This window comes from Cyrtonyx montezumae, unplaced genomic scaffold (assembly GCF_038088225.1).
Source record: "Cyrtonyx montezumae isolate F1298 unplaced genomic scaffold, pur_monq_1.0 scaffold_17, whole genome shotgun sequence".
NCBI lineage: Eukaryota > Metazoa > Chordata > Aves > Galliformes > Odontophoridae > Cyrtonyx > Cyrtonyx montezumae.
Genome location: NW_027071903.1, coordinates 9,380,682 through 9,435,691, shown reverse-complemented (window position 1 = coordinate 9,435,691; position 55,010 = coordinate 9,380,682). Strand labels below are relative to the sequence as shown.

The window sequence follows — 55,010 nt, the reverse complement described above, 5'->3', positions numbered from 1 at the left end:
AAAGGGTCTTTTTGTTTGTTTTTAAAAACACATTAATGCATATCAGCTTAATTCAAAGGGCAAAAATGTATACATTTGTTTAAAGTAAAATTATACACTAAAAATATTAAGCATATTTAGGGTTCTTCAATTGTTTTTTATTGCAGTAGATATTGAATGACTGATAGTTTACACATACTATCAGATTCACGCATTGACTTTTGACTATCAAAGTAGATATACAGCAACCCAATTCAGGATTTTTTTCACCAGTGCAGGCAAAAGTTCAGTACTAGAAGCACAGCAACGAAGGACAAAGAGCAAGCAGAAGGATGACTTAGTGGCCAGGGCTGCCCCTTGCATAGCCATACACCTGGTCCTGCTGCTCAGCACTACTTCTGGTGATGCAGAACCTTCCTCCACTTACTTTTTTGTTTTGGGAAACAACAGGTCAATCCTGAGTTGTGTGTGTTCTAAGAATACATATCTGAAATTGAATCATTTTCCTTGAAATAGCTGAGAGGGCAGACTTTGATACATGTGTATTCTTGCTAGCTAGGAAAAAGAGCAAGCATAGGTAGTAGTACCAGAAATAGAAAATATTCACCAAGTTCCTCTTCCCTACAAAGACTTTCTGTATGATCTTCACCAAGAACATGAAGATGGCTTCTTTGTTTCATCCCTGTCATCCACAAAACAGGAAAAATAACCTCCTAATCCTTTACAATATTCTAAGATTTTACCAACAGGTATCAGTAAGATCTGCCAATTTTTACTTTCAAATATATACATACAGTATAGGTGTGTAATCCTGAATTAGAGTTTTGCTTCATTATCACATAGAAAAATAAGGCTGTCAGTCTTTGAAATCAAGAGTGGAACTATCATTTAGCTGAAGCTTTCTCGCACTTACTGAAGTAATGTACAAAAGCTGTCTTCTCTATTATTACCACTAGTGCAATTTTAATCTGAGCAGTGTCAGTACGTTTGTCAGCAGTGCAGAGGTCATAGCACCCAAATTATTACATTTATTTTTACTGAAAATTGGAATATAGTAACGTGTGGGAATACAAAAAGTATATTTATAGCTGCAGCTGTAGAACAGGATAAACAGCATGAGAAAGGAAGGCTGAGAACCAAGGACACTTCCAGAAGAAGAGGAAAACAAGCTCAAGTAAGCTGCACGATGGGAGACCCTAATTGGAGGAAGAGTGCATGGTTTGTGAAGACTCACAGCCCTGATTGGATAATCACCTGTATGCACGGTTAAGGACTGTTTTGGGAAGTTATATTGTTGATGTGTAAAGGTGAGTGGGAAGTTACAAGAGAGAACTTGTGAAAGTATATAAGGGATGTTAAAACCTGCAATAAATGACTTGGATCGTTCACATCTGAGTCTGTGCCTGAGACACTGCAAAAACACTATATAGGTACATATACACAATAGATCTTGCTATTACTATGCATGGTGATATTGGGCTGGAGGGGAGAATGATGTGAAGCTGACTGTATAAGATATCTTAAACTACTTCAATAACTATTTTAAGATCACTTCACTACTGCTCCAAGAAGTTTCATATGGGGGGGTAGAATTGGTGGGAACCTCATGGGACAGGTCAGTTTACTTTTCAGGAAAGCAGCAGATACTAGGTTTACAATTCTATTTTAGAGAATAAAAATCAACTTGCTGTAATTTTATCTCTTTAGGACAACACAGCCTAATGGGATAGTTTACTCCAAATTTAGAAATCAAAGATCATAGAATGGTTTAGGGTAGAAAGGACTTCAAATCATCTAATTCCAGTCCCCTGTCATAGGCAAGATTGACAACCACCAGAAATCTCTAAGATTTCTTAGTTGCAAAATCATCTAGAATCTTCATTATCATCCTCTGCTTGGAACAGTTGGGCAGAGAGAGGTTCTCATCAATCTAATTTATAAGCAAAAGCCAGCCTAGTTACTCAGCACTCAGTTCAGCTGAGTATTTTGTAAAGGACTAGCTAAAAAACGTAAGACGTTGCTGGTCAGCTAGCAGAGGAGGGGGAATAAAGGTTAAAAAAAAAAGGTATGATGTGCCCTGTAACTTAGCAAGACTTAATGCAGATATTTACAAATACACTTTTTCACATTTATGTAATCACTTCTATTTTATACCTTGTCTCTTAGGACTAGCATAGCACATCTCCTTGCCAAGGGATTATAAAATCATTTTCTAATGGATGATTCCTTCCTCTGTTGATCTCTTCTTGTCATATCACCCTTCTTCTATCGCTGCTTTTGCCAGTAGGAAGAGGAAACTATTACTTGATTTAGCTCATTCTGATGCTGTGCTGTAGTAAGGCTCTTTGCCCTCTCTATCAGCTCAGAACTGGCTATGAACTATCCTTCTCCTGCGTGGTATGGTAGTGCTAGTCTATACCCCTTTGTCATACATCATTAACTGAGATGCTTCCTGTCGGGAGCACTCAGCTGTTATTGTCCAGAGGTTTCTACACTTGACAGGAAAAGGCAGTGCTGAGGATAGAATGGTTGTGAGCTGGAGCAATGCTGGAGGGCATTTGGGCTCATTACTCACCACCATCTGGAAGCAGCATATTTATTGTTATGAGACCTTACCTCCACCAGGGCACCTTATTTCTGAGATTATCAATATACTCAATGTAGGCCAGCTGCTCAGTTAATTGTCAGTGTGCCAAATCCATGCACTGTAATTCTATTGACTGAGCAGAATCAGCTTGTTTGATTAATTGTGATTGTTTCTGGTTCTAACTAGTGGAACTGAATGAATTAAAAGCCTTGAGCTTTCAGCTATTTTTCTCTGAATAATAGAACAAACTTATAAAGCTTAATAACATGACAAATGCTTAGCAATGCACACATATCCTGTGTTCCCACAGGCAGGCTAAATATGATCTTCCTCACTTTTCTCTGAATACAGTTAAGGAGGCAGTCTGCAAACTTCTACTACACTCATTCTATGCTTTTCCTGTGTGGAATCTAACACCTGACAAAAACATGTCATCTAGAATTTCAAAGTGAAAAGCAGATCTGCCCATAAGTCTTAGCTACATTTTCAAACAGGTTATTAAAGATTAAAGTAAAGTCACCTCTCTTGAAAGGATGTGTTTTAAAAGGTCTGTCAACAGTACTAAACTTGTTTGGAATCGTAGCTACTGAGGTGGTGTTAACCAGCTAACTTGCAAGTAAGAATTTTCATAACAAAACACTTATCCTAATACTCAGATCAAAACGTCACCTTGTTCAGTGAAGAGAGCATAACTCACTCAGAATATCGCTGTAAGATCTTACCAATCATAGGGGTTGGAAAGGACCTCAAGAGATATCAAGTCCAACCTCCCTGCCAAAGCAGTTCCCTACACCAGGTCGCACAGGTAGGCATCCAGGTGGGTCTTGAATATCTCCAGAGAAGAAGATTCCACAACTCCCCTGGGCAGCCTGTGCCAGTGCTCCGTCACCCTCACCATAAAGAAGTGACCAATCTTAGTGACCAGAAACAAGAAATACAGTTTCCACAGAGTATTCAAAATATTACTGAACTGTTAACATTCTTGTTTTGTTTTTTACATGCACACAATAATACAGATTTTAAATAGCATCCTCTTTTGTTTCTATTTCCACCCCCCTGCCACAATCCAGTGGTTTGACAGCAGAGTTCTTTGTTGTCACTGAATGACAGTCTACATTCCTTCAATAGAGAATGCTATGGAAAGAGCTCTTCTCAGTCTATTCTGTATTTTAAATAATGGAGTTTTCCCCCTCATCTTGTAAACAGAAATAGGGTTATTCCCAAATCTGGTTTCTTAGATATCATGCTTGATAATCTTTACGCAAACCTTCTGTCATCTTCCATTTAGTTCCTCAATCCCACTTATTTTCTGAACTATACTGAAGGCTCCAACATATTTTTTCAGAATTTACAGAGCTGTAAACAAGAATGTCTGTCTTCTTTAACTCTAACTAATACTATCAGTCAGAAAACAGCTGTTGAGTTTCAGAATGTTTCCTGATCAACTATTCCACATTAAGAAAATGACTTAAAGGAGGATTATGTAATACAGGCCACTTTGTCAAGTTATTTCTTGTGCCCTAGGATATACTCTCCACCTCTCAAAGGAACGAGCTTTTCTTCCTGTTTCCTTGGTGATGGATCAGGAAGTGAATAAATCCTTTCATGCATAGTGCTGTGGTCTCTTGTAAATGACAATGAGGGGTGTGACCAGTTCCAGCTGTTTTTATGAATTACTCTTTAGAGGTGGTTGGCATTAAATGGTACAGGAAAATAGCTTTGGCAAGGGATCTCTATGACACAGCACTTATCTAAACTTTATTGCAAGATGCATAACAAATCACTCAGCCTTTGATGTCAACTTGTCTGCCATTTGTGAAACTCTTTTTTTCTCTCTCCTTCCTTTCAGCTGTTATCTGTAGGTTTCAAATTGTGTTATTTTCATTTCTTGGTGAGCATGACGTTTCTTCTTCTTGTTTCTTTCTTTCTTTTTTCTTTTTTAACAGCTCCAGATTGGAAACACTGCACTGTCTGACCAGACTGAATGGAGCGGAATATGCTCAAACCTCTCACCTACAGCAGTTACTACAACTACTAAAATGATTCCCAATTTAATTGGTTGTCAACCTAGTATTTTATGTTCCTAAGAAGCCATTTTCAAGTTACTGTGGAAATAATTCAACATCCTGATATTTCTTTAATAACTGAAAGACATTTCAGATGAGCAAATAATGTATTTTGTTCTTCTTATTTTGCTTTGTAGAAGTATTCTGTTCTTATTTTGGTTTGTAGAAGAACTGGTTAACTAAAGGAACATTGAGGAGAGAGCAAAATTATTTAACAAGCAAAAGCTCCCTCTCGTGGCAGGAGGCCCTGTAACAGCTGCTGGAAGGAAAACCCAGATCTCACAGCACACGTGGTCTGATTCTTCATCATCAGCCTATTGCTATTCCCTCTCCAGAGAATCACAACAATACAGACACAAGAAAATTAATTCCTGTCATAGAAGGAGACAAGAATTATGAGGAACAAAACAGTAAGGAACTTCACAACCTTAATATAACTGAACTCGGTTCTGGAAAGAGCAGCAACATCCCAAACTGTCACAACACACACATTAGTTAAAAAACAGATTGGAAAAGTGCCATAATTTGATATCAGGCCTTTCTCCTTTTATTTAAGACTTGCCGATGAAAGTGATATAGCAATGGGGAAGTGACTTGAGCTACACACTTCAGCTTCTTCAGAAATAACCAATGCCCAATTTAAAAGAACTAATGTTTTCCACTCTGTCTTGTTTTAGGGGGGGTTGATAGAAATAATCAGTTTTGAAGTTCAGAAGTTTGTCTGGAGTTAGACAAGATAAACAACAGTAATTATTGTTATGCTAAGATGATTGCTTCTCTGATAATCAACAGAAACGAAGACTTGTAAATCTGAAAAACTGAAAGATTGTCATTCTTTCCCAAAACCAACTTAATTTTGTATGCAATTCTTTCTCCTTTAGAAAAATACAACAAAGTAATTAAGTAATACAGGAAGAATTTCTATTGTCTTACCTTCCTCCTTCAACAAATCTTTAATATGAAGTCATAAATTAGTAATTATTCATGTGAAAGGGGATACAGACCAATTCACAGTTATTTTTCCCACATTTTTCTCAGAGTACAAAGATAACAGATATATAAGTAACTACTTGGATTTTTAATGCTAGAGAAGACCCATCAGGCAATTTTACTATTTCCCTCTGCTAAGTCACATATTGTTCCCAAAGGATAAGTATTTTTGGTGGTAGTTGAGAGAAAGGCAGATACCTCATAGTTTCACATATTGTCCATGTCATTAACTTTGTGACAGATAAAGCTATTCAGATTTTTGTTTGTTATTCAAATACGTTTCAAAATGGCAAAGCTTAGACAGGCATTTGGTGAAGTTCCAGACTTTTGCTTCAGTTGAAACAAATAGTAAAACAGATTAACTTCAATTGGAGCAAGACTAAAGCTTTATGAAGTAATTGTTAGAATATAAACAATGTCACAGAAATTTGTGGATTGTCAAAAAACCTGTGTATGTAAATAGGGTTGCCCTTTAGTGCACAATTTCAAAGTAACACACTTAAATGGGGAAAAAAAATCTGATTTGTAATGATTTGTAATGTTGTTTCATTCCAGTAAACTTCTGACGTGATGATTCTCTGACTTTATCTAAATGCAAAAAAACTATCTTGTACAAAAATTACTCCAAACTAACACAACTCAAGACATTAACATTTTTCCATGTAAAATAAAAAGGAAATAAAGATATTTTAATAAGAAGAGGCGAGGCATTACTCTATTTGTTTTGCAGTTTTTTGCACTCCAAAATAACTGAAGTGAAATATTTCATGTAAACTGTTTTATCTGTGATAGAATGGGAGCATGTGCAATGGAAAACATTTAGAAAAAGCTGATATCCAATATCTTCTAATAGGTTCCTTATGCATTTCCTAAATACTGATTGTAACATAACGTATTTAGCAATACTTTGATTCTTGGCAGCAATAAGGTTAATTAAAGCATAAGTTAAGGTATAAGCACAGAGGAAGTAGTCACAAGCCATCATGTTGGAACTCAGTAACAGCTTTTAGGAATGTGTTTATCTTGTCCAAGGACAAGATTCTGGGAAAAGCTGGACTGGCTTCTTTTTAAGACAGAAACTGATACATTATGGGTAGACAAATTAGTAGGTCTTGTGAGTTTGTTTGTTTGTTTTTCCCTGTAGAATAAAAAAAAAGCTATAAATAGCTGTATTCTATAGAATGTTTTCATTGTTTTCTATGAATGTCCTAGCCTCAAAATATTGAGCTTGCTATCTGAATCTTTGCTGCCTCGTTTATTTTAAAGAGAATATACACTCTTGTAGCTGTGCATGTTCAGAGGCAGTTTATTACCTCAAGAAGCCATTTATAACAGTTTTTTTGCTAAAGCCTTAAGTCTATGTAATTTATTCATCCCTCAGTTTACATTCCCCCTTGCTTCCCCTACCCATGCAAGTACTTCCTTTTTTCATATATCTACCTGCCCACCTACTCTTTTCTTCAAAAACCCTATAATAGCACAACTCTGACCTGGTAATAAGAACTCCTAAGGACACTCTTCAACTGCTTTTGCTTAGAAGCCAGGCAATATTTGCCTATATTTTAACTGCATGTAGGAGGAATTAAACCCTATTTAACTTCTAAGGGTTTATAAAAGGATGATTCTCAGATGTGTTATCTTTTCTGAATAAACATTAAACATTTGTCTCTGGTTATCTACTCTAATGCTCCTCTCTTGTTCTTGCTTCAGTCTTTGTATGCTCTGTTCATAGCTTACCACTTTACTCCACCATTGGTATATAAGTATATAATAATATACATATATATACATTACATTATATATACAATAATATATATGTATATAATTACCATTGGTTTTATATATATATATATATATATATATATATATATATTAGGAAATGCAGCTTTTATCTTAGGACTATCTTTAATTCTCACACCACAGAGAAGTAATGGTTAGTAAAACTGAAAGATTATATACTTACAGCTCAGATGTTCATTGTGTACTGAATATCAGAGGGTTTGCATACTGGTAAAAAAAAAAAAACAATATTATATCAAAACAGTGAGTGCAAGTGTAACTCATGTATCAGAAAACCTAATTAAAACTAACAATAGTTGTCAAGGCCAGTTCTCATTATGTCGAGGGCATTACCCACATCTCAGCTGTTGCGTACAATATACATCCTAATAAACAGAAGTACTTTTTCCAAAGGCAAATCTTATTAAAAACATCTTTGTTTTAAATCACTGAAAATCACTGAGATCTTCTACTAGAAAAAGAAGAAAGATGGGACTTGTTTTGGGAATTTAAACAATAATAATGAGACTGTAAAAAGGTTGGTAGGTTTTTTCATCAGAGCTTACTAAGAATTTTCCTCCAAAAGTATTTGAGCAAATATTTTTATTATTTATTTTTATAAAGGTACTTGTACCTTTTAGGGATTAGACTATATAAGGCAAATGACACCTAGCAACCACATCAGTAACACCAGGTAAGGCTCAGCTTATCTAAGTAACCCAAATCTGGGTGTGGATGTAGCAAAATTGGACCAATCGGAAGAATTAATTAGGGGTGGATTGTTTATTTTGGAGGAGTTGGGAATGAAGAAACAGAGGTGCAAAGCCAGCAAAAATGCTAATGCCTGCTAATAAAAAAAAGCCATATGACAAACAAAAATAATTTCTAGAAGTATATGAATTACTTAGTGCAATGCAAAATCACCAGGACAGGTATGCATGCCAGACAGTTTGTAAACAGCTGACAAGTCTAAATATGGCCTTGCCAAAACCAAAGATGAATTCAAGTAGCACAAGACACAGGTAAGCCAAACAGCCTTAGAAGAGTCAGATGCATGTGTTAAACCATAGAATTACTGAAGGCTGTAAAGACAGCCTCTAAAAATAATGAAGAAATATATAAATCCGTGTGAGGTTTTTTTCTTTCTTTCTGCATGTCTCTAAGCCAGACAGTCCATGTGGTGGTTGTCCCAGTAGCTGCTTTCTGCCCTAACCACTGCTTTTCCCTCCAATACTGATCTTCATTTCCCTTTGAAGTCCTTGACTGCCACACCTAAAATACTGGAACAGGCATTACCATGCTGTACTAAAACAGATTATGCCAGACTTTGTAACCAGTGATCGACTTCAGGGCTTTGTATACAGCAGCCTAATGTGGAGTAGAGAAACCACCAGCAGATGGCTCTTCCCAACAAAGCCATTACAATCACAAGCTGAGGCAGAGACACGAAGCTGCTCTCCAAATGATGAGGAAAGAAGCGTTCAAGTGCTTAGACCTGCTCCCCTCTAAAGGCCTATTCAAATTTCTGCACCTTGAATACATGCATCAGTTCAAAGTACCTCTCCCACAGGCCAAGTCTCTGATCTGCTTCTGGCAGACTTTCCTCAGGGCCCAGCACTGCTCACCTCATCCCAGACACGCTCCAGGCGTGGCTGCTTGGCTGCAGGGGGCACTGTCAGTGCTCGGGACTCATCCTGCTCCACTTCCCTCTGCCAAGCACCTGCCCCAGGTTCCAGAGCCTTCCAGCAGTCACTGCATGATGATGGGCCCCTGACCAGAGCGCAGTATGAGGAAAGCCTGGAGGACTTTCTCTCGTGGCCAGGCTTGAGGGCTGAGGCCCTAATTAGACACTCAGGATTTTTATTTGTCATCTGAAAGCAGTGCCTTGCCGCGGCCTCAGCACCACTCCAGGCCTGGCATAGCAACTAGTGCTTTTTTAAGATCCCAGAAGCACGGTATAACACGAAAAACACAGAGCAGATGGGTACCCGTGTTATTTATAGCCACCGAAGCCTCAGTAATACACCCCTGAAGAAAAATCGGTTCGTGTTTGCGTTCAGACAGCACGAGGTGCCCTCAGAGACGCACTTCGAGACACTACAACACCGCGTTTCGGAGCGGCACGAGGAAAGCGGAGCTCCGCTCGACCCCCACAGCCTCATCCCCACAGCCCCGCGCGGGAACTGGGTCACGCGCCCGAAGTGGGCCGAGGGGGCGGGGCCGCGACGCCGAAGGGCGAAGAGGGGCGGGGCTCGCGGCGCGGCGCGGTGACGTAGGGGCGTCTGCGTGTAACGTCCCGGCCGCGTTCGTCCTGCTCCCGGTCTCGCCCTCGCCGCCCCTCGGCCCTCTCCGGCCCGCGCTTGCTGCCCGCTGCCGCCATGGCGAACGTGGCCGACACGAAGCTGTACGACATCCTGGGCGTGCCGCCCGGGGCCTCCGACAACGAGCTCAAGAAGGTGCGGCGGAGGAGCGGCAGCCGGCGCCCGGGGACGGCGGGCGGCGACGCTGCGGGGCGGGGGCGGGCCGGGAGCCGGTAGGGCCTCGCGGGGCGGCGGGAGGCGAGGGAGCCGGGCCGAGTGCAGGCCCCGGGATGGGGTGGGAGGTGAGGGGAGGGGGCCGGGCCGGGTCTCGCCGCGAGGCCTGAGCCTGCGTGTGGGGAGGGAGAGGCGCCCGGTGCCGCCTCAACCCGGCGGGAGTGCGCAGGCCGCGCCGAGGGGTAGTGCGCGCCTCGCCTGCGGCTGGCAGAGGAGCCGGGTAGGCCTTGGGTGGGCAGGCCTGGTGAGAGCGGGAGCAGGGAGCAGCCGGGCCCCGCCGTGCACCCCGCGGTCCGGCGCTCTGAGATCCCCGCGATGGCCTTGGCGGCCGCCGCCTTGTGCGGCTCGCGGCGGGCGGGGATCAGCGTGAAGCAGCGCGGGGCTGCGGCCGCCCCATTGTCTGCCCCACGTGTGGGCCCTGCGGGGTTTCGGTTTGCTCGAGTTCGGTCCCTGCCAGGCGGGGGGCACCAAAGTGAGGTAATAAAGAGGCGAGGAGAAAACCTGGAGCCGGGTTGTCGGTATAAAAACGTTCCGTAGGTGTTTCGGTAGCTAGGGTATGGAGCGCTTTTTTTTTTTTTCCCAAAAGAAATAAAACAGCGTTTATATGGGAGGGGGGAAAATTAACAAGCAAGTTTACTAGCAGTGACCTGCTTCCGCTGATGGGTGGTGCTGCCATGAACAACCGCGTTACCCAGCATGCACACGGTAGCTTAATTTGTCGAGAGGTAGGTAGTGGCAGTGTTGAAATAGTGTTAGTAGAAGGAGGCTGGTGAACACCGGCAGGCGCTGTTTTTTTCCTTTCTGAAGTCTCTTAAGTGTGACTTCTCTCCCATACGAATGAAGAATTTCCAGTAGTCCTTTACTGTATGACCTCTCCTGCTCTTTTATTTGTTGCTGTATGTTACACTTGTCATAGAATGTAAAGGTTCCACCTGCCTGCAATACTGAGTTTGTCCATCCTGACTGAGAGGTCACATGGATGCTTCATTAATCTGATAGTTTAACCTATACGAAAGCAGAGTAAAAATAAATGGATAACAGCTTCACCAAGAAGCGGGAAGAAAACAGCCTTTAACATGATCAGTTAAACTAACATATCAGAGCTATGGTAGGTGTCCATGTAGCCATGATTCTGGATCTATTTCTCGTTAATTAAAAGGAGGTAACTTGCTTTGAGGCCATGGGTGATTATAAGGATTGTTCTAAACTGCTGTGCTGCTATAAGCAAAGATGTGAGCTCTTTATCAATCACTACACAAAATCCTTCTGAGCTGGTAAGGTATGTAGGTTTTCAGTTTGTTTATATTTTCCTTGTTTTTAAGGCCTAAAATATAAGGAAAATGTTTTTATTACACAATATTCAGGTTTGTGAAAGATTAAACTTTGTTACTGATGGGTAATTTGTACTGTGACACTGATGACTTCTGCTCTTTTACTCTTAGTGTGCTGTAGAACATTTTGCTTTTGATATCAATGTTCTGCTTTGTTTTATTAACTTAATTTTTAAGTTCAGAATACTTAAAGATGATCAGTAAAGACTGGTAACTGCAGATGCAGAAAAGGAATTTTACTAAACAGAAAGCTGTCTTAGAGCTGTATTTCCAAAGAGAGAATTTAGATGCTCAGCTCTACAGAAACAGAGCTCTTTTCAAACCCAATCGAAGAGTTGGATTATTTCAGTTGATTAAAGTTTCATCGCTCTAGCATTTTTTTATATGTTTAATGATTAAAAATAATGTCATTTGAGTCATTTCTGTTAACGGTCGTGGGACAGATATTGGGAAATGTTGAAGTGGGGTGAGGAAGAAGTTGTGGGCAGATACTCAAATTGTAGAAAAAGTCTTGGTTCTTGCTTTTATCCTCTAAGATAGAAACAAAAGTGACGGAGTGCTGCTATGGGAAAGGTCATGGTTCTGAGAACTGAAGCACTGGTCAAAAAAAAAGATAGTGAAAAGTCTTTTCAGGGGATGTGGCCATTCTGTCTACTGTTTTGGAACAGTGAAATAAAAGTTCTGCATGTGTAATTTCTGCTTAGTTCAATGTGAGATTAAATGTTTCATTATTTGTAGGTAAGGACAAAGTTTAAAATGATTTTTTTGGATTAGTGATAGATAAGGTTGGGTGAGAATTTGAGGTAGCCATTTTGTTGTTAATGTCTTGCTGTGATTGAGATGATGTCGTAAAATTGGAGTTATATACCCCACTGATGCATGACTGATTACAGAACACTTGTTTTCTCATTTTATTGGGATTTTCTTTTTTCCTTGAAGACTGCTTGAGTTTCTCAGGAAAGTAGAGATGACTCAAAGTCAAAACTAATTTTGTATCTCTTTCAACTAGGCTTATAGAAAGCTGGCCAAGGAATACCATCCTGATAAAAATCCGAATGCAGGTGACAAAGTAAGACTTGTTCTGTTTTGTTTGGTTGGTTTTCTGTTTTGTTTGGTTGAACTCCTGAATATGCTATTTCAATAGCATCTAAGGGTCTGAATAGAAGTGATGGCTTGGTGTTGCAGGTGGTTTAGAAGCAGTAAGAACTATGAGAGGAAACAGTTCCTTCTCTTCTTCTTCCCAATCTCAGAGCATACTTCTTGACAGAATTCAGCAGTTAAGTCAAATTGGTTGAGAAGGTCATGCTAAAAGAAGAATTGCTTCTCTTCTGCCAAGATGATGTCAGCTGACATTGACATTTAGCTACATAGACATTTGAAAAAGATGGATGGTCTGTTTTCCAGACCCATACTTTTTGGAAAGATAAGTATGCTAATGTGTGGAAAAAAGAATTTGTAAAGGGTCTTGAAACTGCAGTATACAAAACACATCATGTATATGAGAAGTTTTGATCAGATATATTGTACTAATAGCAATTTAAAAAATGCTAATTAAGTTGACTCAGTTAATTATTCCTACCAGAAGCTCTCATGATTGCTTAGAAATGAACAGGGATGACTATGAAAAGATAAACTTTGTTTTGTGAACAAATATGTTAATATGCATTTTAAAATAGGCAGACAATTGAGCAATTTTTTAAGTGCCTAGCGTGTCTGACAGTCTTCGTCAGGTAGGCAGCTTTTTTTTGCCTGTTGGCTACTGCAATATTGTGTATTTTTTTCCTGTTAGTAAGACCGTCTTGTACAAGGCCCAAAAAGCAAGTCAGTGGATATCTGCAATAAAATGTCATGTTTTATGGTAAAGTGAAATGTAACTCAGCTATGCCTAGATCTGCTTTCCTCTCTTTCAGTAGAATGAGGGTGGAAAAGGTTATGTTGTGTACCGTCCTCATCAGGTGTTCATGCTGGGCAGGGATGGGCAAGGCAAAATTATCCCTTAGTTGCAAATTATCGTGCACTGATGTGATTCTGTCCTTCTTCTAGTTCAAAGAAATAAGCTTTGCCTATGAAGTATTGTCGAATCCAGAGAAACGTGAGCTGTATGATAGATATGGAGAACAGGGCCTTCGAGAAGGTAGTGGTGGAAGCAGTGGAATGGACGATATTTTCTCCCACATCTTTGGTGGTGGATTGTTCAATTTCATGGGTGGTCAGAGTAGAAGTCGTAATGGTAGAAGAAGAGGAGAAGATATGATGCATCCTCTCAAGTAAGTATCTTAATGCTGAAATTGATTTTAATTTTCAAGTTTTCCTTATCAGTATTCTTCTTTGCTAGTTTGTATTCTTGGTGTGCTCCCCAGGTGAGATTATACAGTTTGCACCTCCTTTTCAGACCTGTGTCATGTGTAGTCCAGAAGGCAGCCATCTTATTTTTGATAAATGGTTATCATGTAGGCTATCTGATTACTAGCTCGTAAATACTTAGTGTTATTTCCTTGGTTTTGCTTCTCAGTTATGTTTGGAAGTTCTAATCTGAAATTGATAGATAAACAAGTATTGCATAATATCTGGACTCAGGAAAGCAGAGGTACTAATGCTCCTGAAAGATTTTAGCTAACTTGCATTCATAGCATACCATCTGGAAGTATAAAGTATGGAATTAATGGAAAAGTCCTTAAAAAAACAAACAAAACTCAGTAATGTGCTTGACTAGCACATCTGACTGTTCTTCACTTGCAGTTAGGACTGGCTTTTTGCCTGCTAGGCAGCTCTGTTCAAGCTTCCTTAAGGCTGCATCTTTTCTATGGTTGGCAAACTGTATAGTTTGGTTACTTCTATTTGCTTGCTTAGTTTAGCAGCTAGTACTGTATACTATGTTACTAATTTGCTGTAGTTTTGTTTTGTAAATGCCAATGCTAGGCAACCTTTTCTGGTTTAATATACGTCAGGTTGAAGCTTCTGTCCACTAATGTGAACCTGGAGAAAACACTGTGTTCATAAACTTGTGTCAGATATACAAAGGTTATTAGAATTTGCTCATATGTTCAAGGGCATCTAGAAATGAACAAATGTAAATAATTATATCCCTCTGGGGACATACGTGTTCAGAGAAGGGCAACAAAACTGGTGAGGGGCCTGGAGCACAAGTCTTATGAGGAGCGGCTGAGGGAGCTGGGATTGTTCAGTCTGGAGAAGAGGAGGCTCAGAGGAGACCTTATTGCACTCTACCACTTCCTGAAGGGGGGTTGTGGTGAGGAGGGGGTAGGCCTCTTCTCCCTGATAAGTAATGACAGGACGAGAGGGAATGGCCACAAGTTGCGCCAGGGAAGATTTAGATTAGACCTCAGGAAGCATTTCTTTTCTGAAAGAGTGGTCAGGCACTGGAATGGCCTGCCTAGGGAGGTGGTTGAGGCACCATCCCTAGCGCTGTTCAAGAAGCGTTTAGATGAGGTGCTAAAGGACTTAATTTAGTAGTTGGGTAGAGATAGTGATAGGAGGATGGTTGGACTAGATGATCTTATAGGTCCTTTCCAACCTTATGAACTTATGAACTTATACCAGTGTCCTCCTTTCCCCCAACATTTTGTGTTTTCCAGTAGAAAGTACAGTACAGCAGGAAGTATATATTCTTGTGTATGTATACTATAAATACCTCTGGGCTGATCTAGAGTGAGGAGGAGTTCTCTCCTGGTGGAACTTGTTTGAAAAAGAAAACTAAAAGATGAATGTGACTATGTAATGAAACATAACGTGCTGTGTTAGCTTGTCTCCTATGGAGAAATACAACTAAACTGTTTTTGTTTCTGCCAGTTACATCGTAGCTTTTAAGTTAAGTTCAGGGCTGTATCTGTGCATTCATATGTATTGAACAGTTTTTAATGATTCCTTGTAGAAGCCACAGTGGTGCTTTTAAAAAATATTATTTTAACAGTGGATTTGGTCATTATGAAGAACTGCTTTTCTATAACTTGTCCTAGGCAAGTATTTTAATTACGTGGATAGAGGATATTGTTAAATGATAACAGAGGAGAAAATGCTTTATTTTGCAGAGTCTCTTTAGAAGATTTATATAATGGAAAGACAACTAAACTACAGCTTAGCAAGAATGTCCTTTGTAGCGCATGTAATGGGTAAGTTCGGTTCTGTTTCTGGTTTCTTTGGTTGCTTTGTTGATATATGATGTAATAAAGCATCTTCTCTGTCAGATCTTCATCATTATTTAACTTACTGGAGTCTTCTCTCAGACTGGAAAGTAGTTTAATTGTAATTTCATGGGATTTAAACTATTCAAGTGATTGTTTGTATGTGTGTTTGCTGGGAGGGACGCCTGATTCCCTGGCAGTGCGATCAGGCATGTTAACTGACTGCTGCAAATATTCTTTGTCGTGTGTTTCTGAAAGGCTTGGCTTTAATGCTACTGGTGCTTTCTATTCTAGTCAAGGAGGGAAGGCTGGAGCTGTTCAGAAATGTAATGCTTGTCGGGGAAGAGGTGTACGTATCATGATCAGACAGCTGGCTCCTGGGATGGTTCAGCAGATGCAGTCTGTGTGCTCTGACTGCAATGGAGAAGGTATGCCAGCTCTTGTGTACTCCTAAATGCTCTTAAAATTATGTAATAATAAATACCAATATGTAAATATTTATCTTCTGTGTTTGGAAAAAATGCTGCTTAGCTTCTATCATATTGCCTCTCATCTAGGTGAGCTTTTCCCCTACCTTGTCAGTTAGGTGTCAGTCTGGTCCCAGTGTGGATAACTCATTTTACTTAGAGCAGCAGCAAGACTTGTTGTCTCTCAGTGTTCGAGACATTCTAGAAACTTGAACAGTGAGGATTAATTGTGGTAAGGTTTCTTTTGTTTCTGTGTTACTTGTTAGTAGTTGTTTGTTTGTTTTGTTTTTTAGAGACTTAGGCATTAATTTTGCATGTTACTATCACTCTTCCATTAAAAAAGGACCATGATTTGGGGGTTTTTAGAAGCTTTTTTTTTTTTTTTTTGCTGTATTCTCTAAGGACAGGTTTAGGTTAAAACTAAAAACCCAAAGTTGGACTTCAACTTAAAAAAAAATAAATTTCTATGAAAATTTCTAGAATTTCTAAATTTACCCTTTGCAGAATTTGTTGTGTTTGGGGCAGTAAGATCATCACGTGATCCATACTTTGTGCAAATCCTTTCTGATTCTTCAGTGATTTGCAGAGTGGTAATGGTGCCTTGTAGATAGCTTTGCTTTTGAGAATACCTGAAATTACAAAGAGATGCATCTCTGAAATATTTTACAAACAGTGTTTCTGAACACCATGTTTTGCAATTCAGATGCATAGTTTCACCTTAGAACAGGGGATTTAAGCTTTTCTGTATAGTTATCCTTCAGTTTGCTGGAAAAAGTACTTGTGTTGCTAGAGGTAACAAACAATGTGAAAAACTATTCACTGTCAGAGTAGTATGGAAATGGAATCTCTTATATGCCAGGCCATTTTAGATAATTTCTGTTGGACACTATATATATTGCTCTTGCATGAAATTGATTTGACCAGCTGTCTTCTCCCTGCTGTATGTAAAACTCTAGTTCTAGTGGCTGCATTTCTGAAATAGTTCAGGGTTGTGGTGAAAGTACTGCAAAATGGGGGCTGTTTTGGTAATCCCTCTTTCACTGTTAGCAGAATGGCACTAAGCTTCCAAAGTTCGGTGAAGTAGTCTGAAATTTGTATTTAACTTCTAAGGGAGAGCAGGTACTTCAGTTTGGCTTTAGGTTTACCACTTCTTTTATAGCAATTATCCCGCAGTATAACAAAGAATTTAAAAGTAGGTGCTTTTTTTTTTAATGAGAAGTTGAGTGATAAAAGATACTGGAGTTGAATTTGGACCTAAGGAACAATGCAAGCTGCAAACCTCATTTTTTGTTCTGTTTTTCTTCTCAAAAGTCTTCTTTTGAAGATTCTTGATAAGACAGCTTAGAAGCTTACATGTCTTTGTGTTTTTCTTCCCCTTCTCTCAAGTAGTGTAAGTTGAACATGGCTTTCTTCTTGTGATAAATGCATAAAGCAACATCCAAATAACTGTCTCTGTTGCATATGTTATTCAACTTACTTCAAAATAGCTTTTTTGCCCTTCAGAATTGTATAGAATTGTGTAAATCTCTGAACTGAAAACTTGTGTCTTTAGGTGAAGTAATTAATGAAAAAGACCGCTGTAAAAAATGTGAAGGGAAAAAGGTGATCAAAGAGGTAAAAATACTTGAAGTCCATGTAGACAAAGGCATGAAACATGGGCAGAGAATTACATTCAGTGGAGAAGCAGATCAGGCTCCAGGTGTGGAACCAGGTGATATTGTCCTCTTACTCCAAGAAAAGGAGAATGAGGTAATACTTTTGAGTTTATATTTTAAATGCAATTTGATACAATCTTTTAATATTTAAGTGATGTAAATGGCTGCTTACTTTGAAATAATTCATATAGTTGCACCTTTGGGGGGAGATGGTAAATAGCTTTTAGTAGATCAAGTAGCAAGTAATACAGCTTTATTTGTGAGCCTTTAGTTGCAAGCCTGTAGCCATAGGACATGCAGATTTTGGTGCTACTTCATGCTGATGAGCATACATTTTCTCAAGTAAGCTCACGATGACTTTGCTAGATTGAGTCACTCTGAAGAGCTGTTCAAGGTATTAACTTCAATCTACTTTGCTTGTGGCACTAACAATGCAAAGTGTTGATTTTATTAATGCCCTGTGACATGGCAGGGAACTCTTACTAGACTGCAGAGATGGTGCTTTCTGCGTCTGCTTCTGTTGGGATCTGGAGATCTAACACACAGAATACTGATATTATAACTAGTTCATATAACAAACACTAAGAAACAAGATTTGATACTATTTTTAAAGATTCGTGCTTATTTTCTAGTGTATACACATTGCATTTCTGAGTTAAACATTGCAAATGACCTTTTTCTCCCCTAAACCTCTGTTGAGGGAAAGTTGGGGTGACTTTTTTTTTAATGTTTTATCTGAAAAAGCCCAGTTATTACTATGAAGGAATAAGAAAAACTTTGTGCTTTAAAAACTGTTGAGTGGAATGATGGTATAAAAAAAAGCGTTCTGTTGGCTCAAAGAATTGTGTTAGGTACAAATTTCTAAGTTCTTATCAGCTATTAAGAATCTGAAAATTTGTAAGCTTTTCAGTGCTGTGCTGAGGACAGCTGTTTTGTCAAGACTGATGTATAGGGACATGTATTCTCCTACGGTCATACAGGGTGAAACACAGCATCATAGTTATTTATTTATTTCTTGTTGTTAAGGAACATCACTGTACACATACAAAATGTGCATAGCTGCACAGAAATCCGTATGGTAGATATCATTTCTATCTTAGTATTTTAATGAACTGTATTTGGTTTTACAGCATTAACTATTCTGAAAAATACCGAAACCTTGTGTCCTAGTGAGTACAACTAGACTGGTATTCAGTGAAGCTTTTGTGTGTTCTTAAAATCTTCCTTGAAGTGGAAAAGAAAGTATAAGAAGTAATGCTTTTGGCAGCCTACCAGTGGACAAACTTGTGTATTCTGATTAAAAATCCAAAGTGGTATGGCTTAAAGATCTCTGAAGATAGCCATGGACTTATTGATCAAACCCCTGCTCTGGAGGTGGCTAGCTGAAGGAAATATGTGCAACTACAGTAAATGTGATTTATTTATTTATTTACCATGATATGGGGGAAGTAGTGTCAAACAATCCTGAGGTTTTTGTTTATAGCCTAATTTTTACAGGCTACCTTTTATCTTGGGTTGTAGTGTGGTTTGTGTTACCTTGTATGACGTTTGTAAGGCACAAACTTCCAAAGTGTGTTAAGCTAGCTCTTACATGAAGTTTTAGATACAATAATAAACTAAATAATTAGTGTTGTGAGGATAGGATTGTAGTACTGGAAAGGATACCTCCTGTTTCTGTTTTTCAGGTGTTCCAAAGGGATGGAAATGATTTGCATATGACGCACAAGATAGGACTTGTTGAAGCACTGTGTGGATTCCAGTTCACATTTAAGCACCTGGATGGGCGTCAAATTGTGGTTAAATATCCTCCTGGAAAAGTAATTGAACCAGGTAAGCTTGAAGAGATAAGGACTCCTTTGACTGTGCTTTTGTTGTTCTTGAACATATAATTCCATTCTTGCTGTGCTTTTACCTGAACCCAGGCTAGAGAATTGGATAGGGGAAGGCTCTTCTAAAGTAGCATTCTACAGATTATTTCTTATCCTTACAGGTTGTGTCCGTGTAGTCAGAGGTGAAGGAATGCCACAGTATCGCAATCCTTTTGAGAAGGGGGATCTTTACATTAAATTTGATGTTCAGTTTCCTGAGAATAACTGGATTAGCCCAGAGAAGCTTTCAGTAAGTAGTCTTTCACACACAACTTTGGCAGTCTTACTGGATAGTGTATGCAAGGTGCTTGTATATTAGCCCCCCTGTGCTTGCTCTGTAATGCTTAAATTTGAAGTACAATTAAATTGTTCCATTAACACTGTCCATAGGTAACTTGTAACTTGAAAATACTTACTGAAATACAGGTTTCTGGAACCTGTTTTTTTAAGAACTGTGGATTTTGATAGAGAAGAATGGAAGGAAGAATCTTAACTGTGACCATGTAGTAAGTTGTGCACTTGAGGGCTTACACCAGTTTAGGTTTCCTTGCCAAACTTGCTCCAAAGAGGAGTCCTGAAGGTGTAGGGAAGTCATCACTGTATTTAGGAGTTGGAGATGCAGCACTGAATGCATTTCTTTTTTTTGGGGCAGGAACTTGAAGATCTTCTGCCTGCTAGACCAGAATTTCCTAATGTAATTGGTGATGCAGAAGAGGTAGATCTTCAGGAATTTGATACCACTCGTGGTTCAGGTGGTGGCCAGAGACGTGAAGCCTATAATGATAGTTCTGATGAAGAAAGCAGCCATCATGGACCTGGGGTACAGTGTGCCCATCAGTAAACATTTGTCTAAAAAGTTGCACAAGGATTTTCTTTCAAATTTTGCCTGACTTGTTTTCAACAATCCGACTGGATTGTATAAGTAATCCAGATGAACCAATGGACATCTATTGCTGTATGTGTAACTTTTAAATTGGTCTATAGTATCTACAGAGTGTAATTTAAACTAACCACAAAGCTTACATCTTCATTTTGACTGTGTAGCAGAATAAAGCACTTGAAAGGAAGACGAGACTCCTTTTCACATGGGTTTTAAGTTTGTCCTCGTATCTGTGCTTGATTTTTACCAGTTTTGTGTAGATTTTAAGTTCCATATTTTAAATTCAAATTCTACATTGTAAAGTTTGTGTACAATTTGTCCTGAGGCTTGGTATTTGGCTGCACCTGCATAAGCTGCTACAAGTAGAATAAAGAATTTCATAGCCTGTATCTGTCATCTAGATGCATGGTAAATGGGCTTTGCACATAATGGGTTTAGAGCTGACTGGGAACAATGGAAGACTAAATTAGAAGTGGTTGTAAGTTTTTTCTACCATCTTGTGAACGGTTTCTGAAATAAATAAAAGCAGTTGGTGTATAATATATTTCTTTTTGCCTTGTAACTTTTACTTTTGCAGTGGTTCTGACCAACTGACTTAGAGAGGTGTACACATAAAAACAGGGAGGCTGAAGCTCCTTTAAGACCAGCTTGCAGTTTAAGAACTGTGTGCTGTGTATAAATCTTTTCTTGAGCAGTGATGCAACTGTTTGGGTAGGGGAAGGCCACAGCCATGTCCCCTTTATATAAAGTACAGAGATTTCAGACTGACATCAAAAAGTTACAAACATCTGAAATGATTAAATCCCATGCTAAGTGTCTTTAAAAAATAAACGTGCAACTTGTGACTGCATTAACATAGTTTGTAAAGAGATGGAGGTTAGTGTTGTACTTGACAAATATTTTTGACCTCAAAGCATACTAAATGTTGTCAATTTTTTTAGTTTTTAGTAGTTTGAATTCTTTTCTAACTATTGACACCTTTAATTTTCCCTGTTTCAGTCCTATTATCAGGTAGGGCTATCTTATTTTGTTACAGTGTTAGGAAACTGTGGGTTGCTCTTCACCAGTTTTTACAGTGTAGTTTCTCTCCCCCATTGACTAGGAATTGAATGATACTCCTACTTTTCTTTACAAATCCCAAGTGTGACTTAATAGATGATTGTTATTGACTAAATGATGATTGTCAGATGATTGTTAACTTCACCATGAGTAAGGTGGGAGAGAGATGCTCCAAAGCTTTCCATGTACTTGGGTAGGTGATGGCATAGGATCGTTGCTAAATGTGGGTTTTAAACTGAAGCAAGAATAAACACTGTTTGGCTGGTACTTATGTATTGATTTATACTATTGCAGATCATCTAGTGAAGCTTTGTTTTCACTTAGAAAACTTCAGCTTGGCTTTGCATGAAGTCATAGTTACATAGTGATCCTTCTGATGTGTTTCACCAAGAAGTATGGGTTTACATTACTTTTTTTTAATTATTGGAGAGGGCTGGAGTAGGGAAGGAGAGAGGAGAAGGAGGGATTCACTGTACTTTTTAGATAGCATATTGAGGGGGGGGGAGGATGTAGATTTGAACATGATATGCAGTATGGATTAGTCAAGATCCATTTATTTAAGTTAGGCTCCTGACAGTACAGTCTGACCATATTTCCAGAATCACCTTTATTCTACACATCTCCTTTTCAGTTCTGCAGAGTTTTAGTGTAATAAAAGCCATACATAAATTTTAAAGCTATATGGATTTAGCTTCAGTACTAAACTTGGAAGTAATATAATACCTCAGTCACATTGTTCAGTTTATTACTAAACTTTATTGCTTCACTGTAGCTAGATACTTTAAAGAGGCCAATGTGATTGTCCTATGAAAAATGAAAGAAACATGGCTTGTGTGTTCTTCGTAATAAATGGTTCAGTGTGACATGTAAGTCAGAGGTAGTATTACAGAGTAATTGAGTCTTTGGTGTAGCTCCCATGTTGGTGATAAAAGTATTAATTAAGTCCTGCTGTGAATTTGGCCAGTGACAGGGCCCAGAAACACTTTCCTAGCTCTTATTAACGGACTTCGTGTGTGTGAAGGAAAGGCTAAGTTAAAATTCATTAGATACTTCAACTGAAGCAGGCCTGATAAAACAAGAGCTAGTTTTGTAATAGATACCACTACCTTCCTACCTAAACTTCTCCAAGATCCACAGCTGTGTACTGTATTGTTTTTCAAAGTTACATTCAACATTTTACTTTTTCCAGAAATTGCAGAATTCTGCCATCACGCATTCAGGTTTTAGTACTGCCTTGCAATGGTATATGCATGAGTGTAGTACAGGAGGGAAAAGTTAATCATGTTGAAATACCAGTTTGTCTTCAATATTCAAAGCTGTTACCAAGTTGCTGTGATGCTCTCATCAATTGAGGTTAATTCAGATAAACGTAGTTGTAATTGGGTAGTATAATGACTGGCTTCTAAATGTAGAATGTTTTGTAAATTCTTAATGTATTATTTGAAAGAGAAGCTTATCTATTTTTTATCATGTGAGAATAAGATTATTCTTAAATAAGTTGGCCTTAACTTACATGTTTTTGACCAGTTTTGTCTTCCATGTCCTAGAAAGTGCTCCTTTTCCTTAGTTGAAACTTGCAACTTAAACAAGTGAATTAAGGTTTAGAAGTTTGCAGAGACAGAAGAAAAACTGTTAAAAGAGAATCTATGCTTAAAGTTTTTAAAGTGTAAGTTGTTCCCACTGTCTTATCACAGTGAAAACACTGAAATCATTCCTAGCAGACTAAAACCCAGGAGTATCCTCAAGTTAAAAAGCAATGATAGTCATCTTTTACTCAAATAAGTGTCAAAAGCCTTTGCTACCAGTTACTCAAAAAGAAGTTCCAGAGGAAATCTGTGTTAGTACCTGCCATCTTGTAAGTTATATCACAAGATTGGAAATAATTTAGTTTATGTCTGTGTGAGATTTATATCTGTTACCAGAAAACTAATTTGCTGATCTTAAATTTCTACTGAAATGAAAAGCTTGCACTTCAGCTTTAAGGCTTAACTAAGGTCTCTGAGACAGCTGCAGGGACTACCAAACATGAATAGTAACAGCAAACCAAAAGTAAAATAGCAGTTCTCCCATGCATACCAGAAACAATGTAAACTGTAATATTAAGTAGCTTCCTACTTGTGTAGAAATATCAGGTAGACCTTAAATCTTGTTTGCTACATCAAGGTATTACTTTTCATTTTACTGTGAACTGAGCTAAGATGCCAGCTCAAAGGCTTGTACAAGGCTGGAAAAGTGATACTGTTTTGTTTGCGTGCTTTACAGAAATAAGGAGAAATTAATGCATGGATCAAATTGTAAGCTTTTATGTAAAAAAAAATTTTATTCAGTAGCATACAGCTTTATTAAGTCATTGTAGATATTCTCTGGACACTTGAGAGGAGGAAAGTAGGAGCAGTCATGAATATTCTGTTGTCACCAGACACTTCCATTAACTTCACTTAGCAGTAGCCTTTCCACATAATACAGTCAGCTCACTCTAAGGATGAAGAAAACTCATTTTAGTTCAAGCTACAAAGCACGGCTTATAATAGAAAAATTAGTTGCTGAACATACAGGAAGTACACCCCTGCTCTCTGCTTACAGACACTTAAAAATTGGACTTCCACACCTTACGTGTAACTTATTACAGCTACATTCAAATACTTCCATCTGATTAACATCACTCATCGTCTAGATATCTACTGCTACAGATTAATTCATCCAGAAGCTCAAGGTATGCTTGGACTGTAGGAATGTCAGGCAGTATGTGCTACAAAGTTTTGTTCAACTTTATTCTCCTTCAAAACAATTTACTTCCTTGAGCCAGAATTAGTAAGTATTCAAATACAGGAGAGAATTAACATTAGTTCTTATTCAACAATGGACACAGATTTCATTCAACAATGAACAGATTTTAACAGGAACTGAAACTTAGCTGTAACTTTGTAGGCTTTTGTGACTGGGATAAGTACAGCAATTTGCACACCAGAGCAACTAGGAGGAAAAGCTTGTGTTTCTCTTCTTCAGGCAATTACTGAACTGTAAGTGTTTCTCTAAATACTCTTCAACACCTTTATCTGTACATGGCAGTTGTCCCCTCCCTGTTCCACCCTCACCCTCTTTCTCCTCCCAACTTCTGACAGCCAACTTAGGCTTAACCTCAGGAGAAATACACCATTAGAATTAGCATCCATAACATTTATCTCACATGAAAATGTAGGACTATGGGTTGGAATGTTTACATGCAATCTACTGGTCTGGGCTTACCACTAGGTTATGAATATGCTGTACTGTATCTTGATTTAGTAGTTGAACATCAATGTTACGGAGGTCTCCACCAGCCATACAGAGTGTCTAAAAACATGAAGAGAAATAGTTTTATAAACTACTCGGAACATTTATATTTGCACAGCTTCTCTGAAAGACATATACTGCCCTGCTACACTGCAAAACATTACTAACCGTTCTTCCTTTTGTTTAGCAGCTCACATAGGGACAGCGAGAGCTATTTGTATTAGACTGTTAACAGTTGAACTACTGTTTTTTTTTTAAAGGGAGAGTTTGATACCTGTCCATCAGCCAAGGGTATGTTTACAAATGGAACAGTTTTATGCTGGGGTACTGATTTACTTCTTAGTATCATGCCTTGAACTCTTTCAGTGGTAGGTATGGTTCTTGAGGCAGCTTGTTGTAGTCCAGCACTAGAACACAAGTAAAATGTTACTATAAAGATTAGCTTCCTATATTCTGCAGATTTTTGTAGCAAACATTCCTAAGGAAAAAGCCATCTTGTTTACCTCTTTCAATGCTGCCAGAGGACTGCAGGAAATCTAATCCTCCAGCAGCATTTACTAGCACTAAGTAATATTTCTTGACCATGAAACTGCAGCAACTTCTAATGCCTGTGTTACAGGCCAGTGAGCAAGCTGACATTTGGGCCTCTCAGTAACAAGAACGTCCACTCTCTTATGCGAACAGAGACAGAACAGTTTTGGAAAGAGGAAACTGTGTGCCTCGGGGCTTAAGATAAGACTTGCACTGTATCTGCCCACTTCAGAGGGAGATAGCAAGACATTCTGAAGCTGCTACCTCTCAAAGATACAGAGAATGCCATACATACAACATTCCTTCACTTTTTTTTGTAAGGCAGGATTTAGATGTTTTCTGTGTGGCAATAAGCCTCTGACATTTGTAGTAAAGCAAGGTGAAACTAGGAAACACACTGGACTCATGACCCAGATAGTTATATCAAGATCTTATACCCTTCCCTCCTCTCTTCCCCCTACTCTTACTATTTCAGCTGCTGACTTCTGCCAAAACTAAACTGTTGCTTATGGAAAATGATAACTGAAAACCTGAACTGCTGCGAAAGGAAATAACCGATTTTATTTTTTTTAAACATAGGCATACTGGTCACATTTTAATCAAGCATAGGCTCTGAGGAGGTAGTTTAAATTGTAAACTATACCTTTAAACAACAGAGGAAAGGAGTGGAACTTAGACTCTATTAGTGTTTGTTGAGATATATATATATATTTTTTAAAGAAAGTAATGGCTTAGTTATGGCACTGCATCCTGTACCTCCATGAAAACACGCTAACACCCACACTCAAAGCAGGAGGTGTGACTGCTTTGCACCCCCACTACCAAGTTTAATGGCAGAGCATGAAGACCTATTAAATCCAGATTGATACACAGTGTCTTGGTGCTCCTTACCTTTTAGATGTTTTTGGCGTGGCTTTGAAATTTATGGCACTGCAGTCAGAGGCAAGAGTCTTAACAGCTTCATTCACACTTGAAGAGTAAACAGACCTAAAAATGAAAGTAGTGATTTGTTTTAATTGCCTCTTCATCTACTTCTATTGTATGAGTTTTAGCCTAGAAGAAAATGAATGGTGAATTAGAGAATGTTAAAAGCATTCCATAACATATCTAGTTTATATACAGTGAGAAAGCCCTCCTTAAATAGATTCTGAGATATGCTGGAAGCTAACGGAAATGAAAGGTTTAGTCATATTAGTAGGTAAGGGACAGCTGCAGTATCTGACGTGGGGATAATTATGGGATCACCTACGACTTTGTTTCAATGTACAGAGATTATCTTGGGAAGTTGGGCTTTAACTTGGTTCACAGAAATTTTGATGACAGAATGCCCACCGTTACTGTACTCGAATAAATGCAGCCTTCAAAACCTGAAAAGCTGGACTTCTCAGGCAAAGCAACCTCCTGTAGTTTGATTTCATCAGGACAGAAACTCTAAAATGCCAATTCAAGAAAATCATTGTATGTGGCTAAGGCTTTGATTTCTTTTAGGCATGCTAAACACTGGTATTATTTCAGTTGTTCCTCTCTGAACCGAATTTGAATGCACCCAAATAAGTGCTCCTGGGTTCAGGTAGGTACACTGGAACTTCTCAAAAAGCTTTTTCATGCAGCTGATTTTTATTCATTTATTTTAATTCATTAGATTTTATGGTGAGACTTAACTATGGTGCATTGGTAAGTAGCATGAAGGTGTTTTTGCAAGCATCTATTTCCCTGCTAATGATAACTTCCTTTCTGCTACGTCTAAGGGCAAAATTACACAACAGTTCATTACTCATAATAAGCAACAAAGATGTTTCCTTTATGTTCCCTCTGCCATGAAGTACTGTCTGGTCGTATGTACAGGTAACAGACTGAGAACTGTGCAGCATTTGGTGAGAGAACTTCATCTTTCTGTCAGCCACAAGTGCTTTTTTGTTAACGGTTCACATCACCACAGTACGCCTGATGCAGGTGATGGAGGGTATCTTGATCAGAGCTTTAATCAGGCTCAAATTTCAGCTGCTTTATTTGAAAATAATTCTATGCATTATTTACCACTTTAAGTTATATACTAAAGGTCAGACTTACCTAGAAAGGCTGTTCAGTTTGCTATTTAAACCGGAGCTCAACGAAACCAGTGATTTTGATTTGGACACCTGGGAACATGCATAGGCTGTAGTTTACAAAAGTGGCATTTTAAGGCAACGTAACAGATACATGATAGATACTTTCAGGAAAAAAAAACTCTGTAAGAATTCCCTATTCAAACAGAACAGTTAAAATCAGTGCTATGGGGCTTAACTGTTCTATGTATTTTAGAAACTGCAAATACACACTTCAAGCTTTTTGATGTCAATCTGTAGTGAACTTCAGTATGAACAAACACAAACAACAGCTATTCTAACATACACCTATCCAGTACAAAGCCTTGTAATTAAGACCTGTGACTCCACATACAGATTTTGTCTTTGCTGAGTCATCCTGGCACATACCCCAGTTTGGCTGAGGCGCTGTATTGCAATGGACTGAGGTGGTAGAATTAATATACCTGTGCTCTGCTTTACAGGTTAATGTGGATAAGATGCATAAGTCACCCAAACATAGAAAAAAATATCGATTTTTAACACAAAATTGAGTACTAAAAAATGTTTCAAATGGTTCCTCAAAACATTAAGACTCAGTGGCAAATCAGGAAAGAATGACTACTTGAGTACTTGCAATCCTGTGTGAATGTGTTACATGGAGAGTGGATAACATTTTAAGTTCATTTACCATGCAGATTAGCCTTGCTTAATGGAAAATAAGTTGAATTTAAAATAGTTTATTGTTCAAACAAACAACAGGCTATTGGCCTGCCTGGAAAAGGATGTAGCAGGTTTCATTCACAGCAGGTAAGAACTGGTTAAACTCATTCACTGTTTAGAATAAACTTACTTTTTTAGGTATTTTCTTTGCAGATGTATACTTGGCATCTTCATATTCAACAATCGTAGTTACCTTAACTATAAGTACATGAGAAAGAAAAGAAAAAATATCTCACAGAGAGCATAAACCACTTCAAACTTTTGTCTGATAGCTGTTTCCCCACCCATAGTTACCTATCAGTTCTGCTATGTGATGATCACTCGCCTGGGACAGAGTTCAAAGCAAACTTTGTTACAGACAAGGTGACACAGTGAATTGTTAAAAGGCACTAGATAACCCTGTAATTCCCAGATAGAACTACAACGAAGTAATAATGTCACTCTTATGGCATAGTTGGGACTATTAAGATGAGTGGTATTTTCTTCACAAACCTTAGAGGACAGGAAGTCAAAGCATAGTCTGTAACATTCTGAGCTCTTCTGTTACCAGTGCTCTGCTGTATTAAGTCACTTAAATCTGTCTCCTCTCACCATTTGCAGTGGTAAATCTAAAGGGCAGGAACTCTTATCTCATGTTTTGGAGCACTTGAGCAGTAGCACAGCGCATGATCCTTATACTTTTAGTTACACAATTCCCTCTGAAGTTCTCCCAGATAACATTCAATTTGCAAACATTCTGCTTAAACCACAACAAAGAGAAAATTTAAGAGCAAAGCTACATAACAGAGCTGCTTGCCTTTTTTGCTGTTGGTCCTTGTCAGCTTTGGATTTGGTACATCTTCTAGAGTACAGTCGGTCTGAAAAGTATTTATCCAAAAAGGTTAAGTCACTATTTTTTGCTCAACAGATAAAATTTATCTTACAGAAAGCAATAAATCAATAAGGTGTGGAAGAAGGTGACAGAAACGGCTGAACAGCAGTTTATTCTTCAGACACATCTGTACTTGTCCCTGCAGATGGCCATAAACCTTTAGGTACTGTTCATGAGTGCACCATGGCTGGCTGTCCAGACAGCCTTTTTATATCATCTTCTTTTTAAACAGACAAGTAAATAAGTCATTTTTCTGAAGTCTTTACAGCAGAGAGAAAAGTTTCTGGTCTGTAAGCTGTGATAAAGTTAAAAATACACACCGCTGCAGCAGCAAGGGCCACCTCCTCCCCTTCTTGCAAATCTGTGACATAAGAAAGCACAGCTTGTTTACATACTGTTGCTTGCATAATTGTTACCCGCAGGTTCTTACAGACTATGAAAATGAGCATGTAATTCAGAATTGCAGTTGCCTAAATAGTTAACCTTAGCTAGCAAATCTCTTAGGACGGCCAGGTTGCAAAACAACGATAAAGAAACATCTTGGGCCATTTCAGTATGTTTCATCTGTAAAAGAATACCAAGTTCAGGCGTGGCACTCGGCCTGGGTTAAAAGCAGTGCTCTGCAATGCTGGAAGCAAAGTGCTTTTAGGTAGCGGTTTTCAAGGAAGGCCCTAAACACACCCTCTGCAAAGGCTTACAGTAAACTCAAGATCTCAGCATCTTCGGTTTGATTTTGCCTGGTTCTCCTCTGCTCAGCGGTACTAAACACCGCGTCCACCCGCACTTACTAAGCAAATCCTTTCGTTTCATCTTCCTGATGGCAGTCGGCATCTTCAGCAGCTCCACCATGAACGCTTTCTCAGCGATTTGCAAGAGCAAATCGAGCTCTTTCTTCATTTCCCGGATACTTTCCTTGGCTGTAAACACAACGGGCGTTTATCGGCACACGCGTTCCGCGCCTCCAAGGAAATCCACGGCCGCTCCGCCGCCCGCCACAGCGCCCCCTAGCGGAGCGGTGGCGCCGCGCAGCCCCTGACCCGCCGCAGCCCCGGGCCCCTCCTTGCCGGGCGCGCTGGGCCGGCACTGCCGCCTCACGGAGCCCGGCGCGGGACGGCCGGCCCTACCCTGCTGGTCGAAGTCGCTGAGGAAGAGCGCGATGCGCTGATCCTTCTTTTCCTGAGTGAGGGCCCCGCGGTCGCGCTCCACGCCCGAGTCGGTGCTGCGCCGCTTGGCCGGGGCCTTCCTCGAGGGCATGGCTGCCACCCCGCGCGACGGGAGCGCCGCTTCCGCCCGGAGGCTTTTGTACGGGCGGGGGCTTTCCACCCCCCCCCCCCCCCTCCCCGACCTTCCCTTCCCCTCCCTCCGCCTCCATCCCGGCCCCGGGCGGACACACCCCCGGGCTGCGAGAATCGTCTGAAGGCGGCGCTGCCGACCGCGCTCCGTCCGACGGGTGAGTTGCGGCCGGGCGGCGGGGGGGGTCAGCTGGGTGCTGGGGGGGCGAGCACAGCCCCGTGGGTCGGAGCACTCCCTCGTGGGTCGGAGCACCGCGAGTGCAGCGCTGAGTGAGTGGAGGACTAGTGTTCGTCGTGAAGTTGAGCGCCGCGTCACAGCCCCTGCGGCGTTGTGTCAGTGACGCGGGACATGGAGAAGTACCGCTCTTTAGTTTGATATGTGCTTTATTATTTGGAAGTCTCATACATTTAAGTGCCGTTACAAGGAGCACCTGTAAGAAAATCCAACCTAGAAGCATGCATTCCGGAGTAAGGATTGTCTGTTATTAATCAAAGGTTTAAAAGACATTGAAAAGAAACCTCCTTTTTCAGCTTTACGGGATTAGTCCGCAAAAACGCACATTCCCCCATCACGGTACAGACGCTGCGGGTGGGCAGCGGACATCACCGCCTTTCCGGCTGATGCGTCGCCAACAAAGTGTTATCCCTCCTCACCTCGGAAATGTAAAAGGCACCGTCATAGAATGTTTAGAAAAGTCTGTTTATGCCGTTCTGCTTTGATTTAAAAGTGTAAGAATTGCTGCCCTGGCATAAAACAGAAAGCCTTTGACACCTGGAAAGTATCATTAGAAACTTGTAAACCTTTACCTTTTTCCAGAAGCATCAGGTGCAAAGGCAAATATAAAATCTGTCGACCTCTTAGATTACAAATGCTATCCTATGAAAAATCTAGAGTTACAAAAATATAAAAAATCTTCCAACTCCCATTGTTAGATCTTAGCTTCAATCTACATCACACTGCAAGTTCAAAGCCAGATCTGCTTTAGACACATGTATAGAGAAGGAAAGCGCTGCTTGTCTTATTTTTAAATCAACATTGTGTCCACTTCCTGCAGTTTAGGCTTCTATATTTGTTTTATTAGTGCATATTGAGGATGCCAAATGGAGAGTGCTAATGGGTAAAAGGTTGCATTTATCAATGGATAGTAGCAACATATCTCTTCCCAGTCTGCTTTCCTTACAGAAATCTATTTCTCCATAAAAATTCCTTTCATAAAGTGTTTTTTTTTTTCTCCAGCCTCCATAGTACCTTTGTGTAGCAGCATTTCCTTTATGAATCGCTATTCACTGGCAAATGATTGAGAAGTGACAAGTTCTTCCTTGCAGGCTTTTGTGAGAAACAGTGAGAAGGACAGCAGCTGCCCACACACATCACAGCCTGGTAGCTGCTGTTGGAAGGACAGGTATTGGCAACATCTTCCACATGTAAAAGACTGGCACATCCTTTATCCATGCGGTGACATTTTAGCCCTTGGCTTTATATCCTGGATCAGCACAGGATGCTGAAGCAGCTCTAAAGGCAGCCTAACAAAGTGCTATTAGACATTAAAATGAATTTAGTCTAAATAGTAATAAGATAATGACTGGATGAAATGAGAAACTGATGAATTAACTTGGTAGAATGCTGAGCCTAAGCCTGACAAACTGTAATGCTTTCATGGCTGAATACTGGAAGCTACATTTCTTCAGTACAGCATCAGCACTGGCCAAAGGTGTCCCTGCTCCAGCTCTAGACAAACTGAAGCCATCTGGAACTAGCATAGATTAGTGCAGTAATTAATACCACTTTTCTCCTAGATAGTGACCCGCTTTAGCTGGGTTTTAATAAGAACCCAGGCTCATTCAGCCAGCAGTATGACTGTGGAGGATTTAAGATGAGTTGTACTATAGTTAGCTTTTTGCTAGGTGCAAGACATGTCCCTGTGAATACCTTCTCTTTCATTAGAAGCCGCCCCCAAGCATTTCTTCTGAGAACAACATTTGTTAGTCCTTGACAATTCAAGCTGTATTTTAGCCAGCTAATGGGTCTTGCAATGATGTGGTTTCAAACAAATGTTCTCTACAGATAAAGTGATTCTGAAATAGTGTTTTATTTTGCCCTCTTTGAAAGCATTCACAGTACTCATATATGCTTTGAGACAGTAACTTATGTTCCATGTATATAAAAGAAGTGAGTCAAAGAGACTCATGGAATTATGAGAATACGTATTCAATGCTCTCATCTTATGCTGGGTTAATGTGCCCAGCAGCATATGAGCAAGAAGCTAATGTTCCTCATCATGTTTCAGTTTCACAAAAACAGGGTTAGAACAGACACCTTGTTCACCCCTTTGATCAAAACTGTATATTCTGCTCAGATTATGTTGTGATGGCAGAATTTCTTTTTAACAAAAGTTCAAAGGTATCTACACATATCTGCCAGTGATTTTCTTCCAGCGAGCACATTGTTGTACTTAGGTGTTTAGTCAGATTCAGAGGACACTTTGTTCTTAAAAAACAAACAAACACACTAGTCCCTTGTAGAAGGCTTTTGCTGAGAGTTTTAAATGGAAATCATGTTCCTAGTTCCAATCTAAACAATAGTTCTGAGTATTTCTGTCTTGAAACAAAGAACAAATAACAGTAGTAAGTTTCATGACCAACTCCCTTCCCCAACCTAGTGAGTAAAAAGCTCAAGAAAATACCTTCCAACCAAGGCACAAAATCATTTACTACCTCTTTCTTCCACAGCTTTCTTCACATTTTCCCCTTCTCTGAAAAAAAACAGAAGTTGGTGCTACAATGTCGCATATTACCAGACATTAAATTCAACCAAGTCGTAGCTGTATCTGAGATAGATTCTATCTATTATGAGTTTAGTTTAATTAGATGAACAGCACATTCTCAGCACATCTTTGTTCACTCCCAGCATTCACCTTGAAGGGGAGGAGATGGAGGAAAAAGCCACAGCAGTTTCATGCATATTTTTCAAGAAACTGTATGTGGAAGTCTTTCACTTTCTCCAGCAGGATCTTCAGCTTGTCTATTTGAGGAAGGATGGTAATTCTGAAAAATAATATTTAGAAAAATAATAAAAAGAAAAGGACGTTATCTTCAAAACAAACCAATGTGATCACTCTACAGATGTTAACTTTCCCCTGGGCCACAGCTAGCAGAACTACTATAGCTAAAGGTGCCTTCATTACTTCAGACCAAACAAGATTAAACTAAACTAAAGCTGTTAGTGGCTTGGCTGTAATAAAATGCTGTTTGTTGGAAGCAAAAGCAAGCAATGGAGCTTATGTTCACAGTTTTGGTATTAAAAGATGTAGTCTAACTTCATGTTTCAGTAAACTAAAAGTAATTACGCATGTATAAGGAGCAGATTGGTAGGGGAAGATACTGCATCTTTCACTTGACTTCTCTTTAAGGAAACACTATTTAATTCTGCTGTGCCCAGAAGAAAGCAGGGCAGTGCTATAAACACCCTAGCCAACTTTACAGCATAAGCTATAATTACTGTTTGTATTTGCAGAGAAGAATTTCAAATGTCAGTGTATAAAAATAGAATAAAACTATGTCAGCAAGCAGGGAAGAACACCTGAATCAGAAGGAGAAAATAGAAGATCAGGACGTTGCCCCAGCTGCTCAGCCATAGAAAATGTCCAACAGAGAGTGAGACAATATATGTTTGAATAAAAGTCCTTATATCTAATCAGAAAAGAAAGTACTGAGGTGATACTCAGCTTATTACGGTTCATTTCATTTTAATCAGAAACTGCACCTGAAATGGTAGGTTCCTTCTCTTTGGCCAAATCCACTTCCAGGTACAACACAGATTCCAGTCTCTTCCAGAAGTTTCATGCAATAGAACATGTCAGGTGCCATTTTATGAGCCTAAGGGAATTAGATGCTTATAAATTAATTATCAAAGTCAAAATATCCCAAATACATATGATTTCACAAGTGCTTTTTTTTTTCTGAAACCTTTTCTTTCAGTAATAGTTTCTTATTCTCTTTACTAAATAGATGAATGACAATTCCTATTAGTACAATTCATGCTAGGAATTAAGTAACAGTAGTTCATGGAGGGGAAAGGATGAAGAACCTACAGAAAATATTTGCTTCAAAAGAAAGTTTTAATATATTTTTATTTTACTCCTTCACTGGTTTGTAACTTTGGGTCAGAAGTCTCAAAATTGTACTTAGAAAAATATAAGCCACTGACATCAGACAAGATTAAATGAATTTGAGCTGTGTGTTCCAGTTTCATTAGCAGTTTCTATTTTTTCCCTTCCGTTATCTGCTGACTTAGAAAGTCCCCTGATTAATACTATGAAAGTTCTTAAATGCATACAATTATATATCTTGTCACAGAATGAGCTGAAAAAGAGCCCTGTTTTTGTCCTCAGCTATGTAGTTATAATTCCCTTTAAAAAAAATGAGTATAACATATTGGATGACAGAGCTCCAGCTAGGAACAAAAAGGCTTGTCATTTAGCTTTCTGACCCAAATATGAGTACATCTTCATGGGTAGATTTAAACTAGATGTTAGGAAGAAATTCTTTACTGTGAGGGTGCTGAGATACTTGATTAGGTTGCCCAGATGGAAAGCATTCAAGGCCAGGATGGATGGGGCTTTGAGCAGCCTGGTCTGGAGGGAGGTGTCCCTGCCTGTAGCAGGGCAGTTGGAACTAGATAATGATAAAGGTCCCTTCCAACCCAAACCATTCTGTGATTTGATGATCCATTCTAAGTGGCAGGCATAAATGTGTGAAGGTTAAAATGGACTGGGGAAAAATGATGACTGACCTTTGCTTCCTCAATGGCTTTGGAAGGGATAAAGATCCGTGGGAAAGCATACATAGCACCTTGAAGTGGATTGCAGTGAATTCCTGGAACCTTGTTAAACATGTCTTCTGTCAATTTGGCTTTTTTGGCAAGATTGTTCAAAACAGACTCCTTTTCCTGTTTAAAAAGAAAGTGTTCAGTTTGACATACCTGAAGCAGCAATAAAAATGCCAGAGAAAATGATGCAACAAGAATCCCATCCAGAATTAAACATTTTAAGGAGTTTGCTGAACTTTTAGAACAGGTGATATTCCTAAATCTCTCCTTTTGCTTACAGTCAGCAATGTGTAAAGGCATTAGCAGGATGCAACTACAAGGTGTTGTAGGCAGACAAGAAACTGCAGAAGTTTCTGTCAGCATGCCCTGTTCTTACATTCTTCCTTCTGAGCATCCACTCTTGGCTGTTTTAAGAGACCATGTTAACACAACCTTTGGGCTGATTCAGTATTGCAGTTTCTTAAGCCAGATTCAGTTTCAGTCTCAGAAATGAAAAACTATATGTATGCTTTAACACACAGTGTCATATTGTTCAGTGTACAGAGGTACTGGATAGCTAGGAACATGGCTGAATTTATAATTGTATTTGAACTTCTATTTCCCTTTCAATTTTAGTACAAGCAAATATTATTTATTAGTTCTTTTATCATGCTAAACAGCAGAAAAGTTGAACTTATCAGCAAGAAAGCTGATTTGGTCATGCCTTCTCAGTTTGTTTTGGCTCCTAAACAAGGAAATCATAGAAAGAACAAAACATATTTTTAAAGGTAGACATATTCAGTTAATAAAAAACCCTACATGGTTCTAAACCAGCACTACTAAAAAATTATCCAAGACGAAAGAAGAAAGTCTGATCTCTATTCACATTTTGAGTTCTCAGTATTTAGGATAGCTTTAGAAAGTGCAAAAAGAATAAGCATGTTATTGCTGACCTTTATGAACTGTGAATAAGATTCTTCTCCTGGTACTGGAGGATTCACTACGATATCCATTGCTGCTTGTCCTGAGACTGGAGGACAAAGGCGAACAGAAAGCAGCTTAACAAGCTGTCCCTTAATGTCTGGGTGCAAGTTAAGGACCTCCATATAACCTCCTCTGTAGCCACATCTATGGAGTGAACAGAAAAGATCAATTAACAGCAAGTGTATAAATCCCGAAAAAGCAATGAAAAGAATTGCAAAAGTAGAAAGATGGTTAATGAAGATCTTTGCAATATGTAACATAAAGGTTGCTGAGACAGCTGCTTTACTGATCATTTTAAAATGGAAGTAAACACTGTACCATTAAGTCCTAGTATACCATGCAGAGAAAACAGTGTACAAGCAGCTTCCCTGTTGGGCAAGTTAACTATCAACATGGAGTGTTTCTTCTTCACGACAGGATCATGTGGTTGTAGCAGCATTCATTTAATCCAAAAACTATTTTTCTTTGATCTCTTCCTCTCCAAAACAACCAAACTCAAACACAAGTAATATTAAATATCCTAGTGATTCTTGAGCTTTTCCCCTGAGCTATTCCCATGTTTGCCTTTCTCACAGGACTGGTTTAGGACTGCAGGATTGCAGCTTTGTGGAACTGAGGCATTAGGTGTCTGTAATAAATACGTTAGTAACATTGTAGTATTCAGTACCTTGAAAACCACTGAGCTAATTCATCACTCTGTGCTTTAATTGCTTGCTTTCTTTTTCTTAACAGTTTTTAGTTAAAATCAACAGAAGATACCTTCAGGTCACTAATGTGAATTTTCTGTCCAGTCAGATTAACAAGAGAAGATGTAAAAAAAAAAATTGAAGCAGACTTACTCGCCCATGTATCCCTTAGAGGTGGAGTGAAAAGAGGCCAGCTCAACATTGTTAGAGTACTCGGGTCCCATCTCATACAGAATCTTTTTGAAAGAATGAAACTGGCATCCTTCAGAGTACACATTGTCCTGGTAAACCTAAACAGTCAGAAGACATTAATGTACTCCTTTCCCCCAACTGAGGACAGGAAATGGCCTTTTAGAGAGCTAGGTCTGTGCTGAAGAAACTTGCAACTTAAGCCTTTAGAAGATACCAGGTTCTTTGCTAAAAAAATAGTTTCTGTAATTATATGTTTTGTCTCATGAGGCCATACTTAATAATTCAGCCTTTGGAAAAGTAGTCAATTTATTTATATAATTTAGCCTTGACTTGTGTGTTTAAATTGTTTTTTCTTGTTTATTTCATTTCAAGTGGTCTGAATATCACATAGTTTTTTAGGTCAGTTCCTGCAAAGATTCTTCCTTAGTTTTCCTGCTTGTGTCCCCTATACTTTTGCTCAAATGCAGATCAAGACACCTCTTATTAATCATCTGATATTAGTAATCCTGTATGTTTATCCATGTCTTAATGTGATAACAAAGAATATGTTTCCTGTATTTAAAAAGCACCAATACAATATGTGAAACAAAATTACATTTCATCTGTTTATATTTAGCTTTGCTTTTGAGAAAACAGAATATTAATTACCTCGTCAGCCAGAAGAAAAAGTTTCTCTTCCCAAGCAAAGTGTATCACATCTTCAATGCACTTCCTGCTTTGTACCTGTCCTACAGTTTGATTTTTAAATCATGAAAAATGAAGTTAGTGGAGCACACAGACAAATCTTTTAGCCCAGACCTAGTTAGACAACTCACTTTTCAATAGAAGAGCCTTCTTTCTCAGAAAAGAGGTATTCAATTTTAGAGCACAATTCAGTAAGTGTGAAATTGAGGAAGATAACTGGAGGGGTTACGGTTCAGGGTAATTTAGTCCATCTCAAGCAAAAGAAGTGTGAGGTATATTAATCACTCAATAATTAAGAGTAGTCTGTGTATAAATGATCTTTTGAAATTCTCACATGCCTAATGATTAACAAAAACAGGCTATTTCACAATGTTGTTTAAACATAAGTTTGACAGATAACTGCAGGGAGTTTAATTATTTTGTTCCTGTTTGTGAGCCAAGCCATGCTAATTGACATTGTGCCTTCTTAACTGAAGTATGATGTATTGACTCAAGCCAACTTTCTTCACAAGTGCAGTGAGCTGTGGATATGTACACAGAGATTTTTTGCTGCAGTCAGCTGACAAGCAGCAGGAAGAAAGCGAATGCCTGTTTACACCCATTTAAATTGTTTTTGTTATCTTCTGTACCCGACCCATTAGAAGGGCACTGGTTTCTCACTGAGCAACATCAACTACACAAAGAAATAAATTCTTTCAGTGGAGGTGTTGCTTGTCACTGAGTTCAGTGTGTATCTGTAGCCATTGCCACTGTCATCTCAGAGATGAGATTATTGCTAAGGACCAGAAGTAATTGAAAGCAATTCCACAAGTCTACCAAGTTCAGTGGAGGCAATGGCTTCAGATGTGATCCAGTGAAGTGAATCCTCCCTCTCCTCTCTCTCCAAATTCCTGGAGTTCAAGGATACTGAAAACAAGTTTCTAAAAGTTTGATATACTGTCATGCTTGAAGCACTGATGTCCATAATTCAGCTCTACACATTTGGTGTGTATTTTGGATGTGCCTGGAATGTCAAATAAAAAAAAAAAAAAAGGATCTTAAACATATTTTCAACAAAACTGCTACAGACCTGTGGGATTTCCTGGGTTGATGATGCAGAGCACTTTTGGATTGCAGTATCCCTTAGCTTCATTCAAGGAGCGACGAAGTTCATTTACATCCAGAGACCAGCAGTTTTCTTCATCTAAGTAGTAGTTCACCTGGATGGCATCTAGTTCAGATATGGCTGCTGAATACAAGGGATATTGTGGTATAGGGATCATCACTCCTGTTCGGGATTTTCCATCTCCTGAGACCAGGATCTTTAAAATTGACTGGGGGAAAAGTGAAAAAAAAAAACCAACTCATATATCAGAATTAATAATATACTCTAGAGTAAGTTACTGACCTTCCTTCTTAGAAAGATGTAGAGCTAAAGGAGATTTCTATTCTAGAAGCTGGTGGTCATTTTCTTATTCAAGTTGTTGTCTAAAAGGTGATGCTCTTAACTGCTTCATATATTTCCTCTGCACATCACAGCTAATTGTCTGATCAACTTCAAAGTCTTGGAAAAAGTTCTGAGCAGAAGTTCTGAGCTAGAGAGAAAGTTGAAAGGAGGAATACCAAGACCATGATTTTTCTACTGGGCTCAATGACAGTTATTAGGAAAGAAGCCTCAGCTGCTCATTGCCTTCCACATACTGTGCCAGTGATTGCAACAGGCCCAGAAATAAAACCAGAAGTTATCACTGGGGCACACAGAGGTTCTCCTTTGGAACAGACAGACCTGTTTCAACTGAAGAGTGATAGTGGCCAGGAGGGAGCAAAGCTAGAGACAGGTGTTATGGTTTCATGTTAAGAAGTGTTCATATCTTAGGCTGAAAATCTTGTGTGTTAAAGGTAGTTTATGCTCAAAAGACAGACAGAAATGCAATGCTTGTACTAAGATCAGTCCAGAGGATGTACAGCTGTGTGTCTGTAGGGGCTTTTTATGCATTAATGAGATAAAAGAATGCATTTGTGACAAGTGGAGAGATTTCTTGCCTTTTTTAGTCCAGGGAGAACTCTGAAGTACAGGTGCAATCAGGGCAGGCATCTTTATCAATGTGTAATTAGAGGGTAAAGCAAAAACTAGCTCTTCAGATGTAACAGCAATACCCTTGAAGTTTCTCATGGGTTCTAGCACAAAATCTGCCTTTCTGTGCTTCTCATCACGTTCTAACTCAGCTGCTAGGCTAATGATTTATAATCAACATCATTTTGTACCCACTGCTAGTTGAAAAATACCAAGCATCCAAGAAATGTCATCAGAATGAAATGCAAATTTAAAAACAAATTCTTTAACACACTCTGCCCCCCAAGTGATGAAACAATCGTTGTTCTGTCCTTGGACGTGCCAGATAATGAGACTCATTGTGCTGCTGACATTTTACCAATGGCAAAATGAAATAAGCATGATACAGATTTGATATGCTATGCTGACGTTCCTGACAAGCTGCCAGTATAACCCTTGGCATCAGAAGCTCTGGAAAGTTAATTGATTAAAGTTATCTGAAGAACTGTTATGTCAGAACATTGTCATTCTGAACTCTGCCACTAGATGTCATTAAAAAAACCCACATTATTACAAGCTAGCTATTAAAGGCTGCCCTAAAAATATCAAACTACGGGTTGTTAAATATCAGTAAACATGTCCTTGTAATGCTAAAATCTCATAGAGGTGGTTATTTCTCTCTTAAAGGATTATCTTGGTCAAAGCCAAAACCTGAAGCTTCTCCCAAACAAGTTGGCTATTGACACTGATCTTGGAGATTTTCACTGGCACTTGCAGAGTTTACTAGGGAGAAGAGCTCCTGAGACTTCTCACTTCTTTGCCATGGATGCATACCTACTAATCTTCAGTGATTATGCATCACAACTACCAAGAGCACCATGATTTAGGCTGAATGTGCTGCCTCCCCTAGTTTGTATTTAGACATGTACATGGCTTATGCTACCTATGCAAGAGGTACTGGTCAGTATATATTTAGAGACTATGTCTCCATGGGTCTGTTTCTTAGCTGGCACCTATAACTGGTGTGCTGGTTATCTACTTTTTTCACTACAGTATCTGTTTGATCAGACTCATGGGAATTTGTCAAATCAGATTTCAACAGAGATCTATATTTCTGAAGGTAACTAATGAATTATAGTTTATAGCAAGAAGTGACAGCTTTAACACTCACAGCAATACCATCGCTTGCCCCAGTGGTAAGATATATGTTATCTGGATCTGCAGGAACTCCTCCATCTCTTCTTTCAATATATGAAGCAACATCTTCACGGATGCAGTTTATACCTTGGCTGGCAGTGTAAGCTCCTGTGAAAAACAGAATGAGATAAGAATTAGGTACAATGAACATCACATTTGCTGTTTGCTAGAAAAACTTGTGAACTAATAGTGTACAAAGTAGTTTTTATGTATGAGAGTTTTGAATCCCTGTGATTTCTTTTTCTTTCTGAAGAGTGGGAAAGGAAGTCACGTTGTTCATTTAGCAAAATAATTGATTTGTGTCTAGAAAAGTACAGAAAGAATCACTAACATACAATAATAATATACTGGATTGATAAAAGTAGGCTGTAAAGGATGCTTTGCAAATTGGGTCAGTAATCCCATTTTGACTTTCTACCAGCTGCTTTCATTATATTGAAAGGTCAGTCAACAATTATATAAGTAGTGGGGACAAGGAACAGAGATAGGGAGAAAAATAACTTTTTAAAGATCCATGACAAAAAGAAGATTTTTGTTTGCAATAAGAACATAATGCCATTTCTTCCCACAGTCTGAAAACCAAAACATCCTGAACAGCTTCCCTCTCCTTTCCTGTGTAAGTAAGCACTTTCAAGTTACCTGTAGCAGAGACATCTAGTATCACCCCAGTCTGCCAGGATCATGTGATGTTTACAGGGAACAACTAACAGTCCTAAATTAAGTAAGATTTTAGATGCCTGTGTGCTGACAAGTGCAACAAGAGCAAAAATAAGACTAAGCTTTGGTGAGGACTGATGGACAATGAAATGACAAGTATACATGTAATTTAGAACACTGTCATGAAGCTGCAGAATCTTCTTTGCTTGTTGGGTGGAGTGGAATAATTGCACCTGACTTCACTCTCTTTGCTCAGTTGTATGCTAGTAGTCAGCCTAATAAAACTTCTGTAGCAACGTAATTTAGAAAGACAACCTTTTCTGGGACTGTGCAATTACACTGCATTGCACAGAGTGGCAATTCAGGGCAAAGAGTTCTCTGATGTCCTAAAAGTTTACTTTCACAGTCAAGTTATGTTAAGTTTATACAAAGGTCTTCCACAACATCTAGGAAGCTCCTGTTAATGTAGGACAACAAACTTAAGCTGTCATTCTGTTTTGTGCTTCTTGAAAGACTGAGTCCCATAACTCAGTAGGGATAAACAGAATATCTGAATTCAATTTTGTGGTCTGTGGTTAATTGTACTCAGTCGAAATCTTTGACTGCAATCCATTAGTTTGCACTGTGGGATGCAAGTTATAATTAAAAAAATAATAATCCAAAAAATCAGCATGACAAAAGAATCTCAGAGTATTTGAACATGACAGAAATATAGGACATCTGAGGCTTCATGCACTCACACCAGGCCATGTGCTTATGGAGTGCTGAACAGAGGCTGATGAGCAACCAAGGCCAAGAGTGGGGGACTGTTAAACACATATTAAGAATGATCATCATATTTGAATATTGGGAATATTATAGGCCTACTTCCCCTGTGCCTACTAAGCTAATGCAAATTATTTGAAATGTATGGTGACCTGATGAAAAAGGTGGAAACGTGTATTTCTGAAATCTATCAGGCTGATTTCCTTTCAGTCACTCCAGAAGCACAGGACCAAGACAGCATTCTGAGAACTCCAATTATGTCCTGAAATTTGAAAATTACTACAAGAAAAAGATTGAGGAAAATTCAAATGTATCCTTTGTAACTCTTACATGGCAGTTAGTATTGCTGAAGTGTTTGGAAGTAAACTAGGAAAAGATCTGTGGAGTTAAGAGTTACTTCTCAATTTTGGTAACTGTGTATTTTATGTTCTACTTTTCCAGTGAGCCACACTGAATTCTCCCCCTTTGACCTAGGCCATCTCCCATTTGACTTGTTATCATATAAAACAAGATTAGGAAATTTCAGCACTGCACATATTGAAACTGCTTTAGTTGATTTTGTTGCACATAGGAGCAACTGGAACAGATGCTTACCTAAGCTGTTACCTCCACAACCCTGCAAGATCCGTCTCGCTCGCTTTTTTGCATCTTCTGGAAAACTTGGGCTGTCCAACAGGTTTGGGTATGTGCACAGTGCCACTACCTAGAGTGCCAAAAAAGCTGTAAATTGGCCACTGCTCAACGGTTATTTCAAGTTGGTGATGTTACTGTGAACTTTCCTTGGGCAGGAAGATCACAAATACTAGGTAATTTAAAACAGAGGTTATTGATGAAGAGTTTGCCATTGTTTCTTTAAGGGTAGTGCTTGCAGAAGTGAAGAAATTTTATCAGGTTCCAAGTTCTTCTGATAAAAGCAGTTATAGAGTTGTTAACTATTTGTATTATGGATGGTAAATACTGGAGTCCAAGTGAGCTATGCATAGTGCAAACACAGTAAAACACAGTTAATAATACAGAAGGGGAACTATCTAAACAGGTCTGTCCTCCACTCTTTGTGTATTATTAGCCCACTTAATTGACAAGAAATAAAGAGTTTAAATATAGAGCAGAACTGAAAAATATGATCAGATTTTTAAGTCCCATTAGCATGTTCTGATAATTCTTCCCAAAAAAAATCATTACCAATTTGAATTTGTGGAAATATTTAATTAAAAAAAGAAGTGATGGTATAGGACATAGGAAAAGTAGAAACATAACCTAACAGTATTAAGTTTATGAAGAAATGTAAGGCACAAAGATTCTGAAGGCTTTGCTTGAGATCAGCTTTCATTTGCTCTCTCATTTTTAGGTTCACATGGTGTCATATGGATAGGCTGTTACCATCTCATGGGAAGGTGACTAGATAATTAAACTGTGAGCACATACAGTCATGGGGAGAAAGGATTTCCCATTTACCCACTATTTCACTTAGTAACACTGAAGGATCTAAATTAACTTGAAAGAAGCTTAGGTCTTTCTAGTTTGCTGACAGTTTGCTATCTAGCTCAACTGTTATCATCTCCTCATGTAGATACCCCAGATGATGCAGCTTCAGTTTGGCCTGTAACTCTCTAAATGTATATTATGATAGGCTCAGAATTTTACCTGAGAGTAAGGGATATTGTAGTATACTATCGTATGTAGTATACTATTTTTACTAGTATCCTATTTAAATAAACAGTATAAAAATAATATTGTAAAATAATATAATAATATAAAATGCAAGTAGTTTCAAAATATTATGTAAATAGCACAATAGTTGGGATTTTTTTTCAGCACACTGCTGTAGAATCAGCAGCAGTGCAACTAGGTGCACCCAGCTGCATGCAGATCTTAAAAGTGTACTGTCAGATGAAGAAAGGATTTGCTTTTTTCCTTAAGGACAACCACTTTCTTTTTTGAAGTGCATTGCTGATAATGTGCTGACTGATAATATAGGAGAAGTGGCAGGGGAAAGGATGGATGGGGAGCAATATGAAGAGTAAGAAAAGCTACTCTGTTAAGAGAAAATACAACAAGCTGATAGGAACAAGTGATAGGACTTTAGGCAGAAATCACAATTTGTAGCTCATTATGAAAGACTATTCTGACTGTAATTGCTACTAAGGAATCGTTCATAGTAATGCATAAATCAAACAGATGTTAAGGTATCCTAAGCTATGATAACATAATCAAAAAAGCAAGAATAATATTTTATAATATTTTTACCTGCCGAAGGAAGGTGATTGGCCTCTGTCCCATTGCATGTGCATCTCCAATATTGGCTTTAATTACTTCAGTAAAAGGTTTTTTGATCCCCTAGAAGGAGATAATTCACAACATACTGTTAGGATTGAAAGCAATGATAAAGTGTTCTACTTTGACTGGGTGTAACTAAACAGTGTGTAATCTCAGAAAAAGAGGAGTTTAATTTAAAGCTTGGTACATTTCTTAGAAAGCACTATCAGTTGATCTTAAATGCTGACTGTGACAAATTTTTAAACAATTGGTAGTCTGCTTTGTGTTTTCATTTTCTGCTACATATATGTAAGAGATTGGTTTGCATGGAAACTACGTGTGTGAGCTGGAAAAGATGAAAGAAAGGCATTCTGTATAACCAATAATAGAACAGCTTGTTTGATACACCTGCAGGAGAAAGGGATCAGTCCAGAAGCTACAGTGATTTGAAAAGACCTGAAAAATCTGCCAAGAGAAACCCCAAGACCTTCAGTACTTCTTAGAGTTTACCTATACACTCCTTGCTTATTTCTTTTCTGAATATTTAGAATAAGTATGCATGATGTTATGACCCCACTTTACCATATATACCTGCCTTATAGAGCCCACAATAGTGAGGCTCTATATGATAAACAGCAAAAGTGCTAAATTATCATGAGTATTTAAAAGCTTCCTAATCTCTAAAATCTGAACAGGCTGATGTTTTTCCTGCGAGGAACTGAATGCATCATGAGAACAGAGGGAAAGCACTTGAACAACACCGATTAGCAATCATAGCTCTATGAAAAGGGGAATTAAGTAAAGCAAAAAAAAAAAAAAAAAAAAGTAAGGAGCTGACTGACAGAAAAAAAGATACAATCGATTTAAGAAAGATTAACTGAAAGAACACCTAAGTGTGAGAGATGGTCGGGGAGCCTTGAAGCCATCACAGGATTTTTATGTGGACTAATGAACTGCAAGTTTATACTGGTTAGTTTTCTATGCTGAATTACTTGTAACAACCTGCTCTGTTTGGACTGAGCTCACAAAGTCCCTTCCTGGCCCATGTATGTACAGCAAGTTACTGGATTTGCATACAGCTGGCAAGGTTTAACTAATTCCTGATTTTCTACCATGGATCATGTGAAAAGATAACGATGACCAAAATAACAGAACTTGCCAGCAAGTTCCTAGGTATGCTAAGATTTGGAGGTTTACAGCTATGTAATGTGGCTAGCAGGTTATTCTAGATAATGTGGTTTTCTCCTTACAGATCCAGTTCAAGGCTTACATAACCAATAACATTTACATTTTTCCTTTGAAATTAAATAGGTAGCTAGAAATGGCATTAAGACAAGGTGATGGAACTTATGTAGCCCTGATTTAGTACAATTAAAGCATTTTTCATGGCCTTAAATTCGGCAGGAATTTTTTTAAAGTTTCACTTAAAATAATTGTGACACACTGACCACAGCACGTCATTTACTTCTACTTTTATGGTTGCTGGTATAAACAAATGCCTAAATAAGAGTTGCATTTCAGTTTTAAACAACAAATTAGGAATAGAGATATCTGATAAAGATTACAGGTATTCAAGGCTGGAGTTTAGCAATTTCTCAGTATTATGAACAGTTAGAAATAAGTTGGGGACCCCTGATGGCTTATACCATCCACACTTCCTAGTGCCAAACTCAATGTTTATGCCATCACTGCCTTTCAGCTTCAACTACAAGAATATAATCATCACTTGCTCCTTAAAACCTACCCTACTTTTGCTACTAAAATGATTGGTATGGAGAAAACAGCAAAGCATACATAAGTTATCTTACTGGAAAATCTTAGTGGAGATACAACTGCTGGGCTGTACAGACTGTTCCTGTACACCTGCTCAATGTCTGTTGTCCTATTGAGTAATTTGTATTTCTTGGCCTCAGCTACAGGAGATATTACTTTTGCTTTTGTCTTTCACAAGAGAGATGCTTTAATTAACTGAGACCTTTGATTTCCCTGACAGTGAGTGAATATTAGCAACTGTTTAGAATGGCCTTCATAAGAGTCACTATATCTATTTCGAGTGAAATCTAGAAAAAAGTATAATGACTACATAGTTTTCTCCTTATGTATTTCTATTTCTTAATTCCTTGTCTTTCTGTGGAATGAGGGAATATCAGAAGTTGTTCAGATTTTGTTTTGATTCCTCCAGAACAGAAATTCCCACTTTGCAATTGCAGAAAGAAGTCAAAGGAAACAATAACAAGCAAGAATAAATGAAGAATGCTAATGACTCAAAGTTTAAAAGCAAGGATGTCAGAAGCTGCCATCAAGGGAAGTCTAGACAGTGCCCACAATTGCAGATGAGTTCAAGGTGGAGATCTACTCAAAGCCTTGACACAGAGGGGAGTCACAGGTTTTTTGAGTCAGGGTTTCCCTATGGTGATGGCACTAGTGTGCATGGCTATCTCAGGAAAGAGTACTGTCAAGTACTTCTCAGAAAGTCTACATAAAGATCTGTATGAACAGAGATGCAAATGTAATGTTGGTAACCTCAACATCAGGCTATGGAACACGATGAAAAGTGCTGCAACACAACACAACATTTGTTAGGGCAAGGTTTATTTTACTGTAGGAGGCTAAACAGCCTTTGGCCATGTCAGTAAGCAGTCTGTGCTGAGAACATGTAAGTCCCTGGCAAGCTAAGGAACAGACAGGGAGAGCAGAAACTGGTCCATATTTTTTCTCTGTATATAAATATATATATGTATATACATATATATATAGCATCCATCTGTAATTTAGTAGGGACAGGCTTTCAAAGTCTGTTGTGGAGGCAGTCTGGCTGGGTTTGCCTGGATTGCAACTGGATTGCCCTATGCTTGTGGGGTTAAGCAGGCAGAGATTTAGAAAAATGAAGCTCTCAGAACAGAAGCCCTGATAACAAAGTGTGGAGCAGTAAGTACCAGTCTGGATACTCATGGCTACTAAGAAGGATATGAACCACGTCAAGGAGAAAATCTAGCCCCCAGCTCTACAAAACAACTGGTGCTACCACCTTCTGCCATCAGTGGCTCCTCACCCTGTCCTGACTACATTTTATTTTCTGAACAAAGCCATTCTATTGAAACTGTTAGCAAAGGGACTGATTATGGTAGTCACTTTTTTAAAGCTAAAGAAACCACCTCACACTTTCAAATTCAGAGGCAGAACCAAACACATAAAAATACATCTAGTATTTTTCAGTTGCTGCCTTCATGATAATGACAGGATTTTAAGAGAAGAAATGAGTCTTCCCAATAGACTCTTTAGAAATATGTTCCTTGAGCAGTTATTTCTGTCATTCTCCTTTTCTCAGAGGAACTTCAGTCTTTTCAGGAGGCCATGTAAAAGCCTCTGAAACTCAAAGATTATTCTAACTGTATCAGTGTTCTAAGTATCATAGCATGTTGAGAACAAGGATTTTCATGTATGTACCAGACTTTATGCAGTTAAACAGATCTGGAGAAGATTCCTCTTCCCCTAGGTATCCCCATGACCTCAAGAAACAAAACTGGAAGGAGAAAAATATGAAACGAGGAACAAACTGACAGGGAGAAAGTCACCATGCAAGAAGTGTTGGGCAAAATATTTGATTAAAGAAGTGGTATGATGCCAGAACACACAGTACCACAAAGAACTAGCAAGAAGCCAAAGCACTGCCAGCAGCTGGTATGAGCTATAGGAGCTTTAAGCATGCCTAGGAGGTTCCCTTTACAATGGTGCTATCAAAGAATTCTGGGAAATGGCGATTAGCACTGTGCCCAGAAAGAGCACAGGAGGGCACAAACAAATGCAGAGCTATGTTTGCTAAAGCCTTAAGCAAATTTCAGTGGAAAAGCCTCAGTCTGCACACAAGCTCATGTGATTTGAATTTGGTAATGACAAAACTAAGCTAAAACTAAACTGAAAAGGGTGAAAATGTGAGGTGCTTTTAATCCTGGATGAGCAATGTGGTGTTTCAGCTGTTTCAGAATTTGTCTGCTTTTGCCTGTTTTTCATTGATTCATTTCCACTGGCAATTCTTTGTGCCTCTTCTTGATGGTTATCGGGCAATAACATCACACTATGAAACCCTTTTCCTTAGCACAAGCCAAGCCTGGTTTTGCTGTGACTTGCACAAACAAGCTGTATAATCTGTATAATAAGAGAGCTGGCAAAACCAAACATTTCAGCATAGTTTGGATATACTCTGTAGTAGCCAAGTGCTTTTTAGCTCTCAGAGGGCCAAGAAAACACTGGCCAGAGGCCCTCAACTAATAGAGACTTGAAGGCCTGAATTAGCATTCCAATCTATTTATTAAAACAACTCACGGCAGAAAAAAACCTGACCTGCTTACCACAGAGTGAGGCTTTGTGTTATGCATGTAATTCATGCTGACAAGGACTGCTGTTGGAGGGAAGGAGAAGGCAAATTCTGGATTTTGCCTTGAAATGGCAGTAATGACTTGCATGCTCCTTACTATTTGATGAGAAAAGCAGCATGGCTGACCATAGGACTTTCTTTTTATATGTTGTTCAGAGTGCATTTGCATTCAGAAATTTTGTCTACATTAATAAAATCCTAGATTTGAATGTGACCGTAAACAACACAGCTAAAATAATACCTATTAGAAGGAGATTAGACACTAGGACCCTCTCAAATTGAAGACCTATTGGGGAAAAAAAAAAAAAAAAAGGCTGTTTTGGAATAGATTTTGATATCATATTCAACAAGAAAAGATCAAATGATTGGATCTTGTGGACTTGTGCTTCTGAACATACAGTTTTGGTAACGGTTCCCTTAAGGTCTTTCCTCTTCTTAAGTTTTCCCCCTTATTAAAAAGCATGGATTTTACTATGGTCTTTCTTTAGTATGCAACAGGTACTGCAACTGAGGAACAGTTCTGCCTTAGTGAGGTCAGAAGCTCTTCCCTGGGAGATACTTTCTTGGTGTGTACATGGTCACGTATTCAAAGCAGGAAATTACAGGGTTGTAATTTAAGCTTAACACCTTTCGTTACTGGCTGTACCAGTCAATCTTGCATCCTTTTCTTAGCATGTCAAATTGTATTTCTGCTTGTCATTGCCGGAACTGTTTTATCATCCCACAACTCCCAGGGACACAGCCAATTGCCATTTACAAATAAGTCTGGGTTCTGAGTCAGGAATCTTTCTATTCAATTTAGAAGTCTGAAAAAATTAGTTTGTTAAAAATAGAAAAAAATGGACTTAAACATCTAGAGACTGTACATTGCCACTACATGCAAGTAGTTCCAGACCCTGTGGTGGAACATGGTATCCACCTACGCTGATCTGGAAGAACTTTCTACATGCTACCAACGTGTCATTGCATACCAGCTCTCTGCCCCTACATTTCTGTCTCAGTAGACTGGATGTTTAGAACAGAGTCCTTACATTGTAGAGAATTGCAAGTTTAGTTTCCAGTGTTACATAAGTTGACTTGTGAATCCTAAAATGTTATTTAATATGCACGTGCTTTGCAAGGACATTTAAGCCCACTTGACTTGACATAGAATGAGTTATGTAAAACATAAGCAAGAAATTGGAAAACAGGAGAGTTTTAAGTGAGAGGGATGTCAGAACAAGAGATAGGGAGGTATTTTCCATAACAAGGTCAGTTAAAATTAGCACTAATGCAAAGCAACAAATCAGGTATGTTTGCTGCCTATCTAAAGATAAAGCTTGTTATTACTCATTATGTAAAGAGATGGGCTTAGTCTTGAAATTTCATTATTCTTGCATGGTTTTCATGCTCAGGGTAAAATTTCTAGTCTAAGGGTAAAATTTCTAGTCTAAAATGTAATCAAAGTCAATACTTGATACACCGGCCATCTGTCAGCAAGTCTGAAAAACAAGTGATAGAAAAAAGATCGTACTTGTTGGAGTTCTACTGAGAGTACAGTCATTTAGTAAAATGTGCCTGGGTTCAAGCTTGCTTTCTATAATTTCCAGCAGCCCCAAGAAAATGGCTGAAAGTCAGTTCTGTGTCTCACATCAGTGAGCCAGCGTCAGCTGGTTATTACCATCTGCAATGGGGAAGAGAAATAAGTTTTTCTCTTTTGAAGCACGGTGCTTTTTCAAAACGATCAAAGACATATTGAAGGAACCCGTTTGAATAAGTGACTGTATATAAGGATTTCCAGCTGAACAGACTTAACTTAGATGAAAACTTTAATTTCCCACATCAACAAATACAGATCGCATGTCAATAGAATTTATGAGGTCTAAGTTCAGCACACCTCGTCCGTGTTCCTGAGCAACAGATCTTATCCTGCTTGAGTAGTGTATTCTAACTTGAGACTTACACTGGCCTAACCCTGAACACATTACCTAAGAGGCTGAAATTAGTGCCTCCTTTTTAATTGCTTTTTCTTTTTAAGAACTATCCCTTAAATTGCCCAGAGACTTATCAAATAACATTTTAGTCCTTATTTCCATGTGCACTGTGGAGTTAAAGCTCCCACTGGAATCCTTTACGGTTAACATACAAAAGAAGCAAATGCCAGAAAGAATAACAGAGGAACAGCTATTCAGAATGTGAGACGGCAGAACAAAACTCAAAAAGGAAAGCTTTCACTGTGCAAACAGCTTCAAGTAGCTATTTTGTAGTCTGCATGGCAAGCTATAAGAGTTACACAAGTATAAAGTCTGAACTGAACCAAGTTTAAACAGAGGGGCCTGTATTGTCTGATTAGACAATGTCTGCATTGAAGATGCTTTTAGTTTATGTAGAAACAAATTATCTGGAGGCATCTGTACAGAATAGGACAAATGCACATTTACAAGTGAAGGTACCACTGCTTCACCACTGCCTTGTCTTGCTTCCACACCGTACTATGGAGTCCAGACTTTCATGCTTGTGCAAAGCTCCTCCCCCATCATAAGTGGTGCAGCAGCTACGGGATAGTGCTTTTGGCAATGAAGAGTAACTGTGGATTGAGAGATGCTGTGGGTCATCACCCCTCGTGGACAACCACCTCTGTATCAGTCAGCATTAGTTCTGCTGGCAGTGGTGAAGCACTCACTCTGTGATCTCAGGTTGAGAGGGATGAAAAAAAGTAGTTGTCCAGTGGTAGTTGGAAGTAAAGAAGTTCAGTTGACCCGTTATCACCATAATCAGATTTGGACCAAAAACGAGACATTTGGATAACCTGTATTTCAGTCTAAGGAGCCTAGGTACTACTGAAAGCTGCACAGTTTACCAGACAGTAATTCTGCAGCTGATGATTAAACAGTAGAATGAATAATTACATTTCTATCAGAAAGACAAAGAAGGATGATGAACTTGAGCAGTGTAGAAGAAAGTCTTTTAGCTGCTTCCTCAGCTTGGTCAGTGCTCTCTGTGGATGTATTTTCTTGACTTTCACAGTAATATTCTCCTCCTTCCCTGCCAACAGGTACTTGGTTTTGTTTGCTTTAGTCATTTTAGAGTGTAGTCATCTGTTTACGAACACTGTTTGCCTCTGATAATATCCCAGGGACTGGCTCAAGAAAAAAAAGCTTTTAAATGGAAAATGCCACATAAGCAGACACAAAGCTACCCTAACAAACTTTTCATAAAGCAATTGGCAATTATTTGCCCTTCTGGTTTTTGTTTTTTTTTTTAAGTGCACAGGAGATTATTCTCTCTGAAGATGACTCAGCTTGTAATTGAAGGAAGCAGAGGTGTGGGGAGGAGTTAGGAAGATCACGTTGTTATTTGTTTTGTCAAGTAATATCTCCTGCTCTGTGATGGTAACATGAAAACAAACACTCAGTGGGAACATTGGGAGGTTTTGTTCCCTGTTCTTGGCAAATGCTCCTATTAGGGAATCCAGGCACATGAAAAGGCAGTGACACCTTTATAAACAAGTGGTATGGCAAAAATCAAAACATATTTGAAATGAAGCCTTCATCACCACTCTGAAGGTGGTATCTAAAGCCCAACTCTAAAAAAAAGGTGCATCCAATTAAACCCAAGTCAATGATGTATATAATACACAGTGAGCAGGAAGCATGCTTGGCCTTCCAAAATGAGAGCAGCCAAGTAACACAAAGAACAAAGAATTAAAATAGTCTCTTTAGCATTGCTGTGGCACTGTTCAGAACATACCCTTATCGCGTTCTTCCTGCTGTACCTACAATAACAGATTAGTAATGCTTGTTAAGGCAGTGAAGATAGGGAATAACATTTGAAATCATAAGAAATAATTATGCCAGATGCTTAATGCAAAGCAGCACTAAGTCGGTCAGTCCCTGTGCTGTCAGGGGAAGCTGTGAGCTGCACTAGCAGGAAGCCACACCTCAACTGCTGTTTTTTTTATTGGTTCCCCAATATTATGTCTTAAGGACTAAAAGAAAAAATCTGAAGAACTCGTTGCAAGCACTGAGTGATTTGGATGCTTAATTCGGCGTGGTTTGGCCCAGGAGCCTCTGGGCTTAGCGGCGCTATGCTGCTCCAGTGCCAGCCCCCAGAACCGGGCAGCACGAGCGAGCGTTGTTGCTCGTGTAGGGAAGCGGCTCCGCAAGCACCTCAACTCGGGCAGCGTCTCTCCGGCGTTATGGACGGGGGCAGCGGAGCCCGGACGGGGCGTACGGAGCCGCGGGGACGGAGGGGGCCGCAGGTGCCCGTCCCGGCCGAGGCAGCGTTTTGCGGCTCCGTACCGAGCACCGATGTGCCCCGACGGGCGGTCACTCGCCCCGCTGGATAACGCAAAGGACGTGGTATTGCATCAAGAGGTCAAAGTGGAAGAAGAGATACTGAATGCGCTTTACGCAACCCATGACACGAGCAAACAGGAGACGGGGGCAGCTTTCAGCCTCCCGCGCCTCTCCCACCCCCGTGTGAAGGGCCAGGGGGCGGGCAGGGCTGGATGGGTGTGCTCCTCGCCCCGGCCGCTCCCGCATCCTTCCCGCGAGGACGGCGCGTCTGTGGGCAGCGGCAGAAAAGCCGCTCGCGGTTCCGAGGTACCGAGCATCCCAGCGCGGCGCCGGGAGGGCGGTCCGCGGCCCCTCCGCCTGCCACGTCTGCCCCACGTCTGCCCCACGCCATCCGCAGCCCCGCCGAGCCCCCCGGCGCCCCAATCAGCGGCGGCGGCGGCGGAGGAGTGCCCGGGGGCAGGGCCGGTGGCGGGTGAGCGCTGCCCCGCCCCGCCCCGCCCGCAGCCCCCGCCTCACCTTCAGCAGCTCCTTCTCGATCTCGCCGGCTTTGTGGGCGATGGGGCCCCGCACGGCGTATTCTACCGCCTTCACTTGCGGGTTCATGGACTCAAGAGTCAGGATCTTCTCCCTGCTCGCCTTCTCGTTGATCTTCACTGCGGAGGCCTTGGCAGCGCTGCTCCATCTCGCCGTGCCCTCCCGCGGCAGCCGGACACCCCGCGGGGGCCGCCCCACCGCGCCGCGCAGCGCCTCCTCCCCGGCGCCCCGGCAGCTCCCCGGCCCCCGGCCCGCGGCTCTCCCCGCCGCCGACACGAAGCGGTGCATGGTCGGCCCGGGTGCTCTGCCCACAGAAATGACACCGCCGCCGAGGATCGCTGTGTCTCGCGGTCAAAGCCCGCGGATGTCGGGATGCGCGCAAGCGAGAGATGCGCTCAGGAAAAATGCCGAGCGGCGGGCGCTGTTACACGCGTATGCTCAATCCTCCCATGTCCAGATCCCGCAAACTTAAATGCGATCGATACAAGCGATCTCGCAGCGGTGCGGTGCAGCGGCAGAAGCAATAAGTCCCACCATTGCATCAGGCGGCGCCGCACAGCCCCGCTCCCTCCGGCAGCGCTCGCACTCAGCGCCCCGCCACAGCCCCGCCTGCAGCCATCCTTAGCCGAGCTGCTCCGAGCCGAGCCGAGCCGAGCCGAGCCGAGCCGAGCCGTGCCCGCCCGCGGCACGCCGAGGAGGGGATTGCAGCAGCAGGCTGGCGTCGCGCTGCCTGGCGGGTTTTGTAGTTCTGCGGCCCTGGGCTGCGCCTGCCCACAGCATCAGGTGATGGGCAGGGAACTACCGCACCCACAGTGCCCCCGCCCGCCGCTCCGCATTGTCTGCCGCCGCGCACCGCGGCTGGGGATGCCGGGGGGAGGCGGGAGGGGGCAGAGCCCGAGGGGAGATTGGCGCAGCCCCGGTTCCTCTGGCGGACCCAGCCGCTTTTGTCTGTGGCTGTTTTCCTGCTCGGTTCTGCGAGGCACGCAGCGCGGCCCCCGCTGACCCGCCCCGTCGGTGCGGGGATGGAGCGGGCGGGGGCTTAGGCTGGGGGCTGCGGGCGGGCACCTGTAGGGGCGGCTGCGGGATGCTCCCCCTCCTTTCCTTTCCTCCCTCCCTCTTTTCCTCCCTCCCTCTTTTCCTCCCTCCCTCTTTTCCTTCCTCCCTCTTTTCCTTTCCTCCCTCTTTTCCTTTCCTCCCTCCTTTCCTTTCTTCCCTCCTTTCCTTTCCTCCCTCCTTTTCTTTCCTCCCTCCTTTTCTTTCCTCCCTCCTTTTCTTTCCTCCCTCCTTTTCTTTCCTCCCTCCTTTTCTTTCCTCCCTCCTTTTCTTTCCTCCCTCCTTTTCTTTCCTCCCTCCTTTTCTTTCCTCCCTCCTTTTCTTTCCTCCCTCCTTTTCTTTCCTCCCTCCTTTTCTTTCCTCCCTCCTTTTCTTTCCTCCCTCATTTTCTTTCCTCCCTCCTTTCCTTTCCTCCCTCCTT

At 40.0% G+C, this 55,010-nt stretch overlaps 3 protein-coding genes across 3 annotated transcripts; 1 reads left to right on the top strand and 2 right to left on the bottom strand.

The window, feature by feature from the left end:
* The first annotated feature begins 9,684 nt into the window (after positions 1-9,684).
* On the top strand, positions 9,685-20,822 carry DNAJA2 (DnaJ heat shock protein family (Hsp40) member A2). The gene is made up of 9 exons (XM_065733204.1): positions 9,685-9,857; positions 12,276-12,335; positions 13,310-13,533; positions 15,316-15,396; positions 15,703-15,836; positions 17,428-17,624; positions 19,216-19,360; positions 19,521-19,648; positions 20,051-20,822. The coding sequence occupies exons 1-9, from the start codon at positions 9,780-9,782 to the stop codon at positions 20,237-20,239; spliced, it is 1,236 nt and encodes a 411-aa protein (XP_065589276.1). The 5' UTR covers positions 9,685-9,779; the 3' UTR covers positions 20,240-20,822.
* A 2,813-nt stretch (positions 20,823-23,635) lies between these two features.
* LOC136046608 (borealin-2) lies at positions 23,636-30,246 on the bottom strand. The gene is made up of 10 exons (XM_065733219.1): positions 29,923-30,246; positions 29,587-29,715; positions 29,119-29,159; positions 28,724-28,784; positions 28,058-28,125; positions 27,212-27,279; positions 26,033-26,128; positions 24,885-25,017; positions 24,584-24,670; positions 23,636-23,813 (listed from the first exon to the last, which is right to left on the bottom strand). The coding sequence occupies exons 1-10, from the start codon at positions 30,050-30,052 to the stop codon at positions 23,772-23,774; spliced, it is 855 nt and encodes a 284-aa protein (XP_065589291.1). The 5' UTR covers positions 30,053-30,246; the 3' UTR covers positions 23,636-23,771.
* Positions 30,247-32,928: 2,682 nt separating this feature from the next.
* Positions 32,929-54,228, bottom strand: GPT2 (glutamic--pyruvic transaminase 2). The gene is made up of 11 exons (XM_065733210.1): positions 53,519-54,228; positions 44,342-44,431; positions 42,689-42,797; positions 40,647-40,780; positions 38,513-38,756; positions 37,408-37,487; positions 36,721-36,857; positions 35,851-36,025; positions 34,883-35,038; positions 33,854-33,966; positions 32,929-33,135 (listed from the first exon to the last, which is right to left on the bottom strand). The coding sequence occupies exons 1-11, from the start codon at positions 53,822-53,824 to the stop codon at positions 33,045-33,047; spliced, it is 1,635 nt and encodes a 544-aa protein (XP_065589282.1). The 5' UTR covers positions 53,825-54,228; the 3' UTR covers positions 32,929-33,044.
* Between the last annotated feature and the right edge of the window lie 782 nt (positions 54,229-55,010).

Bases quoted from the DNA above. Each gene is read 5' to 3' on its own strand.
- DNAJA2 (XM_065733204.1), top strand. From the start codon at position 9,780: ATGGCGAACGTGGCCGACACGAAGCTGTACGACATCCTGGGCGTGCCG. The intron at 15,397-15,702 runs GTAAGTTCGGTT...TTTCTATTCTAG, and splicing joins CTTTGTAGCGCATGTAATGG to TCAAGGAGGGAAGGCTGGAG. The intron at 15,837-17,427 runs GTATGCCAGCTC...TTGTGTCTTTAG, and splicing joins CTCTGACTGCAATGGAGAAG to GTGAAGTAATTAATGAAAAA.
- LOC136046608 (XM_065733219.1), bottom strand. From the start codon at position 30,052: ATGCCCTCGAGGAAGGCCCCGGCCAAGCGGCGCAGCACCGACTCGGGC. The intron at 29,160-29,586 runs GTAAGTGCGGGT...CTTATGTCACAG, and splicing joins GAAACGAAAGGATTTGCTTA to ATTTGCAAGAAGGGGAGGAG. The intron at 25,018-26,032 runs GTAAGGAGCACC...CTTGTGTTCTAG, and splicing joins ACGCCAAAAACATCTAAAAG to TGCTGGACTACAACAAGCTG.
- GPT2 (XM_065733210.1), bottom strand. From the start codon at position 53,824: ATGCACCGCTTCGTGTCGGCGGCGGGGAGAGCCGCGGGCCGGGGGCCG. The intron at 44,432-53,518 runs GTGAGGCGGGGG...ATCTCCTTCTAG, and splicing joins TCGAGAAGGAGCTGCTGAAG to GGGATCAAAAAACCTTTTAC. The intron at 36,026-36,720 runs GTAAGTCTGCTT...TTCACTCCATAG, and splicing joins TCTAAGGGATACATGGGCGA to ATGTGGCTACAGAGGAGGTT.